Source organism: Garra rufa, chromosome 17, assembly GCF_049309525.1.
Source record: "Garra rufa chromosome 17, GarRuf1.0, whole genome shotgun sequence".
Taxonomy (NCBI): domain Eukaryota; kingdom Metazoa; phylum Chordata; class Actinopteri; order Cypriniformes; family Cyprinidae; genus Garra; species Garra rufa.
In genome coordinates this window covers 30,420,496-30,492,584 of record NC_133377.1, presented here as the reverse complement: position 1 = coordinate 30,492,584, position 72,089 = coordinate 30,420,496, and the positions used below count along the sequence as shown (strand labels likewise).

At 36.9% G+C, this 72,089-nt stretch overlaps 2 protein-coding genes across 7 annotated transcripts in view; both read left to right on the top strand.

Moving 5' to 3' along the window:
• mbpa (myelin basic protein a) overlaps positions 1 to 2,549 on the top strand; it is a 9,714-nt gene extending 7,165 nt beyond the window's left edge. For all 4 annotated transcript variants that reach the window (XM_073821624.1, XM_073821622.1, XM_073821623.1 and 1 more), the window contains one exon: positions 1,120 to 2,549. In XM_073821624.1, coding sequence (XP_073677725.1) covers positions 1,120 to 1,291 — 172 coding nt within the window. In that variant the 3' untranslated portion in view covers positions 1,292 to 2,549. The remainder of the gene's footprint in view (positions 1 to 1,119) is intronic.
• Positions 2,550 to 16,390: 13,841 nt separating this feature from the next.
• On the top strand, positions 16,391 to 67,329 carry znf516 (zinc finger protein 516). Of its 3 annotated transcripts, XM_073821761.1 has the most exons (6): positions 16,391 to 16,625; positions 50,210 to 52,152; positions 55,901 to 57,136; positions 60,084 to 60,188; positions 63,958 to 64,021; positions 65,242 to 65,381. In XM_073821761.1, the coding sequence occupies exons 2-6, from the start codon at positions 50,436 to 50,438 to the stop codon at positions 65,243 to 65,245; spliced, it is 3,126 nt and encodes a 1,041-aa protein (XP_073677862.1). In that variant the 5' UTR covers positions 16,391 to 16,625; positions 50,210 to 50,435; the 3' UTR covers positions 65,246 to 65,381. The 3 variants fall into 3 exon arrangements, with proteins under 3 accessions (XP_073677862.1, XP_073677860.1, XP_073677861.1); XM_073821759.1 differs by lacking the exon at positions 63,958 to 64,021 and having other exon boundaries at positions 65,242 to 67,329; XM_073821760.1 differs by lacking the exons at positions 16,391 to 16,625; positions 63,958 to 64,021 and adding an exon at positions 18,523 to 18,719 and having other exon boundaries at positions 65,242 to 67,329.
• Positions 67,330 to 72,089: the final 4,760 nt, after the last annotated feature.

The following is a 72,089-nucleotide window of genomic DNA, read 5'->3' as shown; positions in this document are numbered from 1 at the left end:
ATAACATATTGGGTGACTATAATCTTGTTAGTCAGCTACAAAAAATCTACTCTAGAGAGAAGCATTTCACCAAATATGCACCATATAAAGTATTCATTATGTATTTTTTTTTTTTTACTGTTCTTCAATATTTGTTTGAATAAATGCGTCAAGTTTTAAATGTTTGTATTTCAAAAAACTAATTGGAGTAGAAATGTAATTATGTAATTGAAACGTTTTTATTATACAAACTTAATTGAGTGTAATTTGAACATTTGTATAAAAAACAGTTTAATTTAACCTTCAATATTATAGTAATGTAGTACAAACTGACTCTCATGTATATTTTACAACATTAGTTGTGAAATTGGTTTTCCTTGAGAAAATTTGGCATGTACTATACCTGATATATCCGAAATAATCTAAATTTAATCGAAAATTGAATCAAATCGCAAGCTTCAGAATCTAATGGAACCATGAAATTTGTCAAAACCTTTTGTAGCATTATAAATGTCACTCTTGATAAATTTAAGGCATCCCTGCTAAATACAAATATATAACATTTGAATGGTAGTATATTAACAAATGTATATATCTGCAAGTATGTGGTGTTTTTTTCAACAAGTACTGTTTTCAACATTTTAAATGTGACATTCAAGCAGTATGACATTGATGTTCGCTTTTAGTTCAAATTATCTACCTCATCTGCTCTTTCACCTAATTTCCTTTTCTCCCTTTTGCACTTTTCACATGACAATCTCTCCAGAACAGAGGACACAATCAAATCAGACTGGCTTTCCACATCCATTACGCTGTAGAGCTAGAACGCTGAGTGCTCAGATCACTCTTTTAGAAATGTAGCATAGCTTGTTACAGTTGGTAATACTTGTACAATATGGATTACTCAGCATTGTCATTTTTGTTTTTTAATTCTCTAGTTTTGACATTGAGCATATGGTCCTTCACCCATTCTGCTGATGCTCTGTGCTATTTATGTGCAAGCTTCAGCGTTTATTCTTTTGTAATGTTTCAGAACTAACGTTGATTTTGACCTTGCATAATCCTACACCAGTGTTGAGAAGGTTTCGCATTACGCAATTGACATAACAATGACCATACTGGTTTTCTCTCCGATCTCAGGGAGAAAGCCGATCTCGCTCTCCACCCAAACGCTGGAGCACCATCTTCTGAGCCCTTCTCCGACCAGAAAAACACCAAGATGGAAGAGAGTGAAACGGACGGAAAGCAAAAACTTGAGAGGGAGGATCTCTGCCCTATAGATTCACAAGTCGCAGCGAGTTTAACAGACTAACATTGGCCATCTTCGCTTCCTAGATAGAGATACAATCCAAGTATCTGTTGTTACATGCCTGCAGGGTTTCATAAGCATGTGTTGACTGTATGTGTGCAAAACTGCTGCAATAATTGTCAATGGTCAGGAGATGCGATAGTTGGAAGTCTCCCTCCAAAATTTAGTCCAAGAGGAACATTATCCCTCAAAAATGCAGATTAACCAAAAGGTTTGATCATTAGTCTTAATTGACCGAACTAGACAGAATATTTCTCTGTTTGAACCATTAAACATAAAAGTAAGATATAATGGCCATCAAGACCCATTATTGTATAATTCTGAATTCACTTTAGATGTATCTTACACAAAGGGTTGCTTGTGTGCTCTCCTCGTGCTACAGTGAAAAAAGCCTCTCCATGGTTGAGATCAATGTGCGGTGTATTTGTGGATGTTTATGTTAATTGTGGTCCTTGTGCTGTGTTATATATTGGTTATTTCCTTTGTACCAGGAGCTATGTATATAGGATTCTTTATTGTGTTTTGAGCAACATAAAAAATGACCAGTTAACCTTTACTTAATATTGAATTTGATTTGAGTAATTATTTAGCTCTTTAATGAGAAACATGCCTTAAAATGATTAATCAAAGACTATAAACATGATTTCGTGGAGTAGGGAATAGATTCTAAGCATATCTGACGCTTGGATTGTATGCCCTTAGATGTTGCACTGCAGTATGTGTGTTAAACCAGCTTGTAAATGTTGTCTGCGTCATTACGTCTGCAATTTAGATGTTATTTTAGAAAGGTCTCATATAATTACCAGGGGTAGAATTAATATTTAAATAACAGACATGCAGAAATCTAGGACAAACAGTCAGCGGGAGCACAAAGGGTATGAAACCGGCGGAAAAAGGAAGGAAACCTGAAAGTGTACGAGGGATAATGTGAGAAAAGATAAACGAGGAATTCTGAAAGAGCGAGGTGGAGTTTATTCAGCTGATTTTTTTTTTCCTTCTCTGTGACGTTTCTTACGTGTCTTAATAATGTTCATCGTTTCGTGTCTCATAGACTCTTCCTGTATGTACTGTTTCTGAAATACTGCTGAATAAACATTAGGTCAAATATTCTCCCTGTCAGCGCTGGATTTGTCTCCAAAATGGTGCTACACTTTCTATAATGCACAGGATATTCTGAGGTGGCCAGGTGTTCTGATGTAATATCTTTAACCCTCCCTTTATTTATAAAGTAACGTCAAATAAAGAATCAGAAATGCATGTAGTCTGTGTTTGATTGTGCGTCTGTTCATCCTTTGAGATTCTCAAAAATCTGTTTCTCTGTCTTTGTCTTACTAAGTGTGTTTTTTGATTGCAGTTAGAAATAGATTTTTGTCCATTTCTTTGTAGTCTATACAAGATAATGCTAATATATTTAAATAGTTTGTCTATGCAAAGTGTTAATCTGTAAAAAAAAGAGGAGAGTCAACTATAAAATTAAACAAAAATAGATCATTTTATACTTATAAGATTTGTGTTTATTTTCTGTCTAGCCAAAGGATAAGTATACAGTAAAAAAATGACTGGGCCGTTTCTTTGAAGACAGTAAAATTACATGTCACGTCAACCGCATAGTTGCTTTGTGTTAAACTTAAAACACTGAAATAATACTAGAAGAGAAAGAAAATCGTTGATTTAAGAGACTCTCAGGATTCTCTCTGAAGTAAATGTTGGCAGAAGAATTGCCATGACCTTTGCATTGTGTGCTAGACCTAGTCAGTTTCGAATGAGATGGAAAGACACCTGGTGCTTTCGTTTTAAATGCCCTTACAATAAGACTCTTGAAAGGTCACTGAAAATGCCTTTAAATGGTTTCAACTTGTTTAATGTCAGAGTGTACATATTAGCCTTAAAATTTAACCTGGATTGGCCAAGAACACTACTAATTGTATTTGCTACTAATACTAATGTTATTATTAACGAGCCCTTAATTGTTGGTGAATGGAACACATGTTGAAAGAACATTATGCTAACCTTAAAATAATGTTCTAATGACATGAATAGAACCAGACATTTTTATGTCTGCATTTTTTAAATGTTGTATTGTTTAAAGTTAAGAACGTTGCAGGAACATGCTAACCTTTAAATCTCTGTTCATCCACCGTAGTTCACTTCACACAACCAAAATAGAACGTTTGGATAACGTTCTCAGAAAATACACGAGTTAGCTGCGAATGTCCATTACTGCACTACTGCACTGAAAAACACTGATTCGAGGTGGGAATTCTCACCTCAGCGAAGATTTTATTCCCTTCATAAAAATACATGAGCAGCTTGTAGTTCTCTCTTGATGTTGTCTCGGTGGACTCTGTTTGATCTGGACCTACAAACACGAAAGAAACAATGAATTATTTGAAAAGACCGACTGAAACTCACCGGCACACAGCCCAGACTTTTTACAAGAATAGTGCTACAAAGCATGTCTAATCATAAAACTACCAATGAAGTAATCATCCATAAATGTAACAAAGACAACAGAGCAGTCGATATCGATTCAGTGACTGCACCTGTGGGATGATCATGTGACTTCCTTTCCTTTCCTTTCACTCACAATCACATAATATTTCTTGACTTCAAACACGCTCTTGAGATCTGGAGGGTTCCCAAATGGACTTTTCTTTATACACCAGAGGACCTGTCACGGAGAATTCTTTGAACATGATCCCAACACATTTTCCTCAAAGTCCAAATAAACAGTAATCCGCGGTAAAAGAAAAGGTTGTGTCACTGGTTGCTTTGAAGAGAAAATGTTTGATCTGTTTTTGGGATATCTACATCCCTGTAACACACGAATGCTCACAGAAATCCATTATTCTCTATATTCTGTATCGCATGGCAACAGGTGTTTGATTATATTACTATAAACCGTGAAACACTGCCCTCCTTTGGTGTAATAGTGAAACGCACATTTGAAAAAGTTTGCATGGGTCCTCCTTATTTACACAATACTTGATATTGGAATTGCAAATATTTCCTCCTCCTCCTCCTCCTCCTCCTTCTCCTTCTTCTTTTTTAAAACATTCTCGGCTATTTAAAAACAACAACAAAACTATATATTATTTTAGTGGTGTTTAATCACGGGACTGAAACCCACTAGGAGCATTTGTAGATTAGTAGTGCAAGCCGACTTAAAATCATTTAAAATAAGACAAAGTGTTGAATAAGACAACGTGTGCTTTAAAATAAAGTAAAATAGTTCAAGAAAAAGAATAAGATGTACATTTATTCATTTATTTATTTGTTCGTTCGTTCATTCATTTCTTAACAATTATCATTTTTGTTTAGGAACCAGTGTTCCCACAGTTGTTGGAAACCTGGATAAATGAGGGAACTTTCAAAATGTCACTTCTACAAGTAGAAAATCATGAAAATTAATAAAATATAAAGAAGTCATTGGAATTTCTACATGAAATAGACATTTTTGTACTTATGTCAAGCTAATAGGCCTATTTTTTCTCTGAACTGAACGAAACTCGCATATTTTTCATTGCTGCTGAAAATGGTCAATTATTGTCATGTTTTGGGCTGTAATCCGTTGGACCAGGAAAAACATTTACTATAGTAGACTTCCAAAAGTTATAATAAATCAAGCAGAGGAGTGCAAAAAAAACCTGTCTGAGAAACAAAAGGCGTTTGAGGTTGGCCAAACTGAACCAGGATTTTCAGGGCAAGAATCTTGACAACATTCGTGTTTGGTCTTATCATTTCGGGTAAGGTAGGTGAAGTATTATACTAATACCTTAATTGAATATTGTTTTGGATGATGGAAGGCCTTGGAATTAAAAAGATTGAGTACCACTGTATTTCAGTGACTGTTAACGTTTTATAAGGTGGGTGTTGTGACGGCAATGCAGCCAGTAGAGGGCATCAGTGGCTCTAACAGATAGAGACAACGTTTATTTCAATATTCAGGTCAATATCCTGGACATCTCTTTTTTAATCCCCTGACTCAGTTATTGTACTTTTCTATCTATCTATCTATCTATCTATCTATCTATCTATCTATCTATCTATCTATCTATCTATCTATCTATCTATCTATCTATCTATCTATCTATCTATCTATCTACCTATCTATCTATCTATCTGAACCTGCAAGAAGAAGGCAGATGTGAGTAGTATTGTGAAGGCAGACTGACAGAGCTGTTTCTTCTCCTCTGGGGGCCCGGATTGGTGATAGCAGTGAGGATCTGTCGCAGGGAGGGGGGAACTGTTGTCATGACACATCTCTCCCTAGTGGAGGAGGGGTTAAGCACTCAGGGATTTCCACTGAAGCAAGACTCCACACCAGCCCGACCATCTGCCCGCGCCCCTGCTCTCTCTCTCTCTCTCTCTCTCTCTCTCTCTCTCAGCCCTCCCTTCTTTTCTCATTCATCCTGGATTCTCCCTCCTCCTCCTCGCACGTCCATCTCTGAGAGATGCTGGTTATTAGGCCAATGTAGTGTATTGCATTAGAATGCATTAGAAATAAGTTTCCGAATGAAAACTAAGAACCCGATACTATCATTTTTCAAAGGTGAGAGAAGCTGCACACATACAGGTAGATGACGTCACACACACGTACTGTAATTTTGTGTTATTGTGGTTGGGAGGGACATGTTCTTTCTAACCGCCAGCTTGCAGATGAACAAAACTGCCTGCTAGACAGCTATTAGTCACCTGCGGGCAATGCTGCATTTGAAACTCTCTTCTATAGTCTTATTATATAGCTTATATAGGCTATCTTATATATCTTATTCTATAGTCGTATTATCAGCTACTGTATAACGCAACTTAAATCAGGTAGCTAACAGGGAACATTCTCATAACTTTGACTGATGTTCTAATAAGGTTCTTAGTTATGAACAAATGAACAAATAGGAGTGCACACCAAATCTTTTTAGAAAGTACCTTCTTATATCCTTCTGTGTTATCTATTATGTTCTAACAATGGAGTAATTTCCAAGTTATTACTTGTTTTTATTTTTACATAATTTTGGGGGGAAATAATTGGCATTTTGACGTTGGGGGCGTATCCACTGTCGGCGCGGAAACCACGCCCACTCGCGGGAAAGCTGCCGCCCCTCTCAACTGTTAAATACATTTAAATAAGGAGACCACGCTGTTTTGTAAGTCATCGCAACCAGGTAATATGCATTAAGGTGGCGAAGGCATAGATAGCTAGCAAACTGTAGGCTGTAGAAACTAAGATAATAACAGTAACTCACGATTGAGCGGGCGAACCACTGATGCTAATACGCTCTAGTCTAGTGTATACAGGACCCGTCATATTGGCGACACAAAATGTAAACAATGCCATTGAAACTCACATATTTTGCTAATTATTGCTGCTGAAAATAATCAATTATTGTTATGTTTTGGGCTGTACTAATCGGTCGGACAGGTAAAAACATTTGTGACCCTGGACCACAAAACCAGTCTTAAAGTGCCCCTATTATGCCATTTTAAAGGTAGTTAATATTGTTGTAATAGTCTCTTAAAACAGGTTTACATGTATGCAAGTTCAAAAAAACACTTTAGTTTTCTCCAAAATTAGATTTATTTTTACCCCGTTTCTAAATGATTCGTAAACGACTCGTTTGAAGCAGTTCGAAGAATCAGTCTCTCTAAACCCCTCCTTTCAGTGAGCCCTCACTGCTGTGATTGGTCAGATGGTGCAGTCCTTTTGGATTGGTCTACCGCTACAGCGCAAAACGAAACGCCCATTGGCATAACTGAATGACAGCTGCGGAGACCTGTTAATGCATAGAAAAGATAGCCTCGATTTTACCGTATCAATTCGAGCCGGAGTCTGACGATGAAACTGTTGAAGTGTCACATCGACAAGAAACTGTTTTGCAAGCATGACCGGAGCAGGACGTTTCTCAGTGGGTGTCATATGTTAACTGTGGAAAGTGCTTGCAATTTGCTTTTGTAAGCGAACCGGACACATCTCTACGTTGTGAACTTCAACACTGTAACGTACAACCCATAACACTGCGTTAAGCCATCGTTTATCATTATCATTACTTAAACTAATAAGGCAGACAGACAGTCAAGCTGCATCAATCACAAGACTTTTTAGACTACATTGCACTCACAGCTGAACAACAGAACTACAGAAACGCAAGTTAGCCGGTTACCAAGACATGTGCGGGGTTGTTACACACCATAACGTACACAAAGACGTATTTTGAACGATCGCTAGAAAATACAATCATCAATTATTAATCATACTTACAGGTAGAAGTTCAGAGGAGCAAGCCGGTCCAAATAAACTGGGCACTGATCCATTTTTTTAAAACCAAGCGTTTGGTGAATCTCGCGTTGTAACGTTACTCCCCAAGATTGGAAAAGCAGTCATCAGTAAAATGACGCGAACACAACACAAGATTGGCATTGGACTGCTGAGGTGTTGAAAAAATTAATGTTAACCACTCATTCTTGATAGTTTCATCTTTCGGAAGGGCATATAAAACAAATTCACTCTCACAGGCTGTCACAGCGCAGGGCGTCTTCTTGACATGATGTAATCCACGTGAAAATGGTAGGCCTATGGTTTGTGGGCGGGCAAGTTGTTCGCGAAATTGAACGTGGGCGGACATTACGCAAATGTGTAGCTCGTGACGTGTGGCCGTTACAGAAAAAAGATTCGAATTGCTGACGACTCGTTTAGGCGAATGTGAGCCGACTCTTTTTTTTGTTAGACAAAAACTTTATTTATAGTGCACTGTCGGCGTCACAACTTTGCAGATAGTTTATGTTCACATACAGCTACATGACACACTACATGAAATATCATATTTGAAAAGGCATAATAGGGGCACTTTAAGTCGCTGGGGTATACTTGTAGCAATAGCAAAAAATACTTTGTATGGGTCAAAATTATTGATTTTTCTTTTATGCCAAAAATCATTAGGAAATGATGTAAAGATCATGTTCCATGAAGATTTTTTGTAAAATACCTACTGTAAATATATCAAAATGTAATTTTTGATTAGTTATATGCATTGTTAAGAACTTAATTTGGAGAACTTTAAAGGTGATTTTCTCAGTATTTAGATTTTTTTGCACCCTCAGATTCCAGATTTTCAAATAGACGTATCTCGGCCAAATATTGTCCTATCCAAACAAACCAAACATCAACAGAAAGCTTAATTATTGAACTTTCATATGATGTATACATCTCAGTTTTGTAAAATTTAACCTTATGACTGGTTTTGTGGTCCAGGGTCACATTTGGAGTACTATAGATTGCCAAAAGTTTTAACAAATCAAGGAGAAGAGTGCAACAAACTGTCTGAGGGACAAAAGGTGTTTGTGGTTGGCCAAACCAAACCAAACCAGGATTTCCAGGGCAGGAGTCTTGACAACATTTGTGTTTGTTCTTATCATTTCCAGTCAGGTGAGTGAAATATTAGGTTAATATCTTATTTAATACTGCTGGTACATATCTCCTTACCACCTATTAACTTTAGTTTGTCAAACTATTGCGCAATTTTCAGCATATTAAGTCCTTCTCTATACGATAGCAGATTCAACCCGTTTTTTCCGCCGTGGTTTAGACAGCATAAATTAGCAGAATGTTTAAGACTTTAATGTTACTTTCTGTTTAGCCTACAAAACATTTAAAGTAACATTCCCATAATGTGAGCAAAATTATAAAATGGAATATTCCTGTAACATTCACATAATAAAACAACATTTTTTTTAAAACATGGACATTAAACATAATGGGAATTTAAATAATGGACATTTCGTTGAAAGAACATTCATAACGAATGTGTTCATAACATAGGCTAACTGACTTAAATGGAACGTTAGCAAAACATTTTGTTTGCTGGGTTACAGCTGTTTTGTAATCCAAGCCACAAAGCCATCCATGCGACTTCAGGACACATAATAAAGCCCTTTCGGCCGTGAGCGGCTGACTCCAGCCCTGGTCCTGCTCTGAGGTAATGTCATAAACATGCCAGACTAGCGTTTTCTCTACAGCCTGACAGTACGAATCTATCAACCATTATTAGGCAGAGCTCCTGAGCAGCCATGACAAGAAAACACAAACCTCTTTATTCTCTTTTTATGCTGTTTTAATAGAGTCGATCTCCTGTCCCAAAACTAATTACAGGTACAAAGAGACACTGCCAGATGAAAGCACCTATGCTTTGATGGATGATGAGAGGCGAAATAAATGCGATTTGTGTAGTAATGGACGACGCAAGACTTTCTGCAGCATCTCTAAGTTCTGTTTGGGAGTGTCAGTCATTGAACAAGCCTAGAATCTACAACCAGCAAGGATCCAGGCTATGAACACAAAGGCTCAAAGGTTCAATCGCAAACTAGGAGGGGCCCTGGAGAGTTACTGAGATCATCTTCTCCCTCAATGCCCTTGAGCAAGGCCCTTAACCTTAAAGTGCTCTGGGGGGACCTTCCCTGCTATCAGTGCACACAAAATCTCTTTAGATAAAAAAGTATATTGTTATAACCCTCTGTGGTGCCCATTATGTTTTAACAATGGAATCTTTTCCACCTCATTTTTTTTTCAATTTTTACATAAAATATTTTAACATATTATACACTAGCAGTCAAAAGGTTTTGAACAGTTAGATTTTTAATGTTTTTTAAAAAGTCGCTTCTGCTTACCATTTTAAACAGTGATATATTTTTAACAGTAACATTTTAAAATATTTTTACTATTTTAAACAACTGATTTTTATTTGAATTTATTTTAAAATGTAATTTGTTCCTGTGATTAAAGCCAAATTTTCAGCATTGTTACTCCAGTCTTCAATGTCACATTATCCTTCAGAAATCATTCTAATATGCTGATTTGCTTCTCAAAAATCATTTATCATTATGTTGAAAACAGTTGAGTAGACTTTATTCAGGATTCTTTGATGAACAGAAACATCTAAAGATCAGCATTTATCTAAAAAACATACATTATACCATTCAAAAGTTTTAAATTGATCAAAAGTGATGACAAAGACATTTATAATGTTACAAAAGTTTTCTATTTCAGATAAATGCTGTTCATATTTCATATTCATGGTGTTCTGTTCATCAAAGAAACCTAAAAAATTCTACTCAGCTGTTTTCAACATAATAATAATAAATGTTTTTAAACAGCGAATCAGAATATTAGAATGATTTCTGAAGGATCATGTGACTGGAGCAAAGATACTAAAAATCAGCTTTGAAATCACAGGAATAAATGACATTTTAAAATATATTCAAATAGAAAACTGTTATTTTAAATAGTAAAAGTATTTCACAGTATTATTGGATCAAATAATATATATATATATATATATATACATTTTTAAGTATCAGTTTCTCTATTTAAATTAATGTTTCTTTTTTTGCTATATTTATATATCTATAGATTCTGAACTTAATTACTATAATTTTATATAACTACAATACTTTTATTTTCTAAATACATAAAACTGTTTGGGTGTTTTACCTAAACTCAGTTTTATTACTATAACCACTTCCAAATACATACATAATTGAATATATATATATTTCATTATAAAAAGAATTCCACTGAAATTCCACTGGGGTACAAAAACATTTGGCAATGTTTATATGTTCTCAATTTACTGTAAAACTGTCTTAAAGTTGATCTGTGTCGAAATTAACATAGACAAATATTTAACTGCTTATAAATATTTGACATTCAACAACTGTTGTAGATTTTCCCCCCCAAAGAGCAATACATTGAAGGAAAATCATATGTTGCTACATAGCAACACTGTACCAAAGAGGACTAAAGGCAATTAACAAAAATCTTTATAAAGCTTTAATGTCCTCAAGATTTTTGTAAACCTCTTGGTGGAATTTATAATGTATAATAGTCACACAAAAAAAAACTATTTACACAAAAAAGGACATGTTTTAAAACATTTCTTTGCTATTGGTGCATAAAAAATAACTATAAAAATGAAAGTCAGTGTTTTAAAATAGAAATAAAATCTAAAAAGGTGTTGATTTACAGTGCTCTAAAAGAGTTTTCAGCACTTTATAACTTGAAAAGTTACATTATTACCGTTTGGTGACAGAAGGGCCAAAAACAGCAAATCCCAAGACTAAAACAAAAGAAAGTGACTTATGAGAATGCAGAAGTCTACAGGAAAGCCAACTAAACAATGTTTGAAAGCTGAAAAAGCAGCAGGAGTGATTTGTAAACATAACAGTCGAATGAGAGAACTCACAAAGTGTTGACCACGGTGCACCTTAATTGTCTCAGGATTCAACACCATGCTGCCTCTTTTTTGTCTGAATAGATTAGTCCCCAGGTCAAAGTTTGGCGGGCCACCTCTCCCCCTCCCCCCATCATGAAATATTCACCACGTTCTGCTGTTGTCAAAGCAACAGGCCTGACACTGCAAATCACAAAACAAGGGATTAAAGCAGAGGGGTTAAGTTTATAACATGCAGGTTTGAACTGTTTAAACCAATGAGAAACCAAAATGCAAGAGCTGGCGTGACCTATTTTTAGACTTCCTTTTCCTGCAACATTCTATACGAAACAATTCATATTCCGCTTCAGACTAGAGTTAACTGATGTCACTGATAGGCTACTATATGTCCCAGATTTCAAGTAGATGCTTCCTGTTTTACCACGGTGCCAGGAGATTGCATCAGCTACTAGTTTTCAAACGCAACAGCTCACTTCAAGTTATAAATGAGCCAATTGAGCATGTTATTCTGTTGTCTCTATAAACTGCACAGTTGGAGGTGAACAGGAAAAGCATTCTGCACTTCTTGATGGAGCCTGTGAACTCTGACCCGCTGGAGGAATATTCACATGCATCCTCCCCCACTCTTCAAACTAACTCTCAGAGTCAAAGTTGTTTCGTTTCGCAGGGCTGTGGAAAACAACAGGTTGCTGCTTTCAGATCATTTCTCAATAACTAGGATGCATAAGGATCTGTAGCGCATAGCAGAATGCGTAGAGTTTCTGGAGCAGAATACAAACGCCGCAAGAAAAGAAAGGAGAAGAAGGTGTTCTTTGTGAGGGCAAAGTGTGTCTGCAATGCAAATATGCAATGCATAAAACAAAATAGGTTGCAGACCAAATGTAAATGATTTTGTCTTTTAAACACACTCAGGCTCATTTGTAACTCCCCCTTTTCGAGCTCCTGTTATTATAAAATGGAATATTTTGGGTTAAGCCACAGAGTTTTATTGTATTTCACATGTGATAATTTATACTCATCCTTCCCCTCTTGTGTCCAGACTCCTGTGTGTGAGGTTTTGTGTGTGCCTGAGAGGAATTGAGGGGTGAAAGAGTTCAGAATTGCCCTTCCCCCAACAACCAAAAAATCCATCGACTCGCTCACGGACTTCCATCTCAAAAACAAGCCCTTAAAAGGGTGGCAGTCCCAAATACCACAAACCAGGCCTAATTTTACCTCGCTAATTGTCTGACATACTCGTAAGGTGATCGAAGGATGTGTTATGATAGAAATAGAAATGTTAAAGTTATCAAAACACGCATTGTTTGGCGGCCAGCTGTGCCGTTCGATAATTGCGCGAATGCGTTGATTAATGATCAAAGCTGTGGGCCAGAGGTAGTGTGGCTGGTGGTTAATGACAGGGTGAGTCTGGGATTAAATATGAGATGGGTAAGTGGAGATGAGGGAGTCAGGTTGCATGTCTTTTCAGACCTACTGTTCATACTGGAGCATTGTGAGCGGGCGAGGGGGAGGCACTGGGGCCCAGCGGCAGCCACAAGCGACAGCTGTCACAGCCTCTGGTGAGAGCCACTAATGACCACTCTTCACATAGGTGTCCTGCAACAGCTCCAGCCAAACAGCTCCTGCATTATCCACTTCTGCATGGCAGGCCTTACAGTTATGTAACGAAGGGCTGAAATTATACAATAGTGATTAAGTTTGGCTACTGACTTTAAATTGCACTGTCTTTAAAGGGCAAGTGGGGTGAATAAAAACCGCATTTAAAGCAGCCGCGCTATAAAAAGAACAATTAAATCAGTTAATGCAAGTGAAGGACTGATAGTAGTCAACATTTGAAGTGGATTAAACACTTTCACCAAAGTTGTCCTAAAACCAAAATGACACCTGTTCTTGTCTTAGGACAACTTTGATTAACTCTTTTGATCCTCTTCAAATGTTGACTACTGTATATATATATATATATATATATATATATTAGTGCTGTCAAATCGATTGATTGTTGTACGTTTGTGTATTTATATGGGCAAAGAAGGCTGTAAAAATAAATCTGCATTGTTTCTCCTTTAGCTCTTTTAGTCAAAAAATCTGCAAAATTCAAACATTTCATTAAAAAAAACAATTTTAAGTGGGGGGAATATAATATTATGAAATAAATGGTTTTCTTTAATACACCCTGGCCATAATTATTGGCACCCTTGTATTCAAAACTTTCCCCCTTCAGGCCTGATGAGGTTTGAGAATATATGGCAAGTGATTTTAGACTATTCCTCCATACAGAATTTCTCCAGATCCTTCAAATGTTGGTGCTCACTCTTCTTCAGTTTATCCCACTCATTTTCCATAGGATTCAGGTCAGGGAATTGGGATGGTTATGGCAGAATCTTATTTTTGTGTTCAGTGACCAGTTTTTGTGTTGATTTTGATGTTTGTTTTGAATCAATGTGGTGATGGAAGATCTAACCATGACCCATTATAATATTTCTAACTGAGCAAGTCAGTTTTACCTTTTTTTATCTGTTGGTATTTGATATAAAACATGATGGCATGTATCTGAACAAGATGTCTAGGACCTTTGGTGTAAAATTAGGTCCACAAAAAAGAACATCTGGTGATATATTTAAAAGTGGACATGGGGCACTTTTTTATCCCTGTGTGCACCAAACCTTTAATGTGTTCTAGCTCCAAAAAAAAAAAAAAAAAAAAAATTCTCATTTCATATGGCAATAAAAGCCATTCCTGACTGAAGTTCCAGTATGGTAAATTAATATGGTGGAGTTTGTTTTTGTATGAGAGCAGATGATTTGCTTCTTGAACAGTGTCTGAAATGACTTGTTGTGATGGAGGTGCAGTTTTCCTTTATTTTTAATATTTATTTCTGGCACTAAAATTCAACTGATTTCTGCAATTTTCCATCTGTGATCTTTGAAGAGTATTTGGCCACTTAAATTGTTCTCTTTGCTGCACATTGAGACAATATTGACACACATCATGTTTCAAGCAGATTTTTAACATCTCCAGTCCATTAAAACTTCTTAATTATTTCCCTGATGTTGGAAATGAGAATATTTAATGTTTTAAGTATTTTCTTAAAGCCACTTTGTATTGTGTAAAGATCAACAATCTTTTACTGTACATCAGAAGTATATTCTTTGGTTTTACCCATTGTGATGAATGATTAGGTTGGTTTGGGCTTTGTGTTACTAATATTTATTCATCTGTGCACCAAGACGTCATGACTGGACAACATCATGTTTCCAGTCACCTTGGTGTGCTAAGAAATTGGAAATTTCCATGGAAATATATTTAGGAGATAATTTACTCATAAGAATTTCTAAGTGTACCAATAATTGTGGCCAGGGTGTATTAGAGAAAAACATTTTTTCATAAAGTTCCATCTCACTTTAAATTGTTTAACTTTAATGAAATGTTTGAATTTTGCAGAATTTTTGACTAAAAGAGCTAAAGGTGAAACAATGCAGATTTATTTTTACAGCCTTCTTTGCCCATATTTACCAAGGGTGCCAATAATTTTGTCCATGACTGTATTATGTAAACGCAAAATGTTATTTTGGATGCAATTTATCATGAGTCATCGATTTGACAGCACTTAAACCAAAATTTATTCAGATACCTTCAACATTTCTCACATTATCATAGTTCATTTGCTATAGTTTAGAAAATGGTAATAAAATATGACAAGAACTCAGAGTTAAACTGTGTCAGAACAAATTCATCTTGATAATCACAAATTAATTACAGTCGAACCAAAATGTGTTCAGACACCTTCAAACTTTCTCACATAAAGAAAATGGTACAAAAAATATGACAAGAACTAAAGTCAGATAACTTTAATAGAAAGTTATGTAACAAAACATGGTCAGGTCAAAGTGTCAAATCAAATGTTTGGTCTCATTTTTTAAAAATCAATTTCACTGGTAGTCTACTGTATGAAGAATATATCACAGTTCACTTTATTTTGCTATCCTCACTTACATAAATTAACTAAAATAAAATAAATAAATACCAAAAATTATATCTGGTGTCTTGGTTTGACTGCATATACTATAATTAATTATATTAAATAAAAATAACCATTAAAGGCAACTCCTGCGTAACAATTTGAAAAGCATGCATGTGTAGTCCTAATGTACCAATAATGCAGTTTTAATTTTTAAGATAAATTATGTCAGTGACAAATGTCTGTGATGATAAATCTAGTTTAAACCACAAGTTCTTAGAAAAGGAATGCATTCAAATCAGTTTCATAAAAGGCTTTTAAGTCTAAAACAAGGCAAAACAAACAAAAAACAGTAACTCCAAATGTAAAGTTTCTTTGCATCTTGAGAACACAAATAAACACGACTGAATTGTTATATTTTTACTCAACTTGACCTGCACAAAATGTGCTTTATTGAAAAGTAAAAAAAACTAATCTTGACACACATGATGGTCTAAAGACATCACACGACAACAAAATGGCTTCCAGCATGTTGGTTGAGACACTTTGGTTTGGCAGTTCATAGATTTTTAACTTTCTCCAGTTACACTGCATGAACATTTTGACTTAAATTAGTTCTAATTAAATGTTGAATTATTTATTTACTTACTTAGTAAAATATATATTTAATAACCTAGACTCAGACAAAATAAAAATAAGCGTCACGTCCTTGACCCATATATAGTATTTGATCTTTTCTCAAATAATTTAATTATAATCCTTAACTGTCATTCATAATACATTATCACTTTACAAACCATTAGACAGAGATTGTAGCATAACAAGCGCTCTCAACACCAGACTTCTGCATCACCCAACTTTATGCTGAACAAACAATAGTCAATGAAAGAGGGAGGAACCATTGCCGCTCCAGGTGTCGCACCAAACACACGGGGCACTTCGCTGTCGATCCGTCTCGATCTGGATCAACGTCGCTCGATGTCATCACATTGTTTCCTCGATCAACAAACCTAGACGATCCGAACGCTTTGATTTGCGTTTTCAACGCTGAAGTCATTTGGAAACTGCGGATGCCACTCAGTTTGTCATCATCTCGGAGTGTCACCTTGCGTTTGTGCCGTTGCCCCACAACTTCATTACGTCATTTTTATGTACCGAGGTAAGTTTCGAATCAAATTCTGAGAAAGAATCGATCATAAACAGTAGTGACGCTTAATCTTTTGTGTTATTAATAGTTCGCTACTTTGAAGGGAGATTGGACTGGGAGATTTCGCTTGGGCTTGCTGTCGTGATGTGAATAGGCATTGTTTCAGCGCGGGTCTAAATGAGATTAGATTAAGATTAGAGATCAATCTATTGGCAACTCACTTTAAACGATAGTCGCACAATGAATGATTGCTTTCTTTAGTGCAGATGGCAGTACATAAAGCCTACGGTGTCGCACTCACATATAACCTCTGCCATAACCCATTCTGTTTGTCCATGCGCTATTTTTAGGAAGTTTCTCTTCTGAAGAGCTTTAACCATTGAATCATCTATATACAGTGGGAAATCGGAAGGAATTTAATGATTCCGATTCCTCCTGACCATTGCATAATTCCATTAACGAGTTTGTTTGCACTTTTGAGGAAGAAATGTTTGGAAACAAGAAATTCTTGTTGTGGATGCACTGCACTCAGCAGTCTGTTGCTGATGAGATCGAGGAAATCATTTCAGATTTTTACATAACATGCATTCTAGAACAAAACAGAAATAAAGTCAACACACTTCTGACAAAGAGTGTGTTTACATAGACTTTTAATGAGTTTTCACAGACTTGTTAAGAGGTGGCAATCCAGTAATTGACTGTGTAGGCTATACAATAGCATAGAAACGGGTTAACAGTTGTTTAATTTGTTTATATAAAACAATATGATCACAGCAGCAAGTGATTGTGGTTTTAGTAAAACAGATTAAAGTGCTTTTGATTCACTAAAAAGAACCGACTCATAAGAGTCATTCGTTTGGGAATCGTACTACACTGGTTACGCTGTATGTTTTTGTTATTCACTATAAAGAACCGACTCATAAGAGAGTCGTTCACTCGGCATTCGCGCTACAGTGGTTGCGTTGTATGTTTTTGATTCATTATAAAGAATCGGCTCATTAAAGACTCATTCATTCGGGATTCGGAATATGCTGGCTGCTGTTTGTTTCGCGCTGTACATTTAGTAGCAATGTGGACGTAAACAACACTTAACACAGTCAGACCAGCGGTGTTTCGATAATACAAGCTGTAAAATGTCGTGAAAACCATTAGGTTCAGAATTTGTTAAATGGAACCTATTCTTAAGAACCGGTTCTTGTTTCTCAACTCTAAATGTTTAAAGCTTTTGAGCTGGCATGCAGAGATGTCGTGTATATTTGAACTTAACTTTTAGGCGTCTTTGACGAAAATGTAGGCCTAGCTATTTACTTTAATGTGTTCTTTTAAATCTACAATGTAGATATAACGACAGGTAGCCTATATTTTTTGCACTCGTTACTCTTGTTAATTTAACAACAGCCACGTCATGCTTTTTACATCGTGTAAATGATTTTTTTGTTCTAATCTTATTATTTTAACTATAACACCAAAACTCATCCAGGCTCAGGGAAACAGCTGTACATTTAAATAATAAACTTTTTGATGCAAAGCAACACATGATCCATCACTGAAACCCAATTATTTTAGATGGAAAAAACATGCCATGCAATTAGCATTAAATTAGGTTATCAGCTATCTTCCATCATCCTATTGATTTTTTTCGACATGATTGCTTTAAACATTATCTATTATTAGACATTTTTCATTTTTTTTTTTTTTAATAGTAGGCTACAAAACGCAATAGCGATCATCAGTGGCTTCGGATTGTCTTAAATCTAAACCCAGTGTTACTTTGAGAGCTATTACAGTCTAGGGCGGGGCTTTGGTGCTTTACTTTTTTTGTTTTGTTCAGTTTTTTTTCCTCCCCTCTCCCTGAAAGCTTGTCGGATGCTTGTCAGTTCGCATTTAGCTTACCATTATCAAGGCTCAAAGCCTTTAGAGGACGACGGACTGCGATTTACAGGTTTTTTTTTGGATAACGGTCCTGTTGAATTGGGATCTTAACTATACGGAGATGAGGAATATGTGAATGAAGCATTTGAAAAGCAGCAGAGGATGTTCGTGCTTCCTAAAGAATGTGCATGACTGATCTTCCACATGAGGACACTTAAAAAATAAAAACATATGGTAAGACATTTTACATTCATAAAACGTAATTAAACTGATTAGGATGTGTATGTTTTGATTATACGGTATTTATGTAATGCACTTTGATTAGTAAACAACTATGTCCAATTCAACAAACATCTAAAGTTGAGAAGCTAGTTATAATTTAAGGGTTTTATAAGAATGTTTTTATTGCCTCTAGCTCCTGCTCTTTAACTTTGCATATATATATATATATATAAGGAAGCTTGTTTATTGTGCTTATTAGTTTGAATACAAACTGTTAAACTGGTTTTTAGTGTTGTTTGATAATGATAATGAGGAGAATGAAGGGGAGGAGGGTAATATGTGTGTGTGCATTATCGTTATCACGACTGTCATGGTGCCAAGGAACATCTGCTCGTGTGAAGCTGAGAGTTCATGTAACAGTCAAATAAGTTGAGGGAGGTTTTGTGCTAAATGACACTACAGGCATATACAGGGCTCTCTTGTTGTATTATTAGGTGAATTTGCTGGCATAAGGGCTGTTGGGGGGCTGCTGCTGGGATGGCGTCAGCACACTAGTTAATACCCCTTTGCTTTGTGATGAGGGGTCTGTTTCTGACTGAAATGACTTTGAACGGGATACTTTTGTGCTTTCTTTTGTCTGTAGGAGTTTGTGCTTATTGGCTTGTGATAGTAGGTTTCATGTGGGTGTACTGTAAGAGTAATATTTGAGTAATTAGGGGAGCTAAAATGGTGTATAATTTCTAAATGAATCCATTTAATCCTAAAATTTGTAGCTTTACTTTGACTTCATGCCTTTTCTTGAAAAAAGTTAGTGTTGATGTGTGAAAATAATTAGCTTCTCAAAGTAACAGCTCCATACTTTATTGTGTTTACCAAGTTATTGGTTGTCAAGAGACAGCCGTAGGTAAAAAAAAAGAAAAAAGAAAGTTCACACTGAACACTACAGTTATTCTAGTGTTCTATGCCAATAGACAAAAACCTTACCTTGCAGCAGTGGTGGGAGATATTTGCATGGGCCTTTTGCGAAAGTCACTTCCCTTTTATGTGCAGCTGGTTACTGTGCTCAGCCTCAATGAAGCAAGTTGTTTACATGGCTTTGGTTCACGCACTACACACCTTTTGACAGTGCAAATCAAACAAACTCCAGCACGTTCATTCGGGAATGAGTGAGTGGGTGTTGTATTGCTTGTTTGAGTTATGAAGAGACCTAAGCAACCTATGAAATCCCAGACGTGACTGTTCTGAGATGTAAGGAAAAGTGATAAGATTCTGTACTTGTTTTGTTCTTCATCTGAAATGGGCCAGGGGGCTTTAGTTCAACCGTTTAAATGTCGAAAGATGTGGGATTTTCGGATTTCAAAGCTTGCTGCAATCCTTTTCTGTGAATAAAGAAGTCGTTTAGCTGTTTATTTACAATACCTGCATTTTCTACACTCCTAAAAATTAAGGTTCTTTATTAGCATTGGTGGTTCTAAGAAGAATCTTTAACATTCATGGAATCTTTTCATTGCACAAAATGTTTTATTTTATTTTTTATTTTTTATGTTCTTTATACTAAGAGGGTTCTTTAAAGAACTGTTCACAGTGAGTTTTTTTGAGCAACCCAAATGGTTCTTCTATCACATTGCGACAAGAACTCCCTTTGGAACCAATATTTTTAAGAGTGTCTGCCTAGAATAAACAACATGGTTATTTTATTCATCTTTCGAATATCTCCAAGACATTGCACAAGTATCTGGTCTTAATTTGACACGTCTATTTGCTGCCATACTATTTTCACTTCGTTTGAGGTTTATGGCTTGAACTTGTGTTGACCTTGCGAAGTTGACCTTGTTCGTCCCCTCGACATTCAACTATGACTTAACAAGCATTTTCAGTCCTCTCGCAACCCGTAATAGCTCAAGATCCGCTGGCTGGAGGAAGGGACCATTAACATTATCAGTGGCTTTGAGTATAGGCAGTGGGGAGGCTAAAACAAAAGGCACAAGGGTGGCATTGTGAAGGATCAGCAGTAGATTACTGGAATTCTTTTTCCATGGCCTGAATAAGCTTCTAGTTCCCCCATCTGGACACATGAGAAAAGCTTACATTTGCAACTTTAATATTTTAATGCCTTTGTTATACTGAAGCAATTTGAGGCTGCTTAGCCATTAGTGTCATTTGGATTCAAAAGACGCAATAACAGGCGTCGCAAATGTAAGATCCTTTTGGTGAAGTGTGCGCAGTAATGTTTTATGATGCGTTCTGTTGATTATTAAAACATTCATTGTGGGGGAAATAGATTTTATGAGTTGACTTTATTGCTACAGTATGCATAATGTGTATTATGGCATGTCACGAAGCTGTTAAATGTTTCATCGCTGCATCATTACCTCTCATTGCTCATTAAATCAAACATACACATACAGAAATGGATGGGAGAGAGAGGGCTGGAGGATTTGATCATGCATATGTCATCAAGTGAAGTGCAGTTTTACCTGTTGTGGATTAATTTGAATAACTGTCTGTTTGATAAACAGCTGACTGTTGTACATTCAGTCTAATAGAATCATAATCAAGAAAATGGCTTCAAAGACACACACATGCACAGTTCAGTTTGAGAGACAAAGTCAGTCGCATGTATCCTCGGGAGCAAGGAAATATCCATAAATTTTCTGAATTCTCTTCATTGTGGTGTTAATCCACCGTTGGTTTAAATTACGGGAAGTGAATTAAATGTGCAGTTGTTTCCTTAAAGGGATAATTCACACAAAAAATAATGTTTTGTCATCATTTACTCACCCTCATGTCATTTAAACTCCATATGTTGTTTTTCCCCTGTAGAACACAGTAGTCCCCTGTAGTTGATGTTAAGCAGAATTTCTGAGTTTCCCTCTTTTTTATTAATGAAAGTAAATAGGTACTGAGGCTGTCAAGCTCCCAAAAGGACAAAAAAGTACTAGTAAAGCATTGAGAAAGTGGACACATGAAGTGTGCACTGTATTCCAAGTCATCTAAAACCATACATGAGCTTTGAGTGATGAAAAAAATGTTACATTGAAGTAATTTTTTGCTGAAAACTATTCATGAGTGTTAATTTTCAAAATATCGGTTAAACCATATATTGTCAACCCTTAGTTATGTAGGAGAGTAACTGATGACAGATTTAAAATTTTTGGGTGGACTATCACTTTAAATTAGAGGTTTTACCGATATGCGCTTTCAGGGCTGATGACGATTATTATGGATCAAGTGGACTGATAACTGATATATATGTCTGGTGTACAAATGAAATTATCAGTGCTGATATAAAGCATTTATGGTTATCAGTATTGGTCATTTTCGAAACCAATTTTCCAATATAATAATTCAAAAGTTTTTGTCTGAGACCTTGTTTTATTCTTCAATTTGATTAATTAATTTTCATTTTTACACCAGACATTTATATCGGTTAAAAATAACGATTAAAGCACATATGGGTTGACCCTTAGTCATGAAGGAGAGTAACTGATGACAGAATTTTTATTTTTGGGTAGACTATCACTTTAAATTAGGGGTCGATTGATATGTGTTTTTGAGGGCTGTTGCCGATACCGATTATTACAGATCAAGTAGACCGATAACCAATATTTTGAACCAATACATATGTCTGGTGTAAAAATGAAAATTAATGTCAAGATGAACAATAACAAGGGCTCTGACAAAATCTTTGTTTAAATTCTTAATTATTTAATCTGCGAATCTGTTCTTAAAAAGGATCAATACCGATAACCATAAAAATTCTTAATGTTGGTGCCGATTATCTGCCAGTCCATTATTTGGTCGACCCTTACTTATGATACTCCAAACCTGTATGACTGTCTTCTGTGGAGCACAAAAGAATGTATTTTGGAAAAGTGATAGTAATCAAATAGTTTTGAGTCCCATTGAAATATGTTAAATAAGTCAATGGGGCGCGAACATGTTTGATTACAACACTCCACAAATATCTTTTTATGTTCTACAGAACATAAATCCAGAAATACATGCATTTTTGGAACAACATGAGAGTAAGTAAATGATAAAAGAATTGTTATTTTTAGATGGACTATCCCTGTATGTCACACAGGCTTGGAACAACACTACAGTGAATACATTTTCATTTTAGGGTGAGCTGTCCCTTCAAGGCACTATTTCTAATTTAAATGACTTAATGTTGGATTGATGCAATTATAAGCATTTTCTTCACTTCTTCAAAAACAAATAATTACCACATGAAGCACATTTATAATATCGCGCCTGCTCACATACTAGCATTAGATTAGACATGACATTTACAGCACTTGTCATAGAACCCGTCATGTTCCAAGCAAGTTGTCAAGTCGTGCTAAGGCAGCTAAAGATGTGATAATTATATGGTGAGTTTGACTACATCTTAACTGACAACACAGCTGAGATGACTAATGAGTTTGCAAATAAAATAACTTAATGAGTTGCCAAATACTTGTTAATGCGCACCCTCTAGACAGATGAACAGACACATGCTCTCATTGAGTGGTGTGTTATGTCTTCATTGCCCCCCCTGGCCATCTGATGGGGAGCTGGCACCACGGCCCAGCAGCTCCAACACGCGTGGTCAACATGTGGGCGGTAATCCCGCTATTAGGGTAATCTGCTCAACCCACCAATCAATAAAGAGCACGCCCATCCTCCATCAGAGTCCTGTAACAGGCAAAATTAGGGCTGAAGAAAAATGATTTAATCACTGGGATTAAGTGCAGCTGAGGGGGAGGAGAGACTCTGCAAGGAGAATTTAATTTGCAGAGTTAAGATGCCCAGGTTAAGAGTGAACAGATGTCTTCTTAAATTGGTTGATATTTATTTGATTATATACCTATTTGTGCTTTTTGTTTGTTTCTGATTAAGCAGTAAATGATCTGTTTTATAGTAAATACAGTGTTAGTCGCTCCAAAAAGTCTTTGGACACTTAAAGGGTTAGTTCACCCAAAAATGAATATTAGCCAATGATTTACTCACCCTTCAGGCATCCTAGATGTATATGACTTCCTCCTTTCAGACAAATTAAAAATTATCCTGGTATTTCCTAGCTTTACAATGGCATAGGCTGGTGTTTCTCTTCATGAGTCCGAAACAAGTCCAATAAAGTGCATCCATCCATAATAAAAAGTGCCTCACATGGCTCCAAGGGGCAAATAAAGGCCTCCTGTATCAAATCGATGCATTTTTGTAAGAAAAATATCTATATTAAAAACATAAGAATCACTTTAATCTAGCTTCCGCCAGCTGGTTGCACCCAAAAGCAGCTCCAGGCAGATGACTTCGGTTGTTGGCGTTGCGCATGCAGTTTGTTTACAGGAGCAAAGGAATCAAAGTTCCCTTACTTTAGCAAAGGAAAACCAGTCTCTTCTTATTTTATATCGAAATCCTCTGACATTTTCCTTTACAAATTCTCGTTTTGAACTTCTAATTCATGACTTTTGTTTAGTTTTGATCTCTTCATGGCACGTTCGCATTCCTCACTTCTGCGCAGGTGTATGCGCAACACCGACATATTACGCCATCCGCCTGGAGCTGCTTCCGGGTCCTCTGGGTATGACTGATTGGGGAAGCTAGATTAAAGTGATTGTTGTGTTTTAAATATAGATATTTCTCTTACAAATATGCATCGATTCGCTACAGGAGGCCTTTATTTAACCTCCGGATCCTTTTTATTATGGATGGATGCACTTTATTGGACTTGTTTTGGACGGATGAAGAGAAACACCTGTGTATGCCATTGTAAAGCTTGGAAGTGCCAGGATAATTTTTAATATAAATCCAACTGGATTTGTCTGAAAGAAGGAAGTCATATACACCCAGGATGCCTGAAAGGTGAGTCAATCATGGGCTAATTTTTATTTTTTGGTGAACTAACCCTTTAAGCCACAATTTAAAATGTAATGTTAATGCCATTGCATCATATACAACAAAACCAATTGCCGTTTTATTTTATTTTAAAGAAAGCACTTTTCAAGCTAAACATTTCACGAAATAATTACTTGGACTTGTTCAGGTTGTCCTAATTGGAAAAATACAAAGATCAGAAAATTGATTGATCATTAAAAAGGTTGTTACACTACATATAACCTTAATTTTATAATTGTGTTTTCATTTATGGCATTAAGTCCTCAACTGGTAAGGGCTGGGCCGATAAACGATATCATATCGAATCGCGATAAAATTTATGTTAATAACGATGATAAGCTATAGACATTTTTTGCTCCATATGGATTAATCTAAGAGCCAATCACACAGCAGAAATATGCGACAGCGGCCAATCAGCGTGCAGAGTGCGTGTGCACGTCAAAGTACAAAGTTCATTTTCTACAGCACTTTGCGAAGCAACCTTACACCAGGACGACAAAAAAAAGAGAGTGGAAGCAGAGACGAAAGAGAAACTAACCTAGAGTTATTATCCAAAGATGTTGAAGTTGTCGACAAAAAAAGGTAGCACGAATTCCGTAAGTGGTTTGATTATCTGAAAAGTGACTCTCAGCTCAGCTGAGAGTTTGGCGCTATTGTTAAAACTGAAACCGAAAGCAAAAAACGCACACGCATTCAAAAGCAATTTTAATCCAACTTGTTTAGAGAGTGACTCCGCAATGCGCACAAATTAGGCTACATGACATATCTAGGCTGTTATCAGCATGTAGACTATAATAGGTTGTGTATGTCTATAGCTCTGTATCATGCTTGAAATATTCCGTCTCTATTTGCACTTTGAATAATGAGAGAGTAGCCTACTTTGATTATGGCTGAATTGTCTGCACTTAATACGATTAAGAAAGAGCTGTGTCGTAATTTTTTGATATTTATACTGTAGATTGTTTCAAAATGCAGTGGTTGCCTCTAATTTAAATAGCTCAACCTATAATAGAGAAAATAAACAATTGTGTTTATAATAATAAATAATAAAGAAATAAATAAATGTTACAAATTATGTTTTTACAATAATTTTATGTTCACATTTTGTACATTTACTCTCATTTACCATACTCTGTCACAACTTTTATTTTTTTTTCATTTATTTTAGTAAGTTATTTTAATTTTTAAGGCCAAATCTGTAATCTGCTTTTGTTAATAAACTATACTTAAAAATGTAATTTAATGAATCCTTTAATTTTTGTGGCTTTAGTCATTGTTGGGATACTATTTTAAAGCTGGCAACATCAACAGCTTATATCGAAATATATATCGTCATCGTTCAATATGGGGAAAAATTATCGAGATTACATTTTTGCCATATCGCCCAGCCCTAACTGGTATAGTAAGGTAAACTAACTGTACTTGTTTTTCCGGTGTGTTTAGGTGAGAATACGTGTCCTAATATGCCTTTGAGTTGTTTTAGATGTACACAGACGAATTCTGTCTCTCTTGACTAAACCAGAAGTTATTCAAATGATAGTAGATCCCTTATCTTTTAATTCAGTAATGCTGACTAATCTGCATCACCCAGTATAGTGGAAAAACAGGCTGGTGATGTCATTACTGTAAATGACTCGCGGTAATGCGAACAAATGTGTTTTGAGCATAAAAACTCTTTTGGAATGATTGTGTCCAGAATTTGTGTGTGTATCAGCTGTGTTGGGCGTGCATAATGCCCTGTGTCTAGTGGAGGGCTTGGCACATTGGCGAGCTGGCAGCAGCGGACAGAGAGAGCTAAGCGGGGCACAGCTTTGGCACTAGAGAGCACAACAAGTGATGGCAGTGTGTGTCTTCCTGTCCAACGTTCCAACAGGAACAGGTTGGTACTGTATACTGCACACATCCCTGTTTTTGACCATGACCTCACTGCCATCATGTCCAGCATATAGTTGGTAGAGTTTTTCTGAAACATTGCCACAGCCTTTGTCCTCTAAAGGGGTGGATTACTCAAAAATCTTGCTGTAAGCTGTAAAGCTCCAAAATGATAAAAAGACAGACACGTAAGAGAAGAAATTGTTTATTAAAGTAGTTATTTTTGTTTTCTTTGTACACAAAAGGTATTCTTGTAGCTTTGTAACATTACACTTGAACCACTGATGGTTAGTTACATAGCTGTCTATGCAGGGTCAGAAAGCTCTCGGATTTCATCAAAAATATCTCAATTGTTGTCTTATGGGTTCGAAATGACATTTTAAGGTAAACTAACCCTTTACATTTTAATGATATTTCTCATGTAAACTTTTGAACATGTAATTAGTGTAATTCTTCTATTTTTGGGTTCTTTTTTTTTTTTTTTTACCTCATTACAACATAAACAATCATATTAAACTAAGACCAGTCCTTTTCAGACTATAGCAGTGCTGAAAGACTGATCATATGATACCATGAAAGGCCAAATTAGACTAGACCTATACCAAACCAAACCTGGTTAAACCAGATCAGGTTATATAATCAGAACATAATACTTCTCCAAACCACAGCACATCAAGCCATATCAAACCCACTCTAGACCAAACCTGACTCTACCACACAAAAAACAGACCAAAGCCCTCTATGAGACTTTATTCAGTAGTGCATAATCACACAATGTCTAACAAATGTTCCATTTGAGATTATAGAAACAAGTCATTGTTGCCATTGGCTGGAAACCACACAAACAGTTGTGGCGACTCCACCCTTAGACAGAACTGAAACGGCTCTTTTTCTCTTGAGCTTGTAATGCAAACCCAATCTGACTGATAAAGTCACAAGGAATTTTAATAGCAGTTTCTCATAAGTAGGCATGGGCCGGTATAAGATTCTGACGGTATGATAACCTTGGATAAAAATATCACGGTTTCACGGTATTACGGTATTGTAATCACTGCTCTACAATGTTACATTTAAATGTCTGGGTAAAAAAAACAACCTTTTTTTCCCCAAACGGATTACAGTATATTTTATTTTAGGAAACATATAGAACATTTTGTAACATGGAACAGAAGGCAAAATAATTAAAATAAATAATTGAATCTTCTTAATTAAATTGCAGTCACTTGTGTTAAAGGTGCCCCGTGTAATATTTAAGATGATCTCTAGACAGTGGTGCAATAACTATGTTTTCAGGGGTGCATAAAGACCTTAATTAACCATTATGTTTTTATTAACATAGAATCAGCTTGCGAAAAAAACACTGACACAATGATGAACAAGTAATATTCACAATAACATAGTTTTATTGAATGATAAAGTTAATATAATTCCTTAAATTACATTTTAAAAGAAATCTCACTATTCGTTGCTGTCAAAAAAAAGGTGAGATTTAAATCCTGTATCGGCTTCCGTAGTTCTGTAAAGGGAGGGGTGAGCGGTACTCTGCTGCAATTCACAATCTCGCCGCTAGATGCCACAAAACCTACACACTGCACCTTTAACGTGACAGAAGGCTTAAAAGCAAAGACGTGATTTCACTTTAACTTAATTGTTGTGCTAAAGTTCACAGAAACGTAAAATTAGTACATATAGTCTGCTATTCCCCACTCTGTGTTGTGGGGGTTCACCTCCTTTGGCCGTCCTGAACTTATATTACTGCTGAATCTCACTGACTGTGGATCACGTGCACAAACACAGACACGCGCCTGAGCACTAACCGGTGGGGGAGGGGCTGCATTGTTTTCTCTGCAGGGACGCACACACACAACCTAGTAGGGAGTCCTGCGCTTTCACTTTGACACAGAAAATGCGCATATCGTAGGAACGGTATAACTTTTTTTGTTTCCGGTTTTGAAACCGTGACTTTTTCAAACCGCGGTAAACCTTGAAACCGGTTATCATCCCATGCCTACTCATAAGTAGTGTATACTGTGTTTCTTGCTTGGATTCATTTTAGAAACAGATTCTGCTATCTGAAGTTGCTCTGTTAGTTTGTTTTAGTTGTTTACTCTGTTGTCAGGACTGTGACCACCATAACTAACCTCAATGTTTAGATTAGTTGTCAACTAAAATAGTTTTAGTCATAATTTGCTCATGTATGCATTTTTATCCTTTTGTTAAACACACAAGAAGATAATTTGAACAATTGTGGTTTATTTTTTTAAGCCACCCATAAAACAACATCCCTATAGATTTTCATTGTCTGTGCAAAAACAACTGAAACATTCTTTAAATTATCTTTTGTTTTTAACAAGGGAAAGTCAGTCGTAGTTACAATCTTTGGTTTGAAGGAAAACATTAACAAGCTGTGCAGTTCTTCACCTGATTTATGGAAAGTTTAAACTTCAGCAAAGACAAACATTCAGCTGGTCTGGATTTTGCATTTCGCCATCGGACACTTCTATTTATTTTTGAAGGCACTTAAGCTGATTACTTACAAATTATATTTTACAAGACCGCAAGCAAATGCTCTACCGAATCATACTATACTATATTATTTGGCACTATCATACACTAATTACTGTTGCTATTTAAAGCACAGCTTTTACCCAGTCAGTAGAACCTTATCAGAGGTTTGTTTGAGTAACTGAGGTATTTGTATACCAGTATCTTTGTTCACTGATCTGATTTCAAGGATTCCATGTTCCGTCAAAGCGGCGGTGCGTTTGCTCTTCTCTTTACGCAGTGCACCCCTCTGTATTTTAGAAACTTGCTAATAGTGTCTCGTCTCTCTGGAGATGTCCCTGTTGTGCCTTTTTCCTGTGGACTGATTGCATGTGGATTTCAACTAATTGGATCCTGTGGATGTCAAGGCCTTGCTGCTGTAAATTATTCAGAGTCTGGTTTGTCTGTAAAACAACATGTAGAAAAGCACAGCACGGTATATCTTCTGTGTACTTTGTATTTAATGCAGTTTAATATTAGATGTCGCTTTAACTGCTCCTTGCTTTATTTTTAAAAGGATGTGGTTGTATGAATGGGAAGCACAAGTATATCTTAGTCATATGAATGATATTAAATTATTTCTTGCACATTTTACACTTTTAAGGTGGAATGTCCAGTGAGTGGTGCTAAAAGTGTGTTTAGTTTTATCCGAAAGTCTATGAATTTGACCCATTGGTTGTTATATGTATCACAGCAATTCACAAATAACATTTCAGTTGAGTGGTGCTAAAAGGCTCATGCCCTTTCGCATTTGAAAATAACGTACCACTTACACTAAATCCTAAGGACCCGACCACACAAAGTCATGTTCTAAAAAAAATCCGTAAACACGGCGTCATCTCAAGAAATATCTGCGTACACACAAAAACACTGAAACCGTTTGAAAATGATGTAGTATATATGCCAGAGCAGTATGTGGTGCTGTAAATCTGCCATTAAAATGGAGAAGAAGACTTGGAGAGTGCACAAAAACCTTGCGAGCTGTATGCAAACCCAACACAACAACAAGACAAACATGGAACAATACATTTATTACACTATTTATTTATATGTGTTAATGTAAGTTAACCCTGAAATGCATGAATGTTTCGTCAATCATTATTACATATTCAGGTCTTTAACGACCCGGACCTATATATCCAGCATGGATGGATCCCTAAATTCTGCAATAGCAAAAAACTCTATTTTGATATTTAAAAAAAGTTACAGATAAATAAACTAAAGCATGTTTCCTTACCTTTTGAAACCTAGAAGGGTTCAATTTGAGCAGATGATTTTGCCATTGCACACTTCCACAGTACATTCAGCATCTGGCTCATATTCACAATTTCAACCATTCAAACCGGTTAAATTTTTTGCTGTTGATATTCTTTTGTTTTATGCCTGCGATAATTATGACCGAAACATCACGTTAGTATTGTCCATCAAACAGTGCCACCTCAAGGAATAAAGATTGAATTGCATGTGTTGAGTCATCAAATATTTACATATTTTTGCGCATGAAAAATATACTTTCACCGTTACACACCTTGGGTTTCTAGTGACCCTATACACTTTTTACAAAAAAAATAAATAACATTGTTTATATGTGACCCTGGACCACAAAACCAGTCTTAAGTAGCATGGGTGTATTTGTAGCAATAGCCAAAAATACATTGTATGGGTCAAAATTATCGATTTTTCTTTTATGCCAAAATATCATTAGCATATTAAGTAAAGATCATGTTCCAAGAAGATATTTTGTAAATTTTCTACCATAATTATATAAAAACTTGATTTTTGATTAGTAATATGCATTGCTAAGAACTTCATTTGGACAACTTCAAAGGTGATTTTCTCAATATTTAGATTTTTTTTGGAAAGCTTATTTACTCAGCTTTCAGATGACGTAAGAATCTCAATTTCGGCAAATTTACACTTATGACTGGTTTTGTGGTCCAGGGTCACAAATTAGCTTGTTATATTGTTTAGAATTAATAGATTGAGGAATACTAAGAAAGTTGATGTCAAACTTAAAAAGGGTAGAAGACTCTCTAGAGTTAGAAGGTAGTTCTGAATGACATCCCGGGTTGCTAAAGACCCACGGTATGCATTTACTGGTTAATAAAAATACAGTCGTTCATTGTTTGTTCATGATTGGTGTCTGACTAGGATCGAGACATGGGGTGATGACAAAATATATGAAGGACAAAAAATAACAGTTTCCGCCAAAACGCCAGGTCCGTCTGGACAAAAATGCCTATACGGTACAATTTTTTATGTATACAGCTAAACGCGTCTCCTTGTGGACGGGCCCTAATAGTGTTAAAAAAATGAACAAACCTGAGACAAAAAGCATATGCTGAGGCAACTATGCCATTTTATCTTGCATTTTCAAGTTGTATCGTGGCTCGTTTTCATAGGACTTGCAAGTGCAGTGCTGTACCAGGTGAGCTACCGAGCAAGTTTACTACGCTAGAAAAGCCATACGGAGCCTGTTATGTGATGCAAACATTAAAAAGTGTTACTTTTAGTGCATGATTTGTAAACGTCATAACATAACTTCATAATGTTTGGGAGTCTGTGCAAAAAAGATACGTTTTCATTAATTGATAATCTACCTCATGATCGAAATTTCTGTGAACAGGAATGAAAGGTCATTGGCGTTTTAGTGTCGCTAGTGTTCATTTAACCTGAAAACTGAAGTGAATTGTGTACAGAAATGTTTTTGGAGTTTGTGTAGGTAGAGGCACGTTTTTCCAATGAGCCTAGGTTGGAAATATTAGCAAATTTCAGCTTCCCCAACAGCTGTTCCTCTGAAAAAGAGCTCAGAGATTATTAATAGCTCGAGCTCAAGGGAATTCGCTTATTGAGAAAAATAAAGCTAGTATTCAGTGCCAAACCTCTCATATCCAATACTGTGCAACCCTTCTGTTCAGATTACTCAAGTTGTTGAAGTCTGAGTTTCTAGTAAATTTTTGCAAGTACGTACTTACACTCCCAGTAACACAAGAAGGCCTTCAGGCCTTATTTTTAAAGCCTCTCTTGCGAGTACAGCTATTGCAAAGTGTTGTACCTGAAATCAATATGTTGTGCTATAAAAAGTGGAATCAAAACACCTAGTTTTCAGGGCAGCCATTTTGTTTGTAGGGAGATCCAGTAACAAATTCTTTTGGTTTATGAACATTTTAATGCATTTTTAACATTTAAAGATTATCCTTTCAGTTAATGCATTAACTAGCAGTATTATTAACATTTGTTACTTCTTGAAATCTATTGCATTAACTGGTGTTAGTATAACCTGTAAAGTGTGATCAAACTTCCTCATTTTTTAAATTCTAAAGAACAGAGGCATTATATACATAATTCCTTGACAAGCCTTCTAAGTCTTAACCCTTGTCACATGATACAGTGTAAATATATAATTCATCTTGGCAGTCAGAGCTGCTGGTCCCTTGAGGGCAAAACTCTTTTACATCTGTTTTTATTTTTCTGTCGTGACAAGTGATAGTAGCACTGTTCTCTCACACTTCAGCAAGTCTGTTTAGAGAGGTTCAGAAAGATCAGCTGAATGAAGTCTGAAGAAGGATGCTGACAGCTTTAGTTCACTTCCTTTGGGGTGACTGGGATTAAAGGGTGTAATCCACCTCATTTTGGCACCAGACGTCCAGCTGGACTGACCTCAAATCCCAGAGAGCACGACATGACATATCCCTCAGTGAGGGGAACGCTCGACTCGACACCATTTTGATTAGACGTGAGCCAAAACAACCCTTTACACAATAACATGATAGGCTATTGTTAAAGTTAAGCTAGTTAAGACCAAGTAGTGCAGAGCGATATACCAGTTCAGATGGTAAACCGGTTTGAATTACGCACAAGGTATGAACTTCTAAAAAAAAAATGACATACCAGTGTGTAAGTGGTTAAGCAACATTAAAGAGTGTTGTGAATTGAGAGAAAATCCCTGTTAACTGCATGCACTTCTGACTAATGGCTAGATAACTATTAATAACACACAACTAATTCTTTAACTGGGCAAATAAACCAACTCTAAATGCTGTTTACTAAATGGCAATTAACATATGTTAAAGACGCTAAAGTGGAAGAGAAAATGCTATAGCAGGTAAAGCAAGATAAAAAAATCCAAAGTACTGAATTGGGGGGTTTATACAAATGTATCTGAGGGGAACCGACTGTCTTCAGAAAGGTTTATTAGATTTATTTTATGCAGCATAATTTTTACAAAGCTAAAGTCAGTCCATTCTGTTTTTGCTTAAAATTGTTTAATTATACAATCTATTTTACATCAAAAACTGTTCATATGTAGCAACTTTGTTTGGATTGTGATTAAAATGCAGTAGTTTTGCAACTGTTTTATGCATTCTGATTCATATGAAGGCGTAGTCAGGTAAAAAAAAAAACATCATAAATCATGAAACTGCCAGAATTAATAAAAGCACCAGCACTACTATCAAGATGTCAATAGGTGAATCTAATGAAAATTGTAGGCAATGTCTAGATGTTTTACTTAACAACAAATACATAACAGAAAACATATTTATATTTTGCATATCAATTTTTGACAATTTTGTTTATTTGACATGTGGCCACAAAGCCAGTAATAAGTAGCATGGGTATATTTGTAGCACTAGCCAAAAATACATTGTATGGGTTAAAATAGGGCTGGACGATATGGCAAAAATTTATATCACAATATATTTCTTAATTTCGGTCGATACGATATAATTCCGATATCGATATGGACAATATTAAAAAGCCTCAGGAAAAAACTGCAGAGGACCCACACAATGGATGTCTGTACCTACAAATGTCTGCAAACTGAATTTGCAAAGTCTATAATACATCCAGGCTCCTCCTATTAAAATTATATAAAAACATTTTAATAAAAACAATACAAAAAAAATAAGGTTCACTTTTTATTTTTATTTAGCCTTTACAAACAAGAAATGTGAAATAAACTATCACATAAATAAAACTCTCAGACTCAGCTTATTAACAATAATATATTTCCATTTAAACTAGAGCAGGCTGATTATTCATATAAATTTCAACAACAAACAAACTGCTTCAGCAGGTTTCAGATAAAGAAACAAAAAGAATAAAATAAATAAAGAGTGAGCAACAACAAAAACACATTGCTCTGGCCGGAACAGAAAAGGGGGAAAGAAATCATAATAAAAATGATGCCACTAGGCCAACTAATTATTAATCCTCTTCCAGATAGGAGGTCAGGGCTCGCAAAATTTCTAAATCTCTGGTAGCCCTTCGGGCAGGTACTCTTCAGATTTTGGTAGCCCGAAAATTATTTTAACTAGCCCAAATAAAAAACAACAACTTAAATTTAGAAAATTAGATGGGAGTCTAAATGTCAATCAAAAATATTTTCAATACACAAATATCAACAAATATCAAGGAATGAATTTTATTTCACTATTTACAGTGAATGCGGAATTTTAAAATATCAATTTGAGGCAATTTATGACCCTTTTTAATAGCTGCACAAGAAAAATGAACAGTGTGAGTGGGGTTGGACGATGTACGGTATTAAGCCATATTAAGCCATAAAATTACATGATTTACAGTTCAGATACAGGTTTTTCACAAAAAAATCTTATAAAATGTCATTTCAGCCTTTATACCATTAAAAGGAATAAATCAAGTATATAATGTATTATATTTATTTAAAACATAAATATAACTGTCTTAATTGTTTAGATTTTTAGAAAACACATTAACTTCTTTCACATTTACAACTCTGTGTTTTCTGCATAAAAAACATTGGTTGAGATTTGCAATAATCTGACCAGCTGAAAATGTGGACGTGCATATTCATTCTGTCACTAGGTAGCGCTTTAGGAGCGCTGAAATATTACGGTTTCCCTTGTAACGGCTGTATACAAAGCAGCATTAACGCAGTTTTATCAGACATGAAATGAAAATGCCAACGATACGTTTCTGAGGACAGTCGGCTCCCTTCAGATACATTCATATAAAGACATCAGTGCCGCGTATTGACTTTGAAAGCGTGCATATTTATTCATTTACATCATTGCCTCTTAAAGTTTAATCCAGCCCTATCGCGATTGTTTATTTAACGAAGTCAAAGCCTTTTTGAAAATCTATTTGAAGCGGCCAGCGCTGATATTATGGCGAGTATTTGCATGAACCGTGTATAACTTACCAATGCCAGAGTTTATCCGAACTTAAAAAGCCGAACCACTTCCACACCACTGAATTAGTCTTTCCTCTCTTATCAACTATTTCATCTGCCTTCTTTCTTGTGGAAGCTTGTTCATCCACATCTGTATTGCGGTCAGGGATACTCATTTTGTAGCTAAAAACTTCCCGCAACAGAGCTTAACCAACTACTGCTGCTGAGCGCTAACAGCGTGTCTTTGATGTACGTCGTCACGCAATTCTGTTTTGCTCTTTCTGACGGCTGAGCACTGAACGTCATTCAGTGACAAATGCTAATGTATAAAATTATATATATACATTTTCATATATATTAGGGCTGTCAAAATTAACGCGTTAATAGCGCATTAACGCAAATTCATTTTAACGGCACTAATTTTATTAACGCGCGATTAACGCAGCGCGCATTTTCTGTTTGACCCACTACCTAGCCCATAGTTAAAGAAATGAATGCACAGTGCTGCCAACCTAGCGAAAAGTGTCTAGCAACAATACATAAACACATAATTGGACAAACCTAATATAGTTTCTGAGGATCTTCGGTTTTGCTGAACGTGCGTGAGGTCTCCCAGTGCGCGCGCACCTCCCTCTCTTCATATCTGCGTCTGCTCTGTTCAGTGAGCGGCAGTGGAGCAGCGCTTTCAGTTAAAACTGATGTTATGTTCATTCCAGTGCTTGAAGTGGGCCGGTACGCAGGTACTTCTGTATTTTATCCTTTTGCGTACACCGGCACTTCTGGCATATTTAAATAAATGCAAGCGGAGTCGGGCTACGTTAGGATTGGTGCTGTGGTGTTGATGCGTAAAGCCACATACGAGTATGCACGCGAAAACGGCGTATTAAATGCACGTCAAACACATGCATAATTGCATATCATATGCACGCCAAAGTTAATTTCAGCTTGTTAATAGCACGCCAAATAGAAACAAAGTCGTGCTAGTGCGCATTTGCATGAGACCAGGCTCTCCAATCAGTACATTATAACCAAAACAATACATTAAAACATAAAAGAAGCAGGTTTTTGGGATCAAATAACTTTAAATAGCTAAACTCCTAAAAAGTCAAAGGATCCTGAAGGCATTCAAACAGGAAGTTAAAAACAACGATAATAATGCAGGGAATAGTGACTTATGTCCAGATGCCGGTAAATGATTCTTTTCAGTGATTGAATCATGATCATAATTCAGGATTTTTTTCAGTTATTATTTCATATTACTTTGGTTGTCTGATAACAGACATATTAAATCAAAACAATGGAAACAGTTTTGTTGAGAACTTGGCTGCATCAAATGACAGTATGTGGGCACCTAGAGGCAAACAAATGTAATAATAAATGTAGATTTTGCATGTTCAGAAGCAGTGAGCTGCCCTGTCCTGCAAATAATGTAAACAGGCTTGTGTAAGTAAATTGCTCAGTGCAAAGAACGAGAAGTAATGGGAACCTGGTGTTTCTATGTTCTTTTTTTTCATGTGTCTAATAGACATGAACAAGTTATTTGAAAAACATCTATGACATTTGAAACAAGTTAGTCTAGTCAAGTATGGTTCCACTGATAATAAACACATATTTGCTTAAAGCAACCATGTTTGTCCATGTCAATGTTGATTAGAGTATTAAAAACGTTAAAAGGTGTTAATTTAAGGTACATTTAGAACAGATAAAAATGTGCGATTAATCGCAAGTTAACTCAAGACAACCATGCGATTAATCGCGATTAAAAATTTTAATCGATTGACAGCCCTAATATATATATATATATGCAAATGTATATCGAAATATCGGAAATGGGTTTAAAAATCGTTAATTCTATCGCGATATATATTGATATCTAATTATTGTCCAGCCCTAGGTTAAAATATTATTATTATTTTTCTATTTTAATTTACATTTCTAAGATCAAAGCCAAGTTTTCAGCATCATTTAAGTTAGAATGATTTTTGAAGGATCATGTGAGACTGGAGGATTGGAGTAATGACTGATGAAAATTCAGTTTTGCATCACAGGAATAAATTATATTTTATTGAACATTAAAATAAAAACCATTGTTTTATATTGTAATAATATTTAGCAATATTGCTGTTTATAAATGGTGTTTTGAGAGAGGTGCTATTTGATTTGACTTAATTTTTAATTTAGTTTAATGTAATAGTATTTTATTTTACTCTAAAATTGTGTTTTGAGAGAGGTGCCATTTTATTTCATGTATTTTTTAAATTATTTATTAAAGTAAAGATAATAAAGATATTTTGTCAATTTTCTACTGTAAATATATCACAACTTGGTTTTTAATTAGTAATATGCATTGCTAAGAACTTCATTTGGACAACTTTAAAGATGATTTTCCCAATATTTAATTTTTTTTGCAACCTTAGATTCCTGATTTTCAAATAGTTGTATTCATACATCAATGGAAAGCTAATTTTTGATGTATAAACCCTTATTACTGGTTTTGTGGTCCAGGGTCACACATAAAATAGTAACTTTATAAATTTACCTTATGAATGTGTCAAGTCAGTAAGTTTGTAAAACAGTACCTGCTTTAGGCGTTGTTTAGACAGGGACTTGCGACTTGTTTATTTACGGGCAGTCAGTAACACTGTTTTGCGTCTGATTTCTCACAGATTGTGTTGTATTGTTGTCAGCAAGAGTGAAAAACTAAATCTTTTCTCTGGAGGGTGCGAGTTGGGCGTCCTCTCTGCCGATCCATCAAAATTCCAGCTATTGTTGCACTCCAGTGGTTGCTCTATAAACAGGAAGTGAGACCTCTCATCAGAGCAAAGGCTTCCTGCTGTAATGACACCACACATACATACACATGTTCTTATTCCCTCTGGTTACATATATACTTACACACACACACACACACACACACACACACACACACACACACACACACACACACACACACACACATAACCACAGCAGCCTTCTCCTCCTCCCATCACCTCTCACACGCATATATGCACACATACCAGATGGGAGATGGGTGTGACGGGGGAGTTTCATTAAAAAAAGACAGATCTTCTCTTACCAGAACAGGAACACGCAAAAGAAGAACAGAGAAGAGGGAGGGAAAGAGAGCGATTGAGATGGCTTTCATGGTGTTAGATTACCTGTCCTTCTCTGAACTAACCAGAGTGAGAGAAACCAGCCGTTTTAAGAAACTTAAGCTTGTTCAGACACTGTGACGATGACCTTAAAGCAAAGATTCATATTCTTTAATGTATTAGCCCACGATGCAGCAAATGATTAATGGTTAATTAAAAAAATATTTTCTTAATAGTTGTTTACGTCCAAACAATGTGTGTATTAACACAATATATGATATAGGAACACAAAGCAAGTGTTAGATTGAGTCTGTGGTTTTCTTAATGACTTATTAGTTACTTATAGTTACATTTATTTTATTATTTTATTTTATTCTAAAATTGTGTTTTGAAAGGGGTGCTATTTTATTTATTTTTGTATTTAATTTTATTCAAAACTGGTGTTTTGAGAGAGGTGCTGTTTAATTAGATTTTAATTTTTAATTTAATTAAATTTTTCTATTTTACTCTAAAATGGTGTTTTAAGAGATGTGCCATTTTATTTTATTTCATTTATTTTATTTTATTTTAAAATGGTGTTTTGAGAGAGGTGCTATTTTATTTGATAGTTTTGTTTTGTTTTTTGTTTTATTTATTTTATTACAAAATGGTGTTTTGAGAGAGATGCTATTTTTTTTTTTTTTTTTTTTTTAAATGGTGTTTTGAGAAAGGTGCTATTTTGTTTGGTTTGTTTTATTTTATTTATTTATTTCCAAAATGGTGTTTCAAGAGAGGTGCTATTTTATTTTATTATTTTATTTCAAAATGGTGTTTTGAGAGAGGATCTATTTTCTTATATTTTATTTTCTTATTATTTTATTTTATTTCTAAATTGTGTTTTGAAAATGTTTTATTTTAGTTTTTTACTCCAAAAAGATGTTTTAAGAAAGGTGGTGTTTTGAGAGAAGTGCTATTTTGTTTGATTTGATTATTTTGTTTTATTTTTATTTTTTTTTATTTTATTCCAAAATGGTGTTTTGAGAAAGGTGTTTTTTTGTTTGATTTGATTATTTTGTTTTATTTTTATTTTTAAATTTCATTCCAAAATGGTGTTTCAAAAGAAGTGCTATTTTATTTATTTTATTATAATTTTATTTGAATAGTGTTTTGAGAGAGGTGCTATTTTATTTTATTTTTTTATTCCAAAATTGTTTTGAGAAACATTTTAATTATTTTTTATTGTTTTATTTTATTCCAAAATGGTGTTTTCAGAGAGGTGCTATTTTGTTTTATTTTATTAAATATCTGCTTGCTTTAGTGGACTTCATTCATCAGATTTAATGCATTCAGAGTACAAATCCAAACCCTAAAAATGAACATTTTCAAGATCTCCTCAAGGTTTTTTTTTAATAATAATGTAAAATTACTATTATTACTTTTGTTTATATATAGGGATTTTAACAAACTTCTAACCAACCAACTTTGTCAGCTACAGACTGAATAAAACCTTTTTTATTACTTGTTTAAACACTTAAATGTACGATTTTAACTTTATAGAAAGGGGAACCTGCATCATGGTGGCTTTTCCCCCTGCACAGGGAGGCACCACTAAAATATAAAACCGTATTTATATTAGTCTTTAAATACTTGCCATAAACACTTGCCACTTCTCATGGTTCTGGTATAATAAACAGTATTTGCAGGGTGAGAGTTAACGCAGTGTGAACTCGACATTAATAAATAAACAGCTGGAGAGACAATACTTTGAAGGCCACGAGAAAGACATCTGGCTGCCCTGCGAGCTCTAACCAAGCGACCGTGATCACGTCTCTCGCCAAGGACGCAGATATACTTACGGAGGCCAGACGGTTGTGAGGAAGAGTGTCCCACTTGGGCTGCCATCAAGGTCAATAAAGCATACAGGCAGCTGAGAGATGAGCTGTGCTGTTTGAAAGCGTATATAACGCAAGAATTGATCGAATGTTGCACATAGAGCTTGTTCTTGGATGCTTTAAAAAGTTTTTTGAGAGTGATGAGTAAACAATGACAGAATTTAAATTTTTGTGCATACTGTCGCTTTAAGATTTTTTGCTGTTCACTGCATTTTTATTAGGACTCAAATATGGGTCAAATCTAAGAGCTGCTCATCTGGTGCAGATCTGGCAACCCAAAGCCAGGTACTTAACCCTGAGTTGCACCAAGGGGCTAGCGAAGCCCCCTCAGTCAACAATCGCTCACCCTCAGGCCATAAACCCAGTGAAGAGGGTTTCGGTTGCTCTGTGCCTTAAACATATGCTAGATGTCAAGATGAAACGTTGATATGGTTTACAGAGTTTTGAGTTGAACTCAAAGAATGACCCATATTTGCAACCATTTAGTTTTTTAAACCACATTGCCTTCATTTGAGAAAGTGCTTGCAAAAAAGAAGAGATGTGAGAGACAAAAAAGAGAGCGAGAAAGAGAGTCTGAGCTGGCCTTACCATGATAATCTAATCCCTGTTCAGAGAGCTTTTTTTAGAGAGCAAGTTAATGCCTTCAGATTATAGTTCAGCTCTAGACCACGCCAACCACACAAGTGTATCTGCAAGCCACTTACTGTCACTACATCAATTCTACAGTCACCCAAAGAAAACATTTTGTAAAGTAATCTTAACACTAAACCCATAAAAAAGTATTTTCACCCTTATGTTGTTACAAACCTTCAGAACACAAATTAAGATATTTTTAATGAAATCTGAGAGCTTTCTGATCCTGCATGGACAGCAACGCAACTACCACGTTCAAGACCCAGAAAAGTATTGAGGACATTGATAAAACGATGCAGTGGTTCAACCGTAATATTTTTATAAAACGACAAAAATATTTTTGTGCGCAAAGAAAGCAAAAATATAAAATATGAACATTGTCAACATTTACTCACATTCATGTTATTTAAACACAAATAACATGAATGTGAGTAAATGTTGACAGAATTCTTATATTTAGAGCACTTATTCCTTTAGGTGTGAATCTGTTTAAAGGAGTTCAACAGTTTTCCGGTGAATTTTATTGTTTGCAATTATCAAATCATCATAGATTTCATGCAAATCAATTGGCAATATAACCAGATGAAACTTCTTTGTCTGTTTGACTGCATGTGTGCGTGTTTCTTGGACAAGCTGTGTGGCCGCATAGGTGTTATGTCATACTGCCATCAGGAGTGCTGCAGAGGCTCGGCCTGATATTACATAAGCATTACTGCTGGTGTCCCTCTCTCATCTCTCTATCACTGCTGTCACACACACACTTGAATGCTTTGGCTTGCACCCAAAAAACACACATATAAACCCACCTGTGGACACCTGTAGAGACATTTCCTTTTATCCCAAAAACAATTACATGGCAATTTAGAACTTTGACAGATCTGCATGAATTATGTACATTATAATGTTATATTGTGACTTGATAAGTGACACTTTACAATACACTGCACAAACACTCTACTAAACATTTACATCGGTGCTCCACATATAAGAAAGAAAGTCAAATAATGTTGGAATGATACAAGGGCAAGTAAATATTAACGGATTTAAAAAAAAGTTATAGTTTGAGGGATAAAATTAAGTATTTATTTACTGAATAATAAGAAATGTGAGGTAAAGAAATATTTAGAATTTCCTACCTGATCTCATGACAAAAACATCCCGTGAAAAACATGAGAGCTGAAAGATGAGAGGTTAAAAAAAACCCAGCTGAAACGACATGCTTGCGATTTGAGTTTACGCCACATTCACTTTTGCACCACAGCGTCTTGCGAAAACGGTCCCACAGGTACGTTTTTGTCATGAGATCAGGTTGACCAAAATAGGATTTTATTTGATCATTATTTGACTTGATTTAATTTTTTTATTAATTCTTGAGCTTTTTAAAAATTGCTATTGAACTAACGTCTGCACCATTATACAATTTAAAGGGATAGTTCACCCAAAAATGAACTTAGATTCAGAAAAAGAAACCTTTAGAATTTCCAACCCGATCTCATGCGAAATATGTACCAATAAGTATATATCACTGCAGTTTCCAAAAAAAATGAACACTAGAGGCGGTAAAACGTTTTCGCACACGGTTATGATCATATGTTTCACTCTCCGGCTGTAACAAGCTTGCTCAGTAGCTCAGCTAGCACGGATTTGGACTTAGAATGTGGAAATCTTTGGTACGAATACCATGAAAAACATGACTCACGATGAAAGAGCTAAAAGATCAGAGATCGAAAAACAAGCTAAAATGGCATGCTTGCGATCGCGTTTTACGTTACATTTGCTTTTGTTCATACTAGGGCTGTCACTATCGATTATTTTGGTAATCGAGTAATCTGTCAATTATTCTAACGATTAATCGGATAATTAGAATTTTTTTTTTTTTTAATAATATAATAGACCTAAGTTAACAATAGCCTTTAAAATTACTTAAGTACATATATAATAGCAACAAGGCAATAATAATTAGTTCAAATAAAGTAGTAGCTAGTAGTCATATGGTTTTATTGAACAAAACTGTTCAAATACATAATATATTATAAACAGTAAAGCTAATGTACATTATGCATTATAACAAATGCCTACATAGGGCGCCAATGGCCTTTATTATTGGTTTAATCCTTGTTTAATATTGACTCAACAAACATTTAATTCAAATGTCCAACTAATCTTTAATATTTGGCCATTTCTTTACGACAGAAATGCTGCAGGCACTGTAATTTGTTGAATATGCGGATATAAAAATGTGCAAACTCAGGGCGAGGGTTTAAACTTTTATTTTGATATCGCGATGGACAGTTAGCATATAGAGATGGACTGATGTATTCTCCTGTGTTTGCGTAGGGTTATAAATGATATACCTTACAAATCTGATGAAATAGCACACGTTGGGTTCTCAGATAAACATTATTATAACCAAAACTCACAATCACATGCAGAGATAGAGTTTGAGACGCTCCACACATGTAAATTATAACAGGTCTTGTTTAGCAACATTTACTGTGAAAGGAGCCGATCTGAGACACATAAATAACGTACACGCATGTAATTAATTAAAGCGCATATTTTAAACCTGCCTCATTTGCAATTTTTTAATAGCATTATGCTTTACTATCATTTTAAATGGGTTTAATATGTGGAATGCGCCATGTTCGGTATTTTGCCGATTACTCGACACGGGCAAAATGCAACTGAGTTTTTTTTAAAATCGAATACTCGAATAGAATCGAGGAATCGTTACAGCCCTAGTTCATACTATTGGGTAGGTTTAGGTGTAGTGCAGATGGTACGTTATTTTAAAACGTCACGGAGCATTAGAATTACAGTATAGCGCCACTCAACGGACATTTCAAGTCAGAACTGCGGTGACGCATTCAAAACCAACATTGCATAAAACGTGCGTACGTTTATCTGTTCTGGACTAACGCTCTTTAAGCACCACTCGGTGGACATTTCACATCAAATATGTCCCAGAACATACACAGCGGTACATATTTAGCGTCTTGAGAAAATGTTCCCACAGGTACGTTTTCGTCATGAGATCAGGTTGATAATTTCAGATGACCAAATAGGACTTTTGATCATTATTAATTTTTAAGAATTACTATTGAACAAAAGTCTGCACCATTGCACAATTTAAAGGGATAGTTCACCAAAAATGAAAATTCTGTCATTAATTACTCACCCTCATGTTGTGAAGACGCATACGTTGTGGTACTGTCATGAACGTGTCAAAGACTGACGAGGAAGAAATAGTTTAAGAAATAATTCAAATAATTTTAACAATCAGTTGTATCAGTTGTCTTGCTGTCTATGCAGGGTCAGAAAGCTCTCGGTTTTCATCAGAAATATCTTAATTTGTGTTCCGAAAATAAACAAAGGTTTGAGTAATTAATGACAGAATGACACAATTTTAATGCTACTTATTAGAAAGTTTGTTGTATCAAACCTAAACCCTTTCTATTGATATCATCATTCAGGATTTCCACATTCTTTGGTCAGACATCATGCACACGAGCAGGAAAATAATCCCTGGCTTTATTGCTTGTGTAACCGTGTTCTGGCTTTAGGGAGTGGCGTTCCGTAGTGACGCCGCTGGGAGGTTGTGGAGCCCTCGCACGTCTGTAATCTGCTACTCTGATAATACTGATGTCCAACCAATCTGAGGCCATTATCATTCCATTATACAATTATGAGTTATGAATTCTCACTGAGCTTGGAAAAACTACTGCTTTGTGAAGAAGTCACTGCGGCGGTGTAATCTTATTAGCAGATGAGCGTCACACGTCAATAACACACACATTGTGCTGCGCTGTTGGTTTGTGGTGTAAGATCAACATCAGTAGTGCCATTGTAGTCTGTTTCAAAACCTACAGCCCCTCGTGCTCGGCCTCTCGTGGTATTTTAGGATTTATCAAACACACACACTGACATGCAACATGTTAGTTTGGCACGGGTGCAACAATTAACATATGTGCACAGTGCACATACTAGCGCACACACATACCCACGTAGGATTTTGGCTCACGGTTTACAGTTCAGGCCAGGGTGTGTTAGAATAAGCATATGTGTCATGGACGTGTTTAGCTCTGTCTTTCACATGAGGATATACACACTTTTTCTCTTTCTCTCCCACACACACTGGCTCAGAGCAGAGGAGTAGTGTCCAGAGCATGGGGCGTTTGTGCTGAGCTGGACTAGCCGTCAGGTTGAATAAGCGAGCAGACAGTTGATTCGCCATAGCCATTCATCAGCCAGAGAAAAGAGAGGAGGGGAAAGAATGGAGCTCTCGCTCAGGGCTGTGTCTCTCAGATACGGGTCCGTCTATGTGCTGCTGTTTCTTTCCACTGAAAGCTGGCCGTCTTTGTGTGTGTTTTTATGCCTGTGCATGTTTTTACAGGCACATGTGTTGTTGCTTGCGTGTCGGTGGCATGTAAACAGCGGATCCTGCCTTTGAATGCACTCGTAAAGATCAGGACGGGACTTCATTTTTGTGAAGAATTTCCTCGAGCATATGGCTGCTTATCAATCATTGATCATTTAATTATAATTTAATTACTTCAGCAGTAATATGTCACAGAAAAAGTACAGCACTAATAAGGATAGATAACATTTCTGACCCTGGACCACAAATCTAGTCATAAGTAGCACGGGTATATTTGTAGCAGTAGCCAGTTATAAATTGTATGGGTCAAAATTATCTTTTTTTTTTTAATGCCAAAAGATCATGTTCTATGAAAATATTTTGTGAATTTCCTACCGTAAATATATCAAAACTTAATTTTTAAATGGTAGTATACATTGCTAAGAACTTAATTTGGACAACTTTAAAGGCGATTTTCTCAATATTTAGATTTTTTTTTGCACCCTCAGATTCCAGATTTTCAAATAGTTCTATATACTGTTATAATATTGTCGTGCCCTAACAAACCATACATCATGTAAAGCTTATTTATTCAGCTTTCAGATGATGTATAAATGTCAATTTCCAAAAATTGACCCTTTGTGGACCATCATATTTGTTCCATTGTGGAATGTGAAATTGCTGTGTTATTTCACTGTATAATGTGAAATAATGTGAAGTATATGGTTAATGTGGTAACATCTAAATTATAATTTTTTTTTAAGTAAAATAGTAAAAAGTAAAATTCAATTACACTACTGTTCAAAAGTTTTGGGTCAGCTTTTTTTATTTTTTGAAAGATATAAATAATTTAAATCAGCAAAGATGCTGTAAAAGGATCAAAAGTTACAGTAAAGACATTTGCAATGTTACAAAAGAAGTCTATTTTAAATAAATGCTGTTTTTTTTTAAACTTTCTATTCATCTAAGGATCCTGAAAAAAAGATGTATCACGGTTTCCACAAATATTAAGCAGCACTTTTTTTTATCATTCATAATTAGAGAAAATGTTTCTTGAGCAAAACAGTATATTAGAATGACGTCTGAAGAATCATGTGACACTGAAGATTGGAGTAATTCAACTTGGAATAACATGACATTTTAAAATATACTCAAATAGATAAAACAGGTTTTTAAATTATAATAATTTATGATGTTAACATTTTTACTGTATTTTTGACCAAATATATTCTTTGGTCAGCATATTCAAGTGATTAACAATCTTATCAACCCTGAACTTGTTAACAGTTTTTATCATTGTTATTTTATATTGTTTATTTTATTGTTCACCCCTGCAAAAGTTTTTATGGAATAGAAAGAAATTTTAGTAATCACTACAAAAGTGACAAAAATAGATGAAGGTGGTTTATAGGAATCGTGTGCTATATTCCAAATCCCTGTCGTGAGCTTTGAAAATCTTTGAAAAATTACTTAAATTCAGATTTTTGGAGTCTGATGATCCCCTGGTATAATAAATAAGTGAGGGTGACTTAAAGGGATAGTTTACCCAAAAATGAAAATTCATGTCGTTCCAAACCCGTAAGACTTTTGTTCATCTTTAGAACACAAATCAAGATATTTTTGATTCAATCTGAGAGCTTTCTGGCTCTGCATTGCTGAAAAAGTTTTAATTTTTGTTTCTTTGCGTTAATTTTTTTGCTCGTAGCTTCATAAAAGTAAGGTTGAACCACTGACATCACATGGACCTTTCTGGGCCTTGAATGTGGTAGTACTGTTGCTATCTATGGAGGGTCAGAAAGCTCTCGGATTTCATCAAAAATACCTTAATTTGTGTTCTGAAGATGAACAAAGGTCTTACAGGTTTGGAACGGCATGTGGGCGAGTAATTAATGACAGAATGTTCATTTTTGTGTAAACTATCCCTTTAATAATGACTTAATTTTTGAGTGAACTGTTCCTTTAAGAGGACTTAATCACTTATTATTTATAAGATGCTTACTTGTAAAGTGTATATATTGGAAAAAGTGTTTTAGGAATGACAGCTAAGCGTTGAGGCAGGGGGTAGCAGCCACAGACGTGTCAGAAGAAGGTTCCTCAGGAATCTCAAGCGAACAGTGGCCGTATCCCAACTGTGGAAACCACTAGAATCACAAACGCCCAATCATAACCACTGTGAGCGACCATAACTAGTGGACAGGGATGAAGTCTCTATAGGCAAAGCGTATTTTTGAAGAACTCGAGTTGTAAATCTTGTTTTATGCCTATGTGACGTGGACAGGCTACAGTTAAGTAGTGTTCATTGTGTCTTCATTTCAGAAACACTGCAGAACAAAGAAGCCCTTCACCCTGTGCAAGCTGTATCACTAAGCTTTACATTTCAGCTGAATAGAAACGCTTGTGCCTGCTCTCTGTTCGGTTTTTATCGTATGACCACATCTGTACTCGCATTCCTCATTACACAGACTTTAACTTTGCTAGACTTGACATTTCGTGTAGCATGTCCAACCAAGCCTGTTTCTTCTTGGCTCCTCTCGTTCCTCAGTTTCAAACCTGGGGGAATCAAATCTCTGGAACACACCAGAATATTTTTCATAATTTAACGTGACAACGTTAGCCTCAGCACCTGCTATCGTTCTTGCAGTCGCAAACTTGCGCCAGGGCCCCCCTTTTATTTCAGACGTAATCAGCAGTTGAGGGTACCAGGCTGGATCTACTCCGAAATGGGACCGGGAGGGACTTCCCTTTGTCTTCCCCAACCAGACATGCTTCAGACAGGCCTCTAGCGTAGGATGGACCCCTGCATCCAACAATGGCCGTGTTGGACCCCCGCAGCTCAGAGGAGGTATAGACATGAGCTATTGTGACAGTTCTGGTGCGAGAGGCACAATGCAATTGTAGTTTGGGGGGATTTGAGATTCACCAAATTGTTAGTTAGATAGGAGGACCGTAGAGACAATATGTTCCTAAAGGAGTTTCGCAATGATGATGGATAGCAAGTGAGTTTCATCATTGGTAATTGTGCATTGAGTGGAAATCAAAAACTGCTAGTAGTTTGTACCAAAGTTTTGTTTTGTGGCTTGTTTTAGGACACATAATGCATTAAAAATTGTACTGGTTGCAGTCTTAAGGAAAAACAAGTGATTAATCTGCTGTCCGTCACATCACAAAGAGAACAAAAGAAAATCGAGCTCTTCTATCTTCTCTTGTCAGCATTGATGCCTGTTAGTGGTTTGGTTACTGTCTCTGCACATTTGGACAAAATGCACAATTTGGTTTAGGATTTGAGTGCACACACGCGTACTGACACACACACCGCTCAATTTGAAAAATGCACTGATCCTGCATTGATGGAGCTACAAGATGAGATGAACTGTCTGGGGATAAGTAGGTCAGCAGAGCTGAGGTAAGCCCTCCGAGAACAGCCATGTTTCAATAATAACCCCACTGCTGACGTGTGCATATATATGTGTGTGTGTGTGTGTGTGTGTGTGTGTGTTTGTATAGTGTGTGTCCTTACACATCTCCCAAACCTCTTGGTATCATAGTTACGGCGATTTAATGCTCAGCTCATTGGTTTGCCAAACAGCAAAACACTATTCATTACCAACTCAGCATGTTCAGTTCCGTTATTATGCGGTTAAGCACCTCATCCATTCCATTGTCATAGAGGCTACACGGTTTCCACGCTACCCAATATACAAAATCAAATAATCAGAGAAAATAAACTAGATATGTAGGCAAACATTGGATATCAGTCGAGATAAATGGATGATGGGACCTCTAGGAAAACTTCCAATTTCCTAAACATCTCCTGTTTAAATTTCTTACCTGGCGTTTTATAGCACAGCAAGTTAACTTACCGTAAAAGATGAACTGTGGAGAGGCGAGTGCTTTTTGTGCGTTAGAATGTGTGTGTTTGTGTTAGGGGGATGCGGGGCCAGTGGTGAAATGTAGTTGGTATATAATGGATTATTGATTGTTGGGAGAGAGAGAGAGGACCAGCCCTCAGGGTTCATCCCAACTGGCCCCTCTCTTGCCCAACACTGAATAGTCTCTTTACGCCTCAGCAGACACACGCACATACACGTACACACAATGAATTTAGGCCTGTGAGCAGACAGCCACTGCTCATACTGACTATAAGAGGGGACTAACTGAGACCTACTGTTGTCCTTCAAGCAAAGATTCACACAAACACACACAGACAGGATAAAATATCAGGTGGATAGGGGCAAGTTGTCTCACATACCTTAAAGCAAAAGTATTTATACACATTTGTGTAACCAAACTTTTAACCTAAAACCCTACTGTACTCCATCTCAGCTGTAGTGTAGTATTTATTTACTTTACCCACATTAACCAATTGCACAAACTAGATTAACAGATATGCTAACACACAGGCTGTATATTACAATAAACATTCAGTCAGCATAACCATTTTTGAAGAATGCAAAATACTGTAGGTTTGCTATGTTTAGATTTGATAGAAAACAAAACAGAATGGCAGGAAATCCTGATTCTGGACCGGGGTGTGTATGTTTTTGTGGATTTACAACAATTAATACCCTACTTGTTTTAATATTGAGCAGTGTGTTTACTGTATCTGCTTTTATGGTCTTGTTATAATAATCAGAAAGCATGTCGGATAAGTTAGTGTGTTTATGCAGTACTTAAAGATTTGCCTTTTCCTCTGACTCTTAAATGAGGACATCAGCAGTCTCTCAGTCTATCTCTTTGTCCCTCTCCCACTCACTTGTAAATGGTGCAGAGCATAAAACCCAATGTACTATGTCCTCTGTATTCAGCTATGCAGTATGGATCCTGCCTTAAAGAATAGTTTTGACCAAACAAAAGACTGTCAGATGGCATTATATAAAAGGACTCTGTTAGCTGGGGGTTGTCTCAAACACTGGGCCTAAGTTCTTTCCATGGAACAGTTTTAAATCTCTGCAGATTTTGCATATAGTACTTGATTTGTAATAAGAATCATTAAGACAGTATTTTTGCAAAGCTTGTTTGTTGCCATGGACTAATGGCAAATCATTTGCATGTCTTATTCTTAATTTTGCTTCTGTTGTGTCGCTGTTTCCTCTCAGGTGACCAGAATGAAGCAAACCCTCAGCTTGTAAAATGATTCATAGGAGAAAAAACTCCAGGCCTATTCCAGACAAAAGCAACACTGTCAAGACAGAATTACCAACAATGACACGTTTGACAAAGAGAACTTTTACCCAGACCGAATGACTACAGGCGAGACAGACTTAATAGGATCTAATATTTTGGACAACAGATAGCAGCACAGTGGAATATTCAAGCCTTGAGATGGAGGTGGAACGACCGGATGTTGTAGAGGAAGAGTCCTTCTCCAAGGGTGGCCAGGGCAACCCTGATGGCAAGAAGAGCAGGGGTCACACTTGTGAACTCTGTGGAAGAAGTTTTCCTTTCCTCAGCTCCTTGTCCCAGCACATGAGAAAGCACACTGGGGAGAAACCATACAAGTGTCCTCACTGTGAGCACCGCTCAGCCCAGAAGGGTAGCCTGAAGGCCCACATTCGCAGCCACAAACTGGACGGCCTTAGCCAGAGCACTGGTGGTGAGGAGGAAGATGTGGACGAGGAAGGGGAAAAGGAAGGAGGGGTGCCAGAGGATCAAGGTGGTTGCTCCAGTCCGACCGAGAGTACCTCGGCCTGCAACAAGGTTGTGAGCGGTGAGGATGCAACCAAAACAAGGAAGAAAGCAGGGAAGAAGGACAGAACCTCTGGTGAGAATGGCAAGCAGTCAGTGCAGTGCTCTCTGTGCAGGAAGAGACTGTCCAGTCAGGCAGAGCTTGAACAGCATATACAGGAGCTCCACAAGTTCTTCCGATGTGAACTGTGCCCTTACGAAACCTTGCAAGAGGACCAACTGCAGGCTCACATTGAGAAGGTACATCCTATTGAAGAGGAATCTATCACCAAAGAAGTCTCTCTCAGCGAGGAAGCTGACTGTGTACTTGGTAAAGGCGAGTTCCCATGTGAACAGTGTGACCAGGTGTTTACCCAGGCCTGGTTTCTAAAAGCTCACATGAAAAAGCATCAGAACAGTCTGGATCATGGATGCCGGATATGTGGACGCCGCTTCCGTGAGGCCTGGTTCCTACGTAGCCACATGAAGACCCACAACACCAAGGTAAAACCAAAGAGTGACTCTTTCCTTCCAGCTACTGTCAACGATGTGGCGCAGGACGAGTCCAACTTGGTGAACGAGGTGTGTCTGTATGAACTCTGTGCCAAGTGTGGGAACTTCTTTCACAATCGCAAGAGCTTGCTATTGCACGAACAGGTCCACAGAAGAGTTGAGCAGCCTCCTAACAATACCTTGTGCAATGATAAGGACATCTCATCTGTCACCAAGACAGGCTTCTTGGAATGCCTAAACTTGAAACCAGCTGGAAATGGAGAGAACCCCGCTGAGGGAACTCTAGGGAAAAGAATCCCGGAGCTTGATCCAGTAAGTAGCTACCAGGCTTGGCAACTTGCCACCAGAGGCAGAGTGGTGGAGGTATCGGAGAAGAGCCTGGGTTGGGAAGAGAGGTTAGCCGATGCAGATGTAGCGTATGACAGGGAAAAGGGCGAGTATGTCTTGCTCAGGCAGGACAAGCGGAAGAAATCACTCGATTCAACGGCGAGTATCCCAACCAAGAAACGGAGAGGGGCTGGGACCCAAGGCTCCAATACAGATCCCCAGAGCAATGGAGAAAGGAACAGCCAAGTCTCGACAGGTGAGCGAAGCCCAGAGAATCTGAGTGACACTGAGTACCGCCCTACTTCTCGCCCTAGCCGTAAGAATTCCCAGAAAACCTCAGAGTGCTTGGAGTGCGGAAAGGGCTTCCGCACACAGCAACAGATGGTGATCCACATGCTCATCAGACATGGTGGCTTGGGTGAAACCATTGGTGGAAATGGACTGTTCCGTAAGGCAGCGTCCAGCCCATCTAAAGCAGGCGAATCAGCAGGACTCTTCAGGGATCAAAAAAGGACAGGGTTCGTTGGGGACACAGGTAAGGGCATTGTCCTTATTTCAAAATTTGAAGCCAGCTCAAAGTTTAAATCTCAGGATTGAGATTTAATTTGGTGTAAACTTCAACCACCACTTGATTGCATATCATAACCTCCATTCCAGCCTACCACTCTCACAGTATTATTTATGCAATGCTTAACCTCTGGGATAGTTTTCGTGTTGAACAGCTAATGTTTAAATTCACTGAAAGGAATCATCATTTGAAGCTGTTTATGTAAAATATACACCAGGGGTCCTCAGTATTGCTATTGTAAATCCACTTTACTACAGTTCAACACCTGCCTACAGTACCATTTACAGGTGAACATATAGAACTTGATTAGTTGACTTGGGTGTGTTCGAATGCAGTTAGAATTAATTTTACTCATGCTAAATTAGCTATGTGACAGTGCTCCAAAGAATGTGTGAATTTTGCAAGGTAACTGGTACCTGATCAAAAATAACGCTTGGATGATTAACAGAGGGATTAACATAATTATAAAGCAAGTTTATCTGCTGTAGTCACTTTAGAAATTACATTTATGAGCCTTTATTCTTATTTCTGTTGTTATTAATCCTACTTTTAATCCTACTCAAATCTAACTTCCTGTTGAGTTCTAATCAAACACACTTGAACCAGCAAATCAAGTTTTCGGGTTCACTTGATTATTACTGGAAGGACTAAAGGCAGATCTCCAGGAATAGGATATGAGAATGGTTGGCTTAGCAATATGATTATACAGTATGATATGCAGGTTCTGAAGCTGAATTTATGGAGGGCAGCGACACCTTGTGGACAAATGCTACAGCACATCTGAACTGTGCATAACTTAAATCTACAATACATATTTGATTTTAATTATGGAATTTTTTCACTTGGTTGGTTGTTTAATTAATGGAAGCGTAAACTTAAATTTTTTTAAGCTTTTAGCACAAGTATAGAACCTTTATGGTTTCCATTTGTAGTAGCAGTGTTTTACTTTTTACTTTAAAAACAAAAAAGGCCTCAAGACATTTAATTCAGTTCCAATCACTCAAGGACTAGTCTACAGATTTACAGATACAGTTTAGTCTCAGAATTGGTTGTTCATACCTCTTTACATCTGTTTTCTGTCCTTTGATACCATAAAAAATTTAGATTGCGGCCTGTACAAGCTCTTTGAAGCATGTTTTTATTATCAAGGTGCAAAACCAGGCTCTGAATTGTTAAATCTTTTGCTTGTGGCTTGAGCTGTCCAGCCCTCTTTGCATGATGCTATTTCTGGACTTCCTGTCTCAGGAAGACAAGCTCTAAAGATTTGTCTTTTTTTCCACTTTCCCCATCTAAGTGCAGACCTCCGGTTAAAACACATTGCTAAAACCACTTTAAAATACTGTGGATGGCAGGTATCACAACAAAGCTGATATAGCACTGAATTTGTCCTGATAATTGTTAATTCCTGGCATATTTAATGGAATCTTGAGATTATATTAATGGTCTATAACGGAAGACTTATAGTAGACTTGTAGATCTTATAAAACTACCCTTTGTTAACACAAAGTTAAGTAAAATAAAATTGCCTTAAACAATAGATGCCCTCTTAGGGATTGACACAGATGGAATGCTCCAGAACAGAGGTTTCATTGTGTAAGAGTTGAAACAGATGTCCACTCACTGCTGATATTTTTATGTAGGTGTGAAGACTGTAGAATGCTCTTCCACACTACTTATCTACTCTACAAAATTCATATATTTTTTTTTAAATATGTTAGTAATATATTAGTTCCTCTTTAGGTTTTCTACTAAAAGGCAGAAAGAATGTAGGAACGCAGTCATGGCCATTACGTTCGTGTAAAGTTTATCTCAAAGGACCCCCCTCTCCGAATTGGCTCAAAAATAACCTCAGAGAGGTTGGAATGAAGGCTGCACAGCAGCTAGTGTAAGCCACCAAATGCAATCCAGATGGCTTGAGAGAGAGAGAATAGAAAGAGAGAGAGAGCTACTGAGAGATTGCAGACATGTTAAATGTAAACAAACATCTTGCTGACAGATGAGAAGAGGTAGTCCCAGGCAAAGTTCCCAGGCCCAGTAGTCTGTTGCTCTATTGTACTACTGTTAAACAAACTACGTGTGATTGTGCTACCACTGTTAAGTTTTTGACCTTATGTTAACTATGCAGATGATTATTTACATGTGTGGTATACAATGCCATAGAGTGTTTTTAAATGTTGCATTATATTAGACAATTATACTGTGTATGCAGTAGTTAAATCAGAATATGTCACATGTTGTTCATATATTATTGATTTGGTGCTTAAGAAACATTTCTAAATATTATCAGTGCTGAAAAGCTGATCATACGTTTTGCTGCCTAATATTTTAGTGGAAACCTCAGATTTGTCAGAATTCTTTGGTGACTAGAACACCCAATAGAAATATTTGAATAATAGAATCTGGACAACTTTAAAGGCGATTTTCTCAGTATTTTTATTTATTTATTTATTTATTTGCACTCTCAGATTCCAGATTATCAAATAGTTGTATCTCAGCCAAATATTGTCCCTATCCTAACAACATCAATGGAAAGCTTATTTATTCAGCTTTCAGATAATGTATAAATCTCAATTTCCAAAAATTGACCCTTATGACTGGTTTTGTGGTCCAGGGTCACATATTACTTTCTCTAACCTCTTTAAATTAATTTCCTATCATGAACATGAACTTCTGTACAGGTACTGAAGTAGAATTAAGTAGTTATGTGGCGCCATCTTGTGGTGAAACTCCAAAACAGTTTTGAATTCCGGTCTCTTAAGTTTAGCGTTGTCCTGATTGTAGTGTTGGGCGATATGCTCAATTTTCATATCGCCCTATCGTCAGCCTGAGAGATCGCCGATACACGATACTATCGTGCTAATTTAATTAATTATCTCTGTACTAAATTCCTTATTCGTTTTGTAAAGGTAGACTTTCTTTTGCCATATGATTAAGTTGTGCGTGTACAGAGCTCTCACTGTAGTTCTGCCGGAGTTGTTCAAGTTACTTTCGGTTTCATTCTCTGCTATCGTCAGTGAGTGAGCTGTAAATGTGCGTGCCAGAATGTAAATGAATGAATCTTTCTTTACCCGTCATATTGCGATAATGTTACCGCTGTATGTCTGAAGGTTGTCATCAGGTGATGTTGTAGTTAAGTTCATATTGAATGCGGAGAAGTGATGTGCGTGTAATTCACGTGCGTATGTTAAGCGCCATCTGATCGCATCGTAATTCTAATTAACGCCTATAGACGTTACTGAGATGAATGTTTGTTTACTATATACAGACTGATTATGATACATCGTAATTAATTCAGCCTGAACCAGGTTTTACTACCTCTGTTATCCTAATGACTGCAATGCTAATATAATATAACACTCCCTTTAGAATCAGTTAATGTACCACCGTACTGGATGATGAAAATCTCCCATTTTCACTGCACGAGGTGCGTTAAGGCGCGGTGGCCTCTCTATGCGTGTGTTTATACCGCGGCAAGTTTCTGAAGCATCCTAGAACAGACTCTGTGCTGCATTGCTAAAGTTAAGTTCTTTGTTGACGGATAATAATAATAATCGTCTAACGATCGTCAAAGGCATCAGCAACAGGCGATATCTCTGACTATCGACGATACACGATACTATCGTCTATCGGCACAACCCTACCTGATTGCTGGCTTTTGTTCAGAACATGCTATTGTTGTGTAGTTACAAATCCATATTTATTGTTTTCATGACAGATAAAAAGCCATACACCTGTGAGCACTGTGACTTTTGCACCGCAGAGCCCTCGGCCATCGCTGCCCATGCCCAAACGCATCATTCGGCAATCAGGAACTGGGGCCAGAGGAGTGATGCCTTAACCAGCTCACTCAGCCAAAGCCAACCTCAACAAATCAACAACACAGGCTTCCCAAGGCTGAGAAATGCCCTGCTGCAGCAGCCTTACTGGCCCTACACCAGCTCAACTCACCTGGAGAGGGCAGCACAGAGCGATGCCGCTTCAAAAACTGAGGAGGAAAAGACCAAGGGGTCAGAAGAAAGTAGCACCACGGATAAATCAGATGCTAATCTGCTTAATCTTTCCATGGAGGTAGATAACGAAAAAGAAGGGGTTTCTTCTATGTTACTGAAAAGTTTGGTTCGACACCAGTGTCCTTATTGCTCCTATGCAACGCTCTATCCAGAAGTTCTCTGGATCCACCAACGAATTGCACACAAAGTTGACAGCACTACGTTGGTGCCTAAGTGGGCTCCGAGAAATGGCCTCAAGGGGCCAAAATCCCTTCTTGATTTCAAGAGACGCACCGGGCCACCTCCGTTTCTGGAGGGTAAGGACTGCCCCTCTCTACCGCTGATAAGAACTTCCCGAACGAGTGCACCTGATTGCAGCCCTGGAGGGATGAAGAAATCAAAACCTCAGACAAGTAGCGTAGAGTCCAGCTCCTCGCAAAGCAAGAGCTGGCATGTGGCCACAGCACCGGGGGCATCATCTCACTCGTCCAAACACAAGACCAGCAAGTCCAGGACAGATGAGTTGGCAGGCAGTAAACACAAAACAGACGTCCATCAAAACAGTTCTTCACGGCCTACGGCAAGTCCTCAGAAGATTGGAAACCCAAAGACAGGAAGCAGAGTGATGGAGAGTAGTCTGCTACCTCAAGAGGGACTTCATTTTATGCTCTCTAGCAAACACAAACTCTCAGATCAGAGGAGCTCCAAAGCCTATGCTCCTCAGACCCCCAGCAGGTCCGATTCTCAAGCTCAGGATACACCGTCCGTGGCTGGCTATGACCACTGGAACAGACTTGGCTTGAGCGGCCCATCCTCGCACTCCCAGTCCAAGAGACAGTCGACGACCGACGGTCCAGAACCTGTGGCGGACATCCTGAGTTTCTTGAAGAACTGCAGTCCTCACGATATAGCTGCCCTCTACCACCACTGGGGCTTCAGCAACTCGATGGCAGAGCAAGCAGGTATGATTTCTACTGCTATTTTTTCCCAACAAGTTTAAATTTATTGTACAGTGGCCCAAAAAGTATTTGGAGATTTAAGAAACTTTCAAAAATGTAAGATCCTATCACAATCAATCAATAGCATTCTTTTGTAAAATATTTTGATTTGAAAAGTGCAAAAAATATAGTTTGATGTTATGATCTAATGCAATGACACATCAATGCAAAGATGAAACATTAAAGGGTTAGTTCATCCAAAAATGAAAATTCTGTCATTACTCACTTATCCTCATGTTGTGCCAAACCTGTGCTCTTCGGAGCACAAATTAGGACATTTTTGATGAAATCCAAGAGCTCTCTGACCCTCCATAGACAGCAAGGGTCCTTCCACGTTTAAGACACAGAAAGGTAACAAGAACATTTGATAAAATCATCCATGTGACATCAGTGGTTCAATCGACTTTATTCAACAATTCTTCAGCTGTGCATCAGCCTAGTGCCATTTTGGCCCATTTTCCTCTAAACATAAACAATACACGGTGCACACGTGCTCTACGTCAACAACATGCATTGTTTATATGCAAGGAAGCTGTGCGCATGCATTGTGATATTCACTAGTTTATTGCATAAAAAGTATACTCGTAGCTTGAACCACTGATGTCACATGGACTATTTTGTCAATGTTCTTTCTTGGTACCTATCTTAATTTGTGCTCTGAAGATGAACAAAGGTCTTACAGGTTTGGAACAACATGAGGGCGAGTAATTACTGACAGAATTTTCATTTTTGAGTGAACTGACACCATGTCTACACCGAACGCGTGTCGTGCTGCGCCGCAACAGCTCAAGTCTGTCTACACTGGACGCGACAAAGTGACTGTTGCAAAATATATTTACATATTTTTGCGCACAAAAAATATACTTACACTATTATACACCTCGGGTCTCTAGCGACCCTATACACTTTTTACAAAAAATGAATCAGAAACCAGGCATTCTTTTTTTTTTATATTTTTTCTTGTTTTCTTGTTAATAATGAATAGATTGAGAAATACTGAAAGCTGATGCCACACTTAAAAAAATAAAGGATGGAGAGGGTAGTAAATGACGTCCCGGGTCGCTAAAGACCCAAGGTATGCATTTAAGGGTTAAGCAAGTTTATAGGGATTTGTGTCTCCAAATATTTTTCGTCCCTCTCTGATGTATTTTGAGCCCATCGTTTTAAAAGTCATGTTACTTAGATTGGCAATGGGTTAGTGCACACTGGACTTACATATTCTCCTGTTTGTGATGAACATGAGTCAAAATTTTTCATAATGTTTTAACGCCTAACAACAATTAAAGTCTATCTACTCTGGACGCGACAAAGCGACAGTTAAAATCGTTTGAACTTCGTATCAGTATATCATAAATGGAACGAGGCATCAGTTTACTGTTGGGGATTGTTGTGTTGTAACGCGCCACTCGCATCCGGTGTAGACATGTTGTAAATTCACTTGTAGTATTCTAATTGATTTTAGTTTGTAGTGTTTAATCTTTATTTGTTCTGACAAATTTATTCAGACAGAATTTATCAGTTTATTGTGCAAACAGGTAAAGATTGACATGCTGACAAACAGTTGTCAGTTCACAGTACTTGAATTATTCAGCAAAGGCACATTAACTACATTTACTCCTGAGCTGAAATGACAAATGAGAACAGTGAGGGCTAAAATGGCACATAGCACCCCACACGTACACGCCGTTGTGCCAGCATGCGCATACGCAAAGGTTAATGGAACTATTGAGTAATCTCTTCATCATCGTGTAACCTACGAAAGTGTGTAAAAACATTTCAGACAGCTATCGCTGAGAGGCATCGCGAGCCTTAAACATCGGGCTCGTAACGGCACGCCGGGCGCTCTCCGAGGGGTTAGAGCGCCTCGATGCCACAAATATGCAAAACAGCACACTCAACGAGTGAATGAACGAAAGAGCAAGAGGAGTCAAATTAAGCCACCAGCTGCTTTGAAAAATATTTTCAAATGCTTTTTTTTCCATTCCACTTCATTTAAGGACATTTTGCCAGGCGGTGCTCCAGTTGGCCGGCATCAGTGAGTGTAGTTCCGCGGAAAGACAGTGGAAATTTCTGTCAACTGTCTGGCCTGATATCATCAGCGCTCTCTTTAGCCCTTTGAGTCACATACAATAAAGTGACCTTTCCAATATTAGACTTTCCTTTTGTTTGTGCTGTCCGCTGCTTTTCCTGTTGCGTCGCTCCGGTATGGTAATAACTCACGGACTCATGTTTACTAAACGTAGCCTTGCTTACTACTGCCACCAACACTCTCAGTCACAATTCGGCACTATAACAAAGCGGGCCTGAGGGGTCAGAGCAGGTAGGACCACCAGTGCCAGGTGACGGACAGGAGCCAAAGGGACAGCGTTTCAGCTCGCGCTCTCAAAGCACCCTAAGGGCGAACGAGATGCCGGGTGCTTCAGGTTCCACATCCGTTCCTGTTACTTCAGCGAGTCCTTCACCGACGCGCATGTGTCCGAGCGATTCCCCCCGTGCGGACGAGGGCTGACATAGCTAGAGCGACGGGCAGGAAAAGAGCAGTGAGAGCGAGAGGGAAGGAGACGAGGAGAGAGGGAGGAAGGGGAAAGCAGCACACCTGACATGTGACATGGTAGCGCAGATGGGGGCACATCACAGGGCAAGGCTTTTAATTCACTGTAATTTATGCGGTCACATGGGCCTGTGTTCATGTCAGGCTGTCGGAGATGCTCTCGTGATGCAGCGTGACAGCTCCCCATCCAAGCCCTGAAGGTAGCCTCCCATAATGACACATAAAACATACTAATGATGCTTCCTCCCTCTCTCTCTCTCTCCGTCTCTTAACCTCTCTTTCTGTTCCGTGTAAGTTTGCCTACATGTTTTTCCTATTAATTTTCATTTCTCTTTCTCTGTTTGCGTGCGTGAACTGTAGGGTTCGCGAGGTCAGGGTCTCAGCAGGGGGAGTATGTGTGTCCAGTGTGCAGGAAGAGCTTCAACCAGCCCAGCCATTACCGCACACATATGAGATCCCACACAGGTGAGAAACACACACTAGAGACAAACATGCACATCAGAGTTAGACCGTAATTAACTCAATCTACTAACTTGAGTTTAATTTTTTTGCATATTTTTTTTTTTTTTCTAATTTAAAATACTGCTTTGTGACATTTTTATGACGTTACCGTTACAAATATGTTACATATATTAAAATAAGATCCTTTATTTAAAAAATCCTGTTTTTAATGTCATGATGGTAAATATATAAAATATAAATTTCAGCGTAGTGCAAGTGCTTTTAATCTCACATTATATCAGTTTTCTGTCTTTTTTTTGTCTTATTTAATTTTATCCTCATTAATATATTTATAAATATGTGACCCTGGACCACAAAACCAGTCTTAAGAAGCACAAAAATACATTTTATTGGTCAAAATTATCGCCAAAAATCGTTAGCATATTGAGTAAAGGTCTTGTTCCATCAAGATATTTTCTAAATTTCCTACAGAACTTAATTTTTGATTAGTAATATGCATTCCTAAGAACTTCATTAGAACAACCTTTCTCAATATTTAGATTTTTGCACCCTCAGATTCCAGATTTTCAAATAGTCATATCTCGGCCAAATATTGTCCTATCCTAACAAACCATACATCAATTTTCAATTAAATTTTTTTTTTTTTTATCCTTTATGACTGGTGTTGTAGTCCAGGCTCACATATATGTAATTTTAAAAGATACTAAAGTTTTAGTGTTACGCAATAAAACCATCAAAAATATATGAAAAAAAAATTAGAAAAAGTAAAATTTTTACCAATACAACAAAAAATTACATTAAGAAGACCACGTCAAAAGAAATTTATAGTAGTGATTTTTATATCTATGGAAAGCACATTAAATGCAAGTAAAGTGACTAATTTTAAGGTTTTAAATAGGTTTTTGGAGAATAAAATGTCAACATTTGGTTGAACTACTGTTACACTGTCATTCAGTGTAACACAATATTTATGTAAAAATTCAAACAACATGCTTATTCTGACTTGTACATATTAAAATATATAAAAGAATAAGGGAGCATATTAAATTTGTGTTTTAAATGAGTAAAAAATTCTTACTGACAAATGGGCAAAATCTAGGATAGTGGCAAATTTAAAAAATGTAGAATTAATGAAAAAACAACTATTTGTTTTTATGCTTAAACTCTTTTTCGTCTTTGACCCATATAGTCATGCTTTATAAGAAGCTGCCAATTTTCCTATATATATGCATCAAATATTCATATATATTTAAATGTACATGTATGCATTTATGTGCAAGTGTGTGTGTGTATGTATAACGAGCGATCTTTCTCTGTCCTTGGACGAGACTCTTTCTTTTTTCCCCGCCGCAAACATATTTGCGTGTGACTCTGACCTGTGAAAATTGTATACATTATTAATCAGATGTCACTTATGGAGCTGTAATTGTGCATGCTAATAAGCTGAGCAGTCACCAGTCCAGTATGATATGCGTCAAATGCTCGCTGAGAAAATGTGACAGTTTGCCCTTGTCTTCTCGTCAAACCACACACACACATACACACACACCTATTCAATCAGGAGCCTTCATTTCATCACAGATAAGATTATATCCATCATTCATGTTCATCAACAAACTTTCATACAACATAAATCTGTAATGAAGTTGTGCAGTATTTTATGTTTGCATTATTGGATTTACAATTTGATTTTGTATCACTTCATGAATTTTGAAATGACCTTTGCTATGAGTATTTACTAAATTTACTTTCTGGTTACTGGGGGAAGTGCTATTGCACGTCATTAGCATGCACCGTGGCAGCTTTTTAATAATATAAAGAGGTCATGTACTATTCGCAGTAGTCTAAATGAATAGGATTTCCTCCACTCCTTTAAACAGGGTGCACTTAGCTGCTCAGATTATGACTAGGAATGATTTTTTTTTTTTTTTTTTTTTTTTAAGAGTGTGTGAAGGTTGCACATGCTAGCCAGACTGATCCCCAGTGACAGAGGCCAAATGCTACATTTTACAGAGCTCCCTCTCTCTCTGCGCACATAGACTTACAATCAACGTCATCAATGATTGCTCTCTTCAGTGTGAGCTTCCAAATGAAGTGGGGCAGGGGCCCCCGGCCTCCATTAGCATGCACACTAACTCTGTGTGTCACTTTAAATTGGTAGTTTCAGTTCACTGTCTGCCGCGGCCACGCTAACTGGTGATGCTAATTCAAGGCCTTTACGGCTAATGCTCGATGAGCGGGTGGATTCTGGGTTTGCACCTTAGTGCTTTTAAAATGGATTCCTGCTTTGAGGATGCTTGATGCTTTCTTTGAAGGTGACCAGGAAAGCAGAAATAGCATTAAAGTTGATGTGAAACGCAATAGCAACCAATTTTATTTTTGTAATATAATAGTGATAGGTTACCCAAAAAATGAAAATTGTCATTAATTACTCACCCACATGTTTTACCAAATCCAAAAGACCTTTGTTTATTGTTGGAACACAAATTAAGATATTTTTATTAAATTTAAGAGCTTTCTGACCCTGCATAGACAGCAACTGACATGTTCAAGGCCCAGAAAGGTAGGAAGGACATCATTAAAATAGTTCATGTGACATCAGTGGTTCAACCGTAATGTTGAAGTACAAAAGTATTTTCCCCATACTTCTGCAAGATGTCTGTTAAAGTTCACTTGATCTGGAAAGCATCTGCTGTGTACAAACATCTGACAGACATCTGTAAGATGTCAGTTTTACATACATTCTAAACCATAAACATCTTAAAGACATCTAATAGACTTCTATATAACATCTGATAGGAGACGTCCTATAGAAGTATTGCTCTAAAAAGTATGTCTTGCAGATGTAAATGCAGATGCCAAATAAACGTCTCTGTGATGTACGTGTGCTATCAGGGTCGTGACTTCATAAAATTAAGGTTGAACCACCCCTGATAGCACATGTACATCACAGAGACGTCTATTTGACATCTGCGTTTACATTTTTTAGAGTGTTTGCTCAACTGCAATACGTCTATAGGATATTTCCTTTTAGATGTCAAATAGACGTCTATTAGATGTCTTTAAGATGTTTATGATTTAGAATGTATGTAAAACTGACATCTTACAGGCATCTGTCTGATATTTGTATACAGCAGATGCTTTCCAGGTCAAACGATCTTTAACAGACATCTTGCAGACAGACATGTGTGCTATCTGGGACAGATGTCACATGGACTATTTAGAATATGTCCTTACTACCCTTGATAGCAAATGTACATCACAGATCAAGTGATCTTTAACAGACATCTTGCAGATGCACATGTGCTATCTGGGACCTTTCTGGTCCTTGAACATGTCAGCTGGGTTGCTGTCTTTGCAGGGTGAGAAAAAAACTCTGATTTATCAGAAATACCTTAATTTGTGTTTCTAAGATTAACGAAGGTCTTACGAGTTTAGAACAGCATGAGTAATTATTGACAGAATTTTCATTTTTGGGTGAACTATTAGTCTTTATTTTATGTGGTTGGATGGAAAAGTATGAGGGCTTGGTGACTTTAGCCAAAAAGAAAACATCTTTTATTATTATTTTTGGAATGAAGTGTCATTGGGTCATTCATAAAAGTTAAAAGGTGTACATAAAATTTAGATTTTATGTTGATTTAAAAGTTTATTTTTTTCTAGAAAGATGTTTGCCACCCTGCTAGGTAACAATAAAAGGGAACAAGTTCCAATTTTTGCAACATTATAAATTTGATTTCCTCTGTTTAACCCGGCCACCTTGCTCCCACAGTGATGTTTGAGTCCAATGGACTCGTGGGAACTGGAGTCCATCCTCTACAGAAGCCCCCAAACAAGTATGTTTCACTTTTCGTTCGGTTGTTTGATTTATTTGTGTGTATCTTGTGTTTTTTTGCTGTCCTGTCAGTCATTTCTTCATCTTTCTTCATTCTGTGATACGCAGTTTCTACCTGCCATTGTTGTTAGCACATAGAAAGTTGTAGAAATAAGCCAACGCTAGGGGATCAAATGGATCGCGTCCCACCTTAACAATCGGAGATGCGCTTTGCTGTAGCGGGGAGGCCCGCCCTTAATGAATTACCCCCTTTGCATGTGTTGCATATTACAAATGGCAAAAGCAGGCTGAGAGTAAAGGTCAAATTAAATTTGTGCCGCACTCTCGGTGATGTTCTGACAATAACCTTTAATGTAATTTGGTGGGTTCTGTTTTGGATCGGGGTTTCACTTTCCACTCCTCTAGGGAACCACGATGCCCCTGGATGAGCTCTTACTGTGCCGCAGACCTTATCAGGCAGCCGGCGCAACCCAGCCTCAGATAGTCCTGATTAATTGTGTCTGTCTTCATTTTTTTATGAGGCATGATTTATGATAATACCCCTCTTTCAGCCCCTCGGAATGACAATTATTTCCTAGTGGATAATTCATTCATTTTTCAAAAATAATAATACAGAGAAATTGAATGGCAGACTCATTTGTTTTGCTCAGGTGTGGGGGGATATTTTTATGCGATTGCACGAGGACAACGTTGTACATCAGTCTAATTAAACGCTGAAACTGGGACTCTGACAATTATTCCAGGCTTGAGCCCCAAACAGACATGGGCAGAAGGAGAAACTAGGTCTGTGTGTGGTTGTCAAGTTCTCCTCTCCTCGCAAAACTTGATATGCCTAGACTTTCTACATCTACTGTCGGTGTGACGTCTTATTGCTCAGGGGAAGGCAGGCAGGCAGAGATTCCTGTGTCTGTGAGTTTGTGTGTTTGTACGAACAGCTGACAGAAACAGAAAACAAAAGGCTGACGTCCCCTCGGGGGGAACAGTCAACCGTCTCCATATGGCATGTCATCAGCCCATCAATCATGCCGCGGCCCCTCCCCCCCACCTTCCCAACCTGCCTCTGTTCTTTCCTCTCGAAAAGGGAAGGCAGCGCTCTCAAAGCCAGCCCTCCAACATCACCGCCACGTCACCTCTCTCTCCTCTCTGGTTCCAGCCTCGGCTCCGCTCTCACCTTGGGGTCCAGGCTCTGACCTCATCTTGTTTTTTGTGTGTCCGTTTCAGGTGAGCGACCTTTCCAGTGCCGATACTGTCCTTACAGCGCCTCGCAGAAAGGTAACCTGAAGACCCATGTCCAGACCGTGCACCGTCTAGCCTTCGACAACGCGCAGTACCCGGACAGGAGACTTCGCCAAGCCCCTACCAATGAACCCACGGACCCTTCCGGATCTCACTGAGCATCCCTGCCTCCTCAAAACCAATTCAAAGTCCATCAAAAATAATTTGATGCACAAATACGGCATTTCGAGAAAGACTTAACGTCATTGGATTTGTTTGTGTTTCTAGTTTAGTTCTACTTTCCGTGTTTCCTTTTTATTTTCACCCGACACAAAGCTCTAGATTAAACTGAAAGGGGGACGTGTTTACACCTCCTTTATCCAGAGACTGGAGGGCTAAAGCCTTGACAATACGAGGTCAGAGCTGATGGAGTATGACAGTGAGCTGCGTTCTCAAACCCAAGGACGTCAGCTGATCCCCTAAACTTGAAATGCTGCCTCCGAGTTCCCCGATTGACTAGTTGTTCAACAAAATAGCCTTAGTGCGCAATGAGTGTAGTTTGTGCGTGCGTGTGCGATTGTGTTTTCCACATTCTACTTCTCAGGACTTGAGTTAGACGCAATTCCAAAGCCTGCATTCGTTCACACCAGTGTGTAACTGCACGCCAAGGAGACATGCAGTGAAATTCATTACTTAGTTTTGCTGATTATATATATATATATAGTTGAGTGTGTTTTGTCACTGGTTGGGCAACACTTGGCACTATCATCAAAATATGTCCTCAACACTTTTGTATTGCGTTAAACTTGGAAGTATTTATGTAAGCGCAGCTGTAATGTTACATAGATTTCCACTTGCGTCGAGTGTTGTATTCATGAACCATCTCTCTGAAGAGGTAAAGACACATGCCATATTTTGCGTTAGTGTCATCTGATTGGTCCAACAAAGTCAGAAATATTATTTGTGTCTGCGCTTACGTTAAGTTTTAATGTGTTTCTCTTTTTTTTTCTCCATCAAACCTGTTTGCCTCAGTGAATTCTGAATAACTGTATCCCAAAAAAGAAAGACAACTGTTAATTTAATGGCACATCAGGTCTTAAAGCCATGTGGAAATGCTCAAGTTTTTGATGAAGGATCTATTTTAATCTTAACATGCAGAGTTGCAAGTTTGTGTAATCATTTAAATTATTGCATAATAGAGAGACTAGTGATTAGCGCGAGACTAGACTGGGGGATTTAGAGTGTTTTATAATGTTACTTACAAAGCTTTAGAATGCCATATTTTTTAGAGGTTGAAAAGCAAAGAAATTCTTGGCCATATATTTCTATTAATGTTGTATATGGTGATTAGATATTTACGGAGATAGTACTGCACAGCGGTGTACGTTTAATTGCATTCAGATATGTACAACAGTCAAAAATGAACATTTATCTAGAGCATTTATATTGCCTACTGTAAATCCTTGTGTTGGAAACCAAGCCAAGAAAATGTGCAAATTTTGTTTTAGAAGAACCTACGATACGAATTTGCATTGATGCCTAGCAGTCAAACTGAAATTCATGTTGCAGGTTCTAACCCAGGAACTGAGAGTGATTGTGAACGTGGTTCTATCACCACTGCCCTTGAGCAAGGCACTTAACCCTTGGTCGCTCTATAGGGACTCATGTTCCTGCAATTGAGTTTTGGAAGTTGCATTGGATGAAATTTGACTGCTAATTGTAATTTACTAACAGTAAATCAACTTTTAAAATTGGTCCTAGGACACAAGAAACATGAATAGCTTTTCCTGTTAGCTTTTTAATAAATTGAAACCCCTGAGTACTAGAGCAGAAGACCTAAGAAAACTAAATAGCATGTTATGAATTCATTTGCAATTGGGTTTTTTTTTTTTTCTTTATGTAACACTATTAATTTTGTGGTTTGAATAGAAGTAGTAGTTGAATGTATGTTGTGTGGTTAAAAGTTTTTTCTTCCCTCCACATATATTTTGTTCAGTTAAGTACACAAAACCTGTTGAATGTCATCCTCAGATCATCTCCAACTCATTGTCCATTGTTGAAGTTTTGAACTGCTTAAATTAAACTTTACCCTTACCTTTGGTCTAAATGGTATTAATATTAATCTAAATGGCATTAATATTGATCTAGACCAATGTTTCCCAACCAGGGCTACAAAATGATCGAAATGTAGTTTCATTCATAGTCCTAGAAAAAAAACAACACAGATTTGTCTAATTCTTTTAAAGCATGTGGCTCCTTTTCTAGTTTTAAAGACTGTATATTATATTGCAATATCATTCAATTTGTGACCAACTATGCTTACTTTCTTACTATATAGTAGGCAAAAAAATTGGATGCTGTTATTGAATTAAGTAAGGGTTCACTAGCTATGTTTCCATCACCCTGTTTTTATGCGCATTGTAAAGTATCAAATCTGAAACGAGTGATCAAAATAGCAAATCAAGGGATTTTCTTTCAAAATTTGGCAAAAAATTAACGGTTAAAAAAAAAAGAGTTAATCTAAATAATAAGAGATGGAAACACAAATAAATTCCTCTATGCGCATTAAAAAAAAATTCTTGTGACTTTGTGCAATGTGAGGGGACGACATAACCTAACCAGCAGATCGATCTTGTTGCACAGCATTTGAAAAGTTATAGTCATTCTTTCGGCTGCTCGCTCTGAGGCGTAAATAGTTTATTTTTTATGAAAATTATTATATTCAGTGGTTATACTCTTCTCCTACTTTTCTCAGTAATATTTACTGCTAGTTTATAAGTAGCCGGGTTTCCATCCAAAGTTGCGAATTTAACTTGGAATATCGCGTAAAGTATTTGCGAAAAAGCACCGTATCCATCCAAGGAGTCAAAGAGAACAATAGTAACTTTCTGATAAACTGGCACTAAATATCACTAAGAAAAGTAGAAGAAGCCACTGAATATAAATTTTCATTTGTAGTAAAATGACTTGCGCCTCAAAATGAGCAGACAAAACAATAAATGTGGTCACTGCTTTTGGAAGTGGGTGGGAACGCAGTTTTGTAAGACAGTTTTTTTGGTGCGCGTCGAGTTTCCATCTCTCATTATTCGCACAATTCAAAAACCACCTTAAGTGAGTGTGTTATGTTTTTTCGAATTAAGTGATTTTTTACTAATTTCTGATGCGATACTTCAAAAAGCACATAAAAACAGGGCAATGGAAACATAGCTACTGACAATTTTGTTCTCTTTGACTCATTTGATGAACACAGTGCTTATTCCCAAATGTTTTATGCAATTTTCCAGTTTAATTCGAGATTAAATTCCGAGTTAAAATTCGCAATTTTGGATGGAAACCCAGCGACTGACTCACTCATAACACAGAAAGACAGTTGGTGCCACCTACTGGAGTAACAGAAAGAGTGGATGTTTCCATCCAAAGATGTGAATCTAACTTGTGCGCAAAACTGCAATATCGCATAAAACATATGCGAATAAATACCGTTTCCATCCAATAAGTCGAAGAGAACAAAATAGTCACTTCCTGATAAACTGGCACTAAATATCATTAAGAAAAGTAGGAGATATAATAATTTTCATATATAACAAACTACTTATGCCTCAAAGCGAGCAGATAAAACCCAATAAATGCGGTCATTGCTTTCGGAGGTGGATGCCAGCTATTTGGGAACGCAGTTTTGTACGACAGTTCAGCGAAAAAATAAATACAGAAATACTTTGACAAAAGACTTTGCAACACTTCAGATACTGTGCAGAGATCTGTCTGCTGGTTAGTCAAGTTATACCTTCCCATAGTGGAAAGTCACATGACTTTTTTTTTTGTGCGGGTCAAGGAATTTATTTGCAAAATGCGTTTCCATCTCCCATTATTTGCATAACCCTTTTTCGCACAATTCCACCTCAAGCGAGTGTGAAAAACATTTTTGCAAATTAAGGGATTTTTGTTTTACTCATTTCTGATGTGATATTTCAAAATGCACATAAAAAAGGGTGATGGAAACATGGATACATGGATGATTTTGTTCTCTTTGACTTGTTGGATATACACAATGCTTATTCGCAAATGTTTTATGCAATATTCCAGTTTTGCTCTTAAGTAAAATTTGCAACTTTGGATGGAAACCCAGCTACTGACTCACTCATAACACAGAATAATAGTTGGTGCCACCTACTGGTGTAACAGAAAGAGTCAGTGAAGAAATATTTTTTTTTAGAAACCAGATTCAAAATATTCAAATCACTTCAGCGGGAATCTTCCTGTTACTTGATATTCATTTGCTTATAGAGGAAAATCACCCTTGCAATTAAATAGTTGTTTCTGAACACATTTCTAGCTACATAAGACAAAAAAGTCTGGGGAAACATTGGTCTATTCATGCCTACTGTCATTCAAGCTGCTGCACTGCAGCGTGTATATACTGTATTCTACACTAAGGGTCAATTGTGACCATTTGCATATGTGTTAAGTATCTAAAACACACACATTAGCCAAATTATAATATGCTCTAAATTGCATTTTACTCAAACAGACATATCTCTTTCTCTCCCTCTTTTTCTCTCTGACCTCTCTCTGTCATGTGTGTTCACTTACATTAGTATTGAAGTCCTTTGCATTGAAATGGCTGCTAATTGCATTGATCTTCTCTTGTGCATGCATAGCTACAGCTGCTGTGACAAATGACTTGGGATTACATTGCTAAACAACTGCAGGAGTCTGTCTGATCTACTAGCCACACAATAGACCTCTGACCAGAAACAAACCTCCATGGGGCGCTGTTCGAGATTACAGTTGTACCTATGCAGGTAGACGTAAATGCAATGACCATCTACTGCCCTGAAAGAGAAAGAGAGAAGAAAAAAAAAAGCTTTTATTACTCTTTCATAACTAATGGAGTTCTCATTATTGCATTTAAATTTCCTAAAATGTTCCAACAAACAATATCTTCTTCCCAAAACTTCCTGTTTAAGGTAAAGTTAAAGTCCATTTTCAGCCCCAGAATGAAAATCTGATTCATGCATTAAAAACTCAGAGCCTCTAATCAGACTACATTTAAAAGGCAAGAGGCCACCCATCTTTGGGGCATTCAGATGGGATTGTGATCCACTTCACTGGGCACTTCTCTGAGGGTCAGAGCCGAACTGTAGAGTTGTCGTGGAAAAGCGAAGGACGCTGTCACTGTCGTCAGAGGTGAGTGGAAATGAAGTGCGTGTATGTATTTGTGTGTGTGCGTGGGCCCCGATCGCCACACGACAAAAAGGCCAGAGAAAATTACAACACTTCAAGTGTTTCCGACACCCCAACAGTGTCTGCGGCGGGAAATATGTAAATACGCTGCTAATCAAACGATCTGGAATTGCAAATGCCACAGCGAGGTCGTGACCCGGAGCCTTGCTAATGGAGGGTTTAGGGCACCGGCGGAGCAGGTTGGAGTGACGGGTACCGCGGGGTTGAGAGCGGAGAGCGGACCCCTGGCGGACGACCTCTGCCTGCAGGCCCCTCACTATGCTGACAGTAATGAATGGAGAGAGCTGTTTATGCATATCAACGATTATTTACAGCCAAACAGCTGAGAGAGCGAACGCTAGTCATCAGGGACGCAGACACTCTCTTCTGTTCCCCTCGCATCGCCATTGTCAAATGCGAGAGGCTGGCGGCCAAGAAAATGAAGTCTCTCGATGAGGAGGCTTTCAGTTATGGATGGAGTGAAATTCTCCAAACATTAAATATGCTGGCTGAAATGACAAAAAGAATGACATTTTAACTAAAAGTCTAATTAACTTTTCACATTTTTTAAAAATCAGATGTAAAAATTCACTTAAACAAAAAACATGATTTTGTCACCATGGATTTTTTTTTTTTTTTGGACATATACCAAGATAGTACCATCATATTCTTCGAGTTACCTTAAAGTAACATAACATGAATAGTGGTTCGTATACGTAAGAATTCATTTTTTCTTTATTTTTCGTGAAAGTTTTTAAATTAATTATTGTCAGTCAGTATATCCAGTATTTTATTGTGCTAATTTCTCAAAATTTTCACCTTTAGACTACGCTAAATCTAATTTCAGTCTTTACAAACACTAACAATGTGATGCCTAAATGTATTTTTAGCGATTTTAAAATTAATTTTGACCATTTATCGGTCATGAGCTGAAAAAAATATATATATTGTGCTAGCGATAATTTTAATATCAATGCATCATTAATACTTATGCTAACATCTAATGCTCACTTTTTAATGAAATTAAATTTTGTGTTTTATTTTTTAATTATTTTGATAAAAATTCAATCATTTTAATATTGACCATTTATTGAAAAAAAAAAGAGTTTTGGCCATATTCTTTTTTATATCAATGCATCGTTAATGGGTTACTATGTAAAAAAAAACTAAACAAATATCCTTATTAATAATAATATCCTTATTTATTTGTAGCATTTAAAACTTTTAATTTAATTTAATAATTATTTGTGCTTTATTTTTAATTTAATTTACTAAAATAGTATAGAATTTTAATACCAGCCATGTGTCATTTATTTATCAGCCATAAAATAAAAATAATTATTGTATTAGCCAGAATTGTATAATTAATTCATCATTAATAGGTTTATACTAATAAAAAAAAACTAAAAAAAAAAATCAGTTTTACCTTTAAGTGCACATTAGTTCATTGCAAAAGTAATTTCAAGTAATTTTTAAAAACAGTAATCATTTTTAATACTTTAAATAAAATCTTTGAGCAAGTTTCAAAATGAATATACATTTTATATAATGTTATGGTGGCTAAAATTCTTTTGTGGCATTTAAAACCATTTTTAGTGTTTTATTTTTAATTTATTCTGATAAAATAATAT

Coding starts and splice junctions, on each gene's coding strand:
- znf516 (XM_073821759.1), top strand. CDS start 50,436: ATGGAGGTGGAACGACCGGATGTTGTAGAGGAAGAGTCCTTCTCCAAG. Junction 57,137..60,083: donor CTCGATGGCAGAGCAAGCAG/GTATGATTTCTA, acceptor CGTGAACTGTAG/GGTTCGCGAGGTCAGGGTCT. Junction 60,189..65,241: donor ACATATGAGATCCCACACAG/GTGAGAAACACA, acceptor TGTCCGTTTCAG/GTGAGCGACCTTTCCAGTGC.